General features: G+C 38.7%; 1 protein-coding gene and 2 long non-coding RNA genes across 4 annotated transcripts; 2 read left to right on the top strand and 1 right to left on the bottom strand.

The window, feature by feature from the left end:
* Positions 1-12,402: 12,402 nt before the first annotated feature.
* Positions 12,403-13,284, bottom strand: LOC148867854 (uncharacterized). Its single transcript, XR_016109455.1, has 2 exons — positions 13,112-13,284; positions 12,403-12,820 (listed from the first exon to the last, which is right to left on the bottom strand). It is a non-coding gene; the product is annotated as an uncharacterized LOC148867854 (long non-coding RNA).
* Positions 13,285-20,729: 7,445 nt separating this feature from the next.
* Positions 20,730-45,806, top strand: LOC148867853 (S-adenosyl-L-methionine-dependent methyltransferases superfamily protein). Of its 2 annotated transcripts, XM_088977437.1 has the most exons (10): positions 20,812-21,011; positions 21,087-21,186; positions 41,536-41,649; positions 42,194-42,262; positions 42,402-42,421; positions 42,495-42,547; positions 42,648-42,678; positions 42,810-42,888; positions 45,188-45,324; positions 45,536-45,806. In XM_088977437.1, exons 3-10 carry the CDS (start codon positions 41,550-41,552, stop codon positions 45,563-45,565), a joined length of 519 nt encoding a protein of 172 aa, XP_088833563.1. In that variant the 5' UTR covers positions 20,812-21,011; positions 21,087-21,186; positions 41,536-41,549; the 3' UTR covers positions 45,566-45,806. The 2 variants fall into 2 exon arrangements, with proteins under 2 accessions (XP_088833562.1, XP_088833563.1); XM_088977436.1 differs by lacking the exon at positions 21,087-21,186 and having other exon boundaries at positions 20,730-21,011.
* A 1,599-nt stretch (positions 45,807-47,405) lies between these two features.
* Positions 47,406-49,175, top strand: LOC148867852 (uncharacterized). Its single transcript, XR_016109776.1, has 3 exons — positions 47,406-47,713; positions 47,794-48,293; positions 48,374-49,175. It is a non-coding gene; the product is annotated as an uncharacterized LOC148867852 (long non-coding RNA).
* Positions 49,176-54,923: the final 5,748 nt, after the last annotated feature.

The raw sequence follows: 54,923 nt of genomic DNA, 5'->3' as shown, positions 1-54,923 counted from the left end.
GTGTGTCCCCGCTTCTGCTCTAGAGACAGTCGAGGGGGCCGGCTAGCTTGCCAAAATTTTTCACCACCGGTGGCATATCGATGAGGGGGATTCCATCAGCGAGGAGGGGGTTGGCAAGGCCCTGGTGAGAGGGGCAATCTTACCAAGGGATTGCTTTGAAATGATGCAAAGTGACCCCCAGACCATCTGCGACGAGGGCCTTTATCATTTGGTCGAGGTAAGCTTTCAGTCTTCATCTTTTCTTTTGTACTTCTCTTTTTTCTTTCTTTGTTATGGTTCTTACCGGCGGTGCTTGATGCAGGTATGTAGCCACTTTATCGACCTAGGAGACTGGATGGGCCTCACCCTGGAGCGCCTAGACTGAATGGAAAAGATGAACGAAAAGCTCCAGGTGGCAGTTGCCACAGCCGAGAGTAAGCAAGACAGGTTCAGGGCTGCCCACAAGGACAAGTAGAAACTTCAAAAGACTTTGGAGGACGACCTCAAGACTGCAAAGGCCCGCCTCGACCAGGTATCGGAGGCGTTGAAGAAGTCCGAGGAGGACCATGCTAACCTTGACAGCATTGTTGTGGAGGCTTAATGACGAACAATGCAGGCCGAGAAGTGGGCAACTAAAGCCAAGAAGCAGGTGGCCAAGGCGGTGGAGGCCTTCAAACATTCGTTCGATTACTAGAAGGCCCTAGCGAAGTATGCGTCTTCATCATACCTAGATGGCATTGAGGACACGAAGAAGGTCGTCCTACAAGTGATGCCCGACTTCGATGTCGAGGGCTTGAAGGTGACTCCAGACTCCCTTGAAGGGTCTATCGTGGTCGTTGATGTTGTCGAGTACCCTGCCCTCCCCCTAGCTGGCGGTGAAGCTTAGTGAGGTTCTTCTTGTTTTTTGTTGCTTTTTGCTTTTCGTTAGTCTGCTTTTCTTTTTTGATGTAAATGTGCTTAGCCTCCGAGGTTGTGAATTTTTGTAAATGCTTACACTGAATGAATGAAAAAATACAAGCATTTTTTGTATGATGTGTTCTCTCATTCTCTCTCTTTTATTTTTCTTCTCTTTTTACTGAGGGGTCCCTTCCCCTCCCAACGAAAAGAAAACAAGCTACAAAAAGTAGCTTGTACTAGCCCGTTACATGCTCGCCTTAGATAGTTAGGAGGCAGAGGCTAAGTTAGAGTCGTGCGACTGAAGTGTGGCTCACCTAACCTAATTCCTTTCAAGTGTTTACTTAGGCAAGGCCGAAGAGGCATGTCGAGTCATGGGGGAGGGGCCGAGGCAAAGGCGTGTCTTGCCAGGCTTCCTTCCTCCCAAGTGGTTGCTTAGGCAAGGCCGAGGTAGCCTGTCGAAGTGTGGAGGAGGGGCTGAGGCAGAGATGTAGCTCGCCTGACTCCCTTCCTCCCACGTGGTTACTTCGGTGAAGCCAAGGTGACGCTCTAAGGAGGTTGGGGTCTCGGGCCGAGGTGCACCGCCAAGTTAGTCGGGTTGCCGCCTTGACTCAATCGCGCTAAGTGTATAAGACCAAGAGGCCATGTGAGGCGTGCGATGCCTCAGACGTCTTGGTGTATTTTTGTTTGGCAAGATGTTAAGTTAAGATGTTCTCCACTGACAATGTGCCCTAGCGACGGTATGACACGAGTGCATGGTCCTTGGGAGAGGCAATGTGCCTCGGCCAGTCGCAAAGCTGAGGTATCCTGGGGACTTGGTGAGAACACTCACTAAGCGTCGAGCCGAAGGGGAACTTTGCATTATTCCTTCATCATTTGCCCATCAAAATGTACAATTACTGGTAGTACATCCGGAGGTTTTCCGAGTTCCACGCCCGAGGGACGGGTCTTCTACTTAGGTGTTCGAGACGAAAAGTGTCGGGCTGACTACTTGCTTGATTTTGTAGGGGCTTTCCCAGTTGGGACCAAGTTTACCCACACCTAGCTCGGGGACCATGACTTTCTTGAGGACGAGGTCTCCCTCATTGTAGTGACTTTCTTCTATAGAGGGCCGATGTAGCTTCTCCACACAGACAGTGTGGCCGAGGGCGATATCTGAGGTGCTTGCCAACCTAGAAAGTGCGTCGGCTCTTGTGTTCTCAGCTTGCAGGACTTGTTGCAGGGAGAAGCGTTAAAAGCGGAAGGCTAGTTCTTGAACTTTGGCGAGGTACTTGGACATGCTTTGCTCTTTGGCCTCGTACTCACCATTGACTTGGTTCACCACCAGCTGTGAGTAGCTGAAGGCTTCAACATGTAGAGAGTCGAGGTCCCTAGCAAGCTGCAAACCAGCGAGGAGGGCCTTGTACTTGGCTTCGTTGTTGGATGTCGGGAAGTCAAACCTTAGTGCATACTCTATGACTGCATTATCTGGGATGAGGAGGACGAGGTCCGCTCTACTTCCTTTGGCGTGGGATGAACCATTAACAAAGAGTTTCCATTTGGGGTGAGCCTCCTCGGCCAGGCGGTCCCTTTCAGCATATTCGGGGGCTCGGTGGGGGCCCTAGCTGAAGGTGCATTCTGCTACAAAGTTTGTTAGGGTTGTGCTTTGATAGCAGGCCTCAGTTGGTACTGTATGTCAAATTCAGAGAGCTCGATGTTCCAATTGGTTAAGCGCCCCAAGGTCTTGGGTTTGGTGAGGATAGCCCTAAGAGGCTGGTTCATCAGGACCGCTATAGTATGAGCTTGAAAATACTGCCTGAGCTTTCTAGCCAAGACCACGATGGCAAAGGCTAGTTTCTTTACCTCGGGATACCTGGTTTTGGCGTAGTAGAGGACCTTGCTGATGTAGTGTATCGGCTTCTGTGTTCGATCTTCTTTGTCAAAACTGAGCTGATTGCCTCATCTTTGGCCGATATGTATAGATATAGGGTTTCTTCTGGAGCTGGCTGAGCGAGGAGGGGAGGTGGGGAGAGGGAGACCTTTAACTCGTTAAAGGCGTGCTGGCATTTCTCCGTCCACTGAAAATCCTTCAACTTTTTGATGGCGCAGAAGAAGGGAAGGCAGCGGTCGACCAACTTCGAATGAAGAGGTTGAGAGCAGCTATTCAGTCAGTGAGTCTTTGAGTTTCCTTCACCGACCAAGGGGGTGCCATGTCCAGTATGGCCTGTACCTTGTCCGAGTTAGCCTCAATACCTCTTTATGTGATGACGAAGCCCAAAAATTTGCTTGAGGTGACACCAAAAACACACTTGTTGGGGTTGAGTTTCATGTTGAACTTGCGCAAGGTGTCAAAGGTTTCGACCGTGTCCGAGGTGTGCGCTTCAGGTTTCAACGTCTTCATCACCATATCATCCACATAGGGTTCGACGTTCTCCCCATCTGACTTTTAAACACCTTGTTGATGAGGTGTTGGTAGGTGGCTCCTGCATTCTTGAGGCAGAAGGGCATCACTTTGTAGCAGTAAGTGTCATGCTCGGTGATGAACAAGGTCTTCTCCTCATCCTCTGGGTGCATCTTTATTTGGTTATATCTGAAAAAAGCATCCATAAAACTAAGTAGTTTATACCCTATATTGGTGTCAATGAGGTGGTCTATCATTGGCAAAGGAAAAATGTCCTCAGGGCGGGCTCGGTTAAGGTTTATAAAATCAATATAGATATGCCATTTCCCATCATCTTTTTTTACTAAAATCACATTCAACAATCAATGGGGTAGTATACCTCTTGGATGAAGCCGACATTGAGTAGCTTTCCAAATTCCTCTCTTATGGCCTTCCAACACTCTGGTGCAAAGTGTCTCTTCTTTTGTCGAACTGGCCTAGAGCTCGGGTCCACGCTCAGCCTGTGAGTGATGACCGAAGGGTCAATTCCAGGCATGTCAGTGGTGGACCAAGCAAAGACATCGGCATTAGTTTTGAGGAAACTTACCAGTTCAGATAGGCTCTCTAGGGAAGGTTGGACCCAACATGGACTATCTTCTCGGGCTTGACCTCGTCTAGGGGAACCAATATGAGGTCCTCGGCTGGTTGGCCTCAACTCGTTGGTTCCTCCCTGAGGTCAATGCCCTCTAGTGGCAATGCTTCCTTGTTCTTGCCCTTTAGTGTTGCCACAAAGCACTAGCGGGTCGCTTGATGGTCCCCACGAACGACTCTGGTGCCGTGCTCGGTTGGGAACTTGAGAGCAAGGTGGTTCGAGGTGATGGCTGCCCTGAGCGCGTGAAGGGTTGGCCTCCCCATGATTGCATTGTAGGGCGAGCTGATCTTCACGACCAAGAACTCGTTCATCCTCGTCACCTGCCAAGGCTCAGTCCCTACCATTACAGGTAGGGTAATTTTTCCCTCCGGTCTGACCACGTTACTGGAGAGAGGCGACCAGTGGGACGTCAGCTGGATGGAGGTGCTTAGGCGCTATCTTCATCTTCTCAAAAGCTTCGTAAAAGAGGATGTTAGCCGAGGAGCCATTATCGATGAGAATCCTCTTAACTACGAAGTTCACGATGACGACCGAGATCACTAGAGCGTCATCATGGGGGACTGTGACCCCCTTTAAGTCCTCATCCATAAAGGAGAGGGTCCCCTGCTGTTTCGTCTTCTTGGGGTTTGGCCCTTGGATGGCTTGGGCCGTGTATCAACGGTCAATCTACGGTAGAAGGTTCCGTCGGAACAATTATTTATTTCAAGGTACCTCGTCTCTTTTTTTTTTTAAGAGGAAGTGTGGGGAGAAATGACAAGAAGATATTGGAACATAAATTTGGAAGAGATGATGGAAGCAGGAGTGCATTTTGGTCATGGTACTAGGAAATATGTTTAGCTACCTGGTGTAGGCTTTGCATGTTGAGGCTGAGGATTCACCCGAATCCGTGCCCCCGGCGATGACGTCGATGACTCCAACTATCTGCTAGTGTTGCTACTACTGTCGAGAGGATGAGGCACTGGGCTCGCCACTAACGAACTACTAATGTCTCTTCGTTGGATGAGGGACTTTATCTCGTTTTTCAAGTCATAGCAGTCCTCGGTGTCTTGCCTAGTGCCATGGTGGTACTTGTAGTACTTCTTGGGATTTTCCCTTTTGGGGTTCCTCATCATTTTCTCGGGCCACTTCATGAACTTCTCCTCCCTGATCTATATCAGTTAATGTGTCCAAGTGGAATTGAGTGGTGTGTATTGGTTGTAAGCCAGGGCCAAGGCCGGTGGCTTCTTGTTGTCCTTGCCGCTGCCATTGTTGTGGTGGTGATCTCCGCCCTTCCTCTTCTTCTCAGGGGGCCCTGTTGTGGCACTCGGCTTCCCTTTCTTGGTGGTCCCCAGCCGAAGCCTCTTCGGCCGCAATGTACTTTTAGGCTTTCTTGAGGAACACTAACTTCATTTTCAGCAAGGTCTTGGCAACCGAGCACTTTAGGGCTGAACCAGGGTGGAGCCCATTGATGGCAGTATGCATAGAGACCATGGGGTCAAGGTCATGGACCTCGAGCTCTTCCTTTTTAAAGCAGTCGATATAGGACCGCAGACTCTCTCCTTGCTTCTGCTTGATAGACATTAGTGAGACTACACTTTTTTGGCATCATCTATTGCTGATGAAATGAGCGAGGAATAGGTTGGCAAACTGCTCCCACGAGCTGATTAACCGAGGCGGGAGGCTGGAGAACCACCAATGGGTGGCCCCCTTGAAAGTGGCCTATAAAGTCCAGCATGTCAAGGCATTGGAATACCCATAGAGTATCATGAGCGCTCTGAAGCTTTCTAGGTGGTTGTCAGGGTTTGAGTTCCCATCGTACATCTCCAACGTGGGAGCTTTAAAGTGCTGGAGGAGAGGATCGGAGATGATATCTAGGGTGAAGGCATCCATTCACCCCATTGGATTGCTTTGATCGACTAAGGCGTCAACTCGGCTCTCTCGGACCTGGCGGAGCTCGTCTTTGATGGCCCCAAGCTCGGATCACAATTCCGCATTTTGAGGGTCGGTTGGGGCTTGGCACCCATCTTTGTCTTCATTGGCATGGTGAGGGTCGGCACGAACTCCAGAATGCTCCGAGGTAGGACAAAGCACCTCTTGTCTGGCATGGTGGTCATTCAAGACGTCATGGAGGTCCAAGACTGACAAAGGAGAGGCGCGGCATCGGCCCTTGGCCCTTCAGTGGGCGTTGTGATGGTCAAGGTGCCCGCCATCGTCCCGGGGGTTCTCCCTCCTGTGGCGGTGGTGCTGTTCAAAAGGCTGGCGACTGTCTTCGAATCGCGCTAGCTCTTCCTCTATTCAACTGGGAGGCCTCACATTTCTCTGTGTTGGGCTAGCGGGTCGGCTGTTGTCGTACTCGGTGAGCTCGGCCCATTGGGGGTTGGCCAAGCCAAGTGTTGGGGGCTCGACGTGCTCATGTCAGCCCTAGTGATCTGACGACCTGGCAGGGCAGTCGCCTTGAGAGGGACCTCCTACCTCGAGGAAAGCTTGTTCCAAACGCTGCGTGAGGTATTCCAGATGATTGAGGACTACCTAAAACTGTTCATTTGTGACTAGGTTTTGGGGGTTCCTGGCTCTTCGTACCATGATGTCTAAAGCTTAGGAGATCTTAAGTTCATAATGTATTAGGGGATCGTCTTAGCAACACTTCCTACATATGACACCAATTGTTGATGTTGGGTTTGGCGTAAGGCAACAAAGTAAGTTCGCTCTGAAGCTTCGGAGGAAGGCCGAAGGCTTTGAGGGTTCGAAGGAGCTAAGCCATGGCCGAGGGCTAGAGGCCAAGGTGGATTGCTCCTTTGGATGCTGTAGAAGTCAAGGGCTCCTTTGGATACGAGATACGGCTCCCGCGGTAGTGAATCTACAAGGGAGAAGGTGCCAGAGGCCTCGGGTGATAACTTGAGGTGAGGACTCCGACGGTCAAGTTAGTATGTGCACAAGGTTAGCAATGAGTTTGGAACCAGGGGTCTAGACGAGGTCTCAAATAGTGCTAAGTCCTTAGATGAGAGAGCACTAGAGATCATAAAGGTTTTTGAATCCCTTACCTTGTGGGGGTGCCTTATATTTATAGTTGGAGCTGCCAGGGGGTAATTGGGCTCGGATGGTCCAAATGTGAGTCGTACGTGGGTCTGGCTAGATGTTCTGTCAGAGCCACACGGCGTCCTACGATTGGGTCCGCTTGGTTCACATCGGGTAACCCTGAGCGTCCTCATGGCAAGCCTATGTTGGCACCCTCTAGTTGACACACGTCAGCCCCGTACAGGCCATCCAAATGCGCCTACATCAGTTTTGATCTTGTATCTTTCTCTCATGTTCATAGATCAACAAACTCTATAGCCCATGAAATGGCATCTTAAGCTCAGTCCTGCTATACTTGCATCTCTGAGGACGGGCCTTCCATGTACCCTAATTAAAGTTGGCAAGTGAAATAAAGTTCCCATATATCTACCAAAAAATAGGTTATGTACCTTTGGCTATTCACATGGGTGTGAGAGCAGGGGTGTCAATCGACTGGTTTTGGTTTGGATCCAATCCGATCTAAACCTTACCAAATCAGATTTGGACGGTCCATTATAATTATTGGATTGGGCCAATCCAAAATAAATATGTCTCATATTCTTATTGGTTTGAATTAAACCTAAACCAAATTTCCAATAATCTGATCATGAGGCCAAACCCTTGTCCAAATTGAAATCAATCAAAACTGAAAACAACATAAAATCACTTTTATGAAAGTATTTTTACGAAAACATTTTTATAAAAACACTTTTATAAAAGTACTTTTATGAAAGTATTTTTATCAAAGCACTTTTATGAAAATACTTTTACAAAAGTACTTTTATGAAAATACTTTTATAGAAGTTTTATAAAAGGACTTTTACAAAATCACTTTAATAAAAGCACTTTTACGAAAGCAGTTTTACAAATGTACTTTTGTGAAAGTGCTTTCATAAAAGTACTTTTACAGGAAAACACTTTTACAAAAAAAATAAAAAAACTTTAACGGAAGAACTTTTATGAAGTCACTTTTATATAAGTACTTTTATAAAAGCACTTTTATGAATGCAATTTTATGGAATCATTTTTAGAAAACCACTTTTATGAAAGAATATTTACGAAAGCACTTTTACATAAGTACTTTTATGAAAGTACTTTTATAAAATCATTTAGCACTTCTACAAAAGTACTTTTATAAGTCTATGGAAGTACCTTTCGAAAAGTGCTTTTACAAAAGTTCTTTTACAAACTTGTTTTTATAAAAATACTTTTACAAAAGCACTTTTCTGATGTACTTTCAATAAAGTGCTTTTACAAAAGCACTTTTATGAAAATATTTTTATCAAAGTACTTTTACAAAAGTGTTTTTACAATGCTAAAAGTGCTTTTATATAATTTTTGATATTTCATTTGGTTTGGATTGGATCTAATCCAATCCATTTACATTTTAATGAATTGGATTGGATTTGGAATGAATTGGGTCCAGTCCATTTATAAATGGACTCACATTGGACTGGATCGGGTTGGGCCAAATCCATCCAATTGACACCTCTATGTGAGAGGTGATAGAAAGAAAGGAAAAGAGTGTTAGAGGAATACAAGCAGAAAGGTAGGAAAGATGTGATTAAGCTTGTTTTGTTATCAAATTTGTCATAAAATATTTTGGTATCCCAAAAAACAACATTTCAAATATTTATCCACAGCTGGTAATTGGGTGGTTGAATTGCTGGAGTTCTGAAACAACTCTTATGACATTTTCATTCTTCTACTGTCAAGAGATAATGGTGTTGCCTAATTTTTTTTTTAAAAACTTAGAGATACTTTTAAGGGATTACTGAAACTAAGGCCCTATTTGTTTTCATGAAATCACTTACCCGAGTAAGTGCATTTACCCATGTTCTTTTATTTCCCATGTAAATAAGGCAATGACCATTTTGGCCATAAAAATCCACTATTAAAAAGGACATTTTTGTCTCATTCAAGTGTTGGCAACTTTCCCACCAGGTGGAAAACTTATTTACCCACCTAGGAGATAGGTCTAGGAAAATAAACTTTCCCTGGTCCTAGAGCTATAAAACGGGTAGTGCCTCCCTCCCCTGAGATATTTTGGGGGTTCAGCTCGGCATGGCCCATGGCTCAAGCCCACATGGGCCCGTGCCATGCCATGAGATGGGCTGGTTTGTCGGCCAATCCTTAGGCCAGGCCGGGCCGGGCCGTGGACCGGGCCAAAGCTATTTATTTAAAAAATTGAAAAAAAAATCTTAATTATATGATTTTTGATGTATACAATTATTTATATGTATAATAATTAAATAAAATAGTATAACAAAATTGAAAATAATTGTTTATTTTGTTAATATATTATATACTATATATTATTATATAATTATATAGGTCGTGTCATGCTGGCCCAACCCACGGACCTGAATCCCCAAGCCTGGCATGGCCGGTGGCCCATATAATCGTGCCGTGTCATGGCACAGCCCGTGACCATTGAATCATGCCAGGCCGCGGGCAGCACGACCGATTTACACCTCTATCTAGTCTCCACATAAATCGGAAAAAAGAACATGGATTTCTTGATCAATGGATATTACTTTCCCCTTCTCATAATCCCATTAACCAACTTTCCACTTCTCATAATAAAAAAAAAAAAAGAACGCCCTCTAAAGGATATTACTTGATCTGTTTTACAAAACCTAAGAGTTTTAAGTATTTTATCCTAATAAATGTGCTACAAAGTTGAAATCACTTTACATATTTGATGATAAGAGAATGAACTATGACTAGACAACTCCCTTGTATCAGTATGCGTTCCACTTTAAGGGCTGAAGGCTGGAAGGAGTACAAATACAAATATGTACACTATAAATGCATACAAAATGCAAGGTTTTGCACTCTACCTATTTGTATTTGCATTCCCTCCAAACTGAGCCGAAGTTTCTCATTTGTCCTCTGAAAAACTGTTAATTTCAATGGTTACTAGGGCTCTAAATAAATGTTTGGAGTGTTGGATGGTCCATTCATTCTTAATTGCCCACGAAATTTACTTCATCCCTTGTATCCAAAGGCATCTAGAGATATTTTGCAGCTGTTTCAACTCCAATGAAGATTACAACTGGTTGGATGGCACAAGCAGATGAAAATTTTCTTCTTTTTTCTATTTTCTTTTTGGGTGGTGATTCTGGAGATGGTTAATCAAGAAAACTCAAACACCTGCATAATATTCAAGTTCATTCATTACTACGGTAAATGGTTGGTAGAGAATGGTAGACATAAATAAAGAATTAGCTCGATGCAACGACTGTTCAATGGACTTTGAAACCAATGATAATAACTCTCACCAACAGTCATAAATACATGGAACCCATAAACCATTCAATCTCACTTAGCATTTTATGACTGATGTGGGTGCTACCATGGGTTTCACAGCCTGCTCCACAGCCATTGTGTCCAGTTAATCCAAATTATAAATAAAGGGGTCGGAGCCAAAGCATGGAGGTGGAGGACACGAGACCCATTATCCTTATAATACAGGTGTTCCCTTACCTGATGAAATATTTATTTGTTCCATAATATAGATATTATAGCAAGCTATATACATATATACTTCATGTGTGTGTAATATTTTATAGGATTCAGTTATAATGTTAGAAAAACATATAACCAATCAACGGGTGTCTTTAAAATGATAATCCAATTAGGTGGTATTCATATATTTAGCAAAAAAAAAAAGTGCTATTCATAGCTTTTAATTATTTTTAGGTTTCAATTGTTTTGCTTTTATTTTCTATTCAAGAGATAATCTTCGATATGATTTTTTTTTTCTTGCTGCGGGTTACAAATACAAATAGGAAACATTTGATTTTTTGAAAACAAAAATTTATATTTTTTTAAACAAAAAATCATGTTCTTGGTTACATGTGTATTTGTTTCTTAAATTTCTAAATACAAATAAGAAACACTTGTTTATTTTTTAAACAAAAAATCATGTTCTTGGTTGCATGTGTATTTGTTTCTTAAATTTCTAATTATGATGGTCCATGTATTTGCACACTAAATTTTGTTTTTTCTTAATTTAAAACCATTATTTTGATGATTACTCATCAAAGATGTTGGGAAATGGGGTCACTGAAATTTGGAGGAGAAACTCTGAGGCGAGTTTGAAGACACTGTCTTTAGAACATTATTTTCCCTCATTCAATTTCATTGAATTTGTTATTGAGTTACAAGCAAATTCGTTCCCAAAATACAACAGAGCCTTGGGCAATAATCTGCAATCAGCAAAGTTGAAGAGTCTCTGAATAAACATTTTGTGAGATTGTAGCAAACTGAATTGTGTGTGAGAGAGACAGTGTGTGATTTTCGAAAATGTTGTGTGTAAAAGCTTGATTCACGCTCCCTAAATAGTTTCTGAAGAGTTATGTAGAAAATGAAGGTACTGTATCAGTTTAAAAAGTAGTTGATCGAATCGTGGTTGTTGATCACATCAACGGTCAGATTGCACCAAAAAGCCAAACCCGCCCTTCGCAAGCCACATAAGTGCAAGCAAAATGCACCTTTAAAACATCTCATTGCACCACACACATGCATGTGCATTGCACAGTACCAAGCCTCCATACTCTCTTCTATTTCTAAGGAGTGTAAATCGGTTTCTATTAAAAAAACTCAAAACAAAACCCGTAATTTTTCAATGTGAGACAACTTCAAAACTGGTTTTAGTAAGAGAATATCTATTTTTCAAAACAAGTGTGCAAGTGTAATTTCTCATGTAATTGACCAATCAAACCCATCGGGTTTAATCTCTAATGAGATTAAAATCCAACAAAAGATTCGTTAAAGAATTTATTTATTCTTTCTTTTAATTCTACAATTAGCTAGTCAATTACCAAATGGGTGTTTGGTGTTTCTAGGCTCACCATGACACATGCACATTTCTATTCGGGTATTTGTCTATTTTTTTTTTTACATTACTTTTAAAGTTGAATAAAATAACTTAAGTATTCAATCGTTATTATGACTTTTCCAAATATATTTCCTCATTAATTCATCGTCAACTTTCTCTCATTTTGTCTCATTAATTTCTCAATATTTTCATCTCATTAACTCACTCTAATGCATGTGGGATTCAGTCCCTAGCTACAACCAGCAGGAGGCCTTACCAAACCAACCTGTTGGCACTTTACAAATCTATATCAATTTCAATTACTCTAGTGAATTGCCTAAAGTTTTTTAGCTCTATACATATACTTGAAAAAAAGTCCCTATATATTCTAAAAATTGTGATCAGCCTCCCTATTAAAATGTCTTTATTTATAGGATAAATTTCTTAAACTACCCTTTATTGTTAAAATAATTGATTATGTATACCCTCACTGTTTGAAAATTGACTAACACTGCGCCTACTGTTTTTGGCAATTGACTAATCTTTTTTTGTCAGTAACATATGTCAACCGAAATAGTTCTTTTCTTCCGATAATGAAAGAATGGTCCTCGTGATTTATTAGAACTCGAGGAAATGCAGCATAAATTCATGGAAAATAAAAGAAAAAAAATAGTAGGACTACTGCATTCATTTTAAAAGTGCCAATTCAAAATTCAAAGTTCCCTCGAGAGTTCAATTGTACCTCTCAGTGAGACACCTTTGTCTGGAGAGCAGAAAACGTGATTAATATGAGGTTTTTTGTTAAACAACTTCATTGTCTGGAGAATCACTAACCTTAAGGACACCTTTCCCGAGGTAGTCTGACCCTCCATCTCTTAACTCTAAATCAAAGAATTACAACAGATAAATAAATAAATATATATATATATAAGAGGAAGCTCTACACCTTCGCCTTCTAATATATACAACAACAATGGTTCTGAGAGACTGCAATTAGGGAAAAACGCATTTTATCCATCGAAACACCGCTCAGAACAGCAGCCCTAGCTTAGGTTCCATCAGAAAGTGTAACGTCCGCCTGAAAATTTCTCTACCTTTAGAAACCATGTCTAGAGAGGCAAATGAGGAGGAAATGTCTACCACTAACACGAAATGCATTGTCGAGAACTAGATATCAACCAACAAGATAATAAACAACTAACAGAAATCGAAAACCCTTAAAAATGTGCATTTACTGTCATCAGAATCAGAACCTAGAAACAATACGAATAGATTATTAAACAAGACTTAAAAATAAAAAAGGAAACAACCCATGCTGATGTTCGAGCCATCGAGTGGGTTTAACGCGTTGAAGTGTTAATGAACTTACTTCGATCGTAGGGTTTCCACGACAATCGAAGATCTGCCTAGATTCTTGGGTTTTCGCCGGAACTAAGGATGCTGGAACTAAGATCTCAGCCTTAGTATACATCTTAGTTCCTGGGTTTTCATCGGAACCGAGAATGTTGGAATTAAGATCTCTTCAATGGAACTGAGATTGACGTCTCTGCTCTTGGGTTTTTGTTTGAAACATATAAAGAAATAATGAAGAAAAGGTTTTAGGGATGGTATTTTAGGAACATAAGTCAAAGGGTATTTTTAGGAATGAATGTGGAAAGGGTATTTTAGGAATCTTTAATAAATATATCAGTCATGTGATGTTATATGTAATGGAAAGTTTAAGAATGTTAACCGCAAGGGTAGAGTTAGTCAATTGTCAAAAACAGTAGGAATAGTGTTAGTCAATTTTCAAACAGTAAATGTACACTTAGTCAATAACTAAACCATAAGAGTAGTTTAAGAAATTTACCCTTATTTATATTGCTTTGTCTTGAAAGCCTAAAATTACGAAATTGGGACAACCTTTTTTTTCTTCACGCCAAATGGCATGAGAACTAACTTGAGATGTTCAATGTACAAGCATTGTTGTGTTTGGTTTGAAGGAAAAGGTAGGGAAAGGAAGGGAAAGATAAGGAAATTTTTACAAACCTTGTATAAGTTTCCCTACCTTTTCCTTCAAACCAAACATAACCTGAGAAAATTTGTCACAATAAAGTCTGGAATATCGAACCAGGTAAATGTTGATGAAAGAGATAGTGCTTTTCTGGCCAGAAAGTGCGCCACAACGTTCCTGGATCTTTTAATGAACTGCACTGAACAATGGGGTATTTGGTTTAACATAACCCTGCAATCAATAAGGGTGCCAATGGATCGGTTTTGGATTGGACCCCGCCCAGTCCAAAATCAATTTTGACCGACCAAAAAGACATAATGGATTGGACCACTCCAGTCCAAAATATTTATTAGATTAGACTAGACCTGGTCCATCCGTAATAAATTTATACTGGATTTAGTTAGATTAAAACCAATATAAATTAAAATGCATTTGAATAGATTGGATGATTCGAACATTGAATTGGACCGGTCCAAAATAGTCCAAATTATTCATTGGATTAGATTGGACCTGATCCATTTGTAATGGACTCACATTAAACTGGACCGGATTGGACCAAATCCAGTCCAATCAACAACCCTAGCAATCAGCAAAGTAATGCTTTATACGCCAAGGAGCATCAGACCTCCAATAGGGACTTTATGACAATGAGTGCACACCCCCTCAAATATAGCATGGTCTAATTGGAGATCCGAGGCTAGTTTCAGGCTTTCTTTTAAAGCTAGCACCTCAATCTCCATTGGAGAGCAAATCGCAAAATGGGACAACCTCTTGCATTTTGCTAAAAAAGCTACGTTACATTTGGGTTCAAGACAAAATGACGTAGATATGCTGATCAAGAAAGACAAAACTATATGGATAGAACATGGACGGTTTGAATCGGCATAGCAACTTAGTAAAATTATTAATAAACATTAAAAATGGAATTATTAGTTTTGAATTAGTTTTTTCTTCATTTAAAATCAACTTAAGCTCCATTTAGAAATAATAAAAATTAATAAAACATAATGTAACATTACTAATAAAATATTATCTAACAATAATAAGAATAAATTAAAATTGATTTTATTGGAAGAAAGCTCTTATAATTTCCATTTAAAATAATAAAATAATTCCCATACAATTTAAGGATAGCTAATAGAAAATTTTTCTAACAAAATTGATAAAGAACTAATAAAAGTGAACTATGTTTATAACAAAATTCATAGAAAAATAAAAATTAAAAGTAACAAAAACTATTTGATAAAATTACCATAGATTAGTAACTACTTATTAATTAAAACAATAATATTAATAATATTATAATTGACTTTCTTGAGAAACAATTGATTTTTATTAATTTAAGTCCACTTGAATTTATTTAAAATAACATAAATTAATAACATCTTAATAGAAATTGATAAAAATTTGAAATTTAAGAATTGTTTTTTTAATGCAATACAAAATTAAATTCCATCTAAAATAATAATAAACACAAAGACTAGTGAAAAAAATAATAAAAAAGATTACATTTTAAGAAGAAAAGATAATAAAAAATTATCCAAAACTAAATCCCATTTAAACATAATAAAAACTAATACAAATTTATTAACTTAAAATCTTTTAAGTTCTATTTAAAATAATATAAATTAACACAAATTTATCTAACAATACATAACATAAAAATAATGATTGGATTGGTTTGAAACAACTCAGCCTAGCCCAATTGAGAATTTTATATGATCCTTTTGATTCAATCTCCCTTCACAAACAACATTTCAGATGATTAATATAAAATTATTTATTTATGTTTATATATTAATTATATAGTGCAATTAATATATATATATATATATATCAAAACTAAGCAACCAATAATTTTTCTCCTTTTTTTGAAATTTTTATTTTTTTATTCCATGTCATTTTTGAAACAACCAATGAGATGCACTTTCCAATCACCTAAATAATTTCTTCTCCTAAAATTTCTCCCAAACTACCTCCCCAACTTTCTCCAAAATTATCTCTAATTCCTATTTATCTTCTAAATTATCTCTAATTCCTATTTATCTCTAATTTAGTAGAGAGTTTCTCTCATAAATTATCTATAATTCCTATTTATCATTTCCCCTACTTTTTATCTATATCTATCTAAAGAAAGTTTAGGTTAAAAAATTTAAGAACTATTTAAATATTCTAACAAAATTATATAATAACTTTAAAACATCTATTAAAAATACAAAAAAAATAATTTTATATATTTACAAAATTATGTACTAACAATTTAAATTATGTTTATTTGGATTATCAACTTAAATGTTTTTCAAAATTTTAATAATATGTAATAGCTTTAAATAAATAAAATTCAAAGAACAAAAAAAAATAGATATTTTATAGATTATTTAAATATTTAAATAACTAAATATTTATCATAAATATATTTTAAATAGTTAAAACACGAAATTAACTAATAAATAATTTTATATTTTTTATAAAATATATCACGAAATTATGTACTAACAATTTAAATTATGTTTTTCTAGATAATTGATTTAAATGCTTTTCAAACATTTAATAATATGTAATAGCTTTAAATAAATAAACTTAAAATAACACAAAATTTTAAATATTTATCATAACTATATTTTAAATCATTAAAATAACAAAATTATGTAATAAGTTTGAAGATTTCTTTAAAGCAGAAAAATAGTTATAACATAATATTGAAATTAATAATAATTTAATATATTACAAAATTAATAATGAAATTATGTAATAATTGTATAAATTATGATTTTATGGATAATTAAATTCCATATATAACTAATATTTTACATATTATTTAAGTATTAAAATAATTGGGTATTTTAAATAAAAAGGTATTTAACGTAACTAGATTTTAAATAGTTAAAATAAAGTAAATATGTAATAAATTAAAAAAATTCTATAAAGTATAAAAATAATTATAACATAATATTGAAATTGATAATAATTTAACATTTTTACATAATATTGTAAATAACTAATTTCACTTTTATCAAGTAATAATTCGAAAAAATAAATTTCAAGAAAATTAATATTTATTAATAATAATTTTAATCTCTTAACTTGTATTTATTATATAATTATATATACTAAAATTAACATTTATTGTATTTTAGTAATTATTTATTGTTTTGTGATAAATGTATTTTCAATGATTATGTATAAATTTATTTTGTTTTGTTATTTAATAGCAAACATTCAATAATTATTGGAGATTAAATTTAATTAAATTATTGTACTTATTGTATCTTTGTTGTGACTTATTGATTAATATTTATAAGAGATTAAACTATTATTTGAGATTATACTATTTATTGACTAAGTTAATATATTTTTAGTACCTATTGTATTTTTTCTTTATCAATATATTTTTAATAATTGTGTGCTTTTGCTATAAATTTTCAATAATTATTGGAGATTAAACTATTGTTATTTATCAGAGATGAAACTCTTAATTTAGCTGCAATTATGAGTGTTTATGAGTTGGTTCGGTTCGGTCGTAAGCTATTTGGCCAACCAAATTGGCCTGGTCAGGTTGGGGAATTGGTTAGCTGAAATCGATGAATATTTTTGTGAAAACCAACCCACTCATGTTATATCTATTTGGGTCAATTTTTTTGTTCAGTCAGTCGGTTCAAAGATTTAAACTTAAAAATTAAATCAAACTTTAAAAATCATAGTGCAATTATTAAAAAAATAAATTTAAAAATTATATTTATGATATAAAATGTTTTAGACTAAGAAATATGAGAAATTTCCCACTTTTCCATATAAAAGTTTATATTTAAAATATAAAATGTTAATATATATCCATGGTTAGGTTGTTTAACTTTAGTTGGTTTACAAATGTTCAAAATGAAATTGATCCAACTTGGTTGAATTGGAAAATTTTTGAACCATAGCCAACCTAAAATACTAGAAAATCAACCAACTTGGGTCAAGTTTATCAGGTTGGCCAGTTTCATCAATTTGATGAATTAACCTAATTGAAATTAATTATTGTTATTTTTGTATTATAAAAAAATATTAAAAATAGTATATAAAATATGAATAATTATTAAATTTTATTTAAAAAGTTAAAAATATAAAACAATTGTGTATTCTCATGTGATTCTATTAGGGTCATTTACTAGAACACATCTTATAGTTTTACATATTTACTTAAACATACCTTATGGTTTTTATTTTATTAAAACATCCAATATATTTAACAACTTATTTACTTAATCAACATTTCATTGAGGAGTGTTTATTTTGCCATTAGACCCATGATTTTTTATTCCAAAAATACCCTTAACATGTTTTTTTTGTACAGAAAATAAAATTAACCAAATATAGCCAATAAACCGTCCGTTTCTTATAAAGGGCAAAAATTTTATTTTTATATTCTTTTGATTAAAATTATTTAAATGAACATTAGGGTCAATACTATCATTTTTCATTGTCCTCTAATGGAAGATTAATTAAATTCATCGCAAATTATAAAATGGTGTTTTAGTAAATTTTTAAATATAGGATAGATTTTACTAAATCCATTCAATTATAAAGGGTATTTTAGTAAATGACCATTTATATTATTTAGCTTCCTCTTAATAAATCCTGCGCATCGCACGGTCCCCACTAGTATATTATTATAAAGTGGATATCTGTCTTAATTTTAGTGCAATGACCTCACATCCTATCATGTCTCACTCAGCAGTTCATCTTCTCTATTTTTTGTGTTGTTAACTCGACCATTAGAGTTGTTCACACTCACAGTATCTCTTGGGGCCTCTCGTGCAAGTGCTTACATAGTTACATTAATTGAGGTACGAACCCAATATAACACAAACTAGGTGGCACTTCATTAGCCGAGGTGACACTCTTACATGATGACATGGTGTTTGGCATCATAAGTGGGCTCGATTCATGAGTGTTTCTTTCACTTTTTTTTTTTTTTTTTTTTGAAAAAATACAAAAAAAGGAAATTTTGAGACGCATGTTGATGTGGCAGATCCGATACTATTTTGTCGGGTTCAGATCCCCTTCCCTTGGATCTTCAAATCGGATCATATCACCCCTATCCAATCCAATATATATATATATATATATTTATTTATTTATTTATTTATATTACATTTTTGTAAATTTGTCATATTAATTTTTTTTATAAAAAACATGTATATATATATGATGAAAATAGTTAAAACGATATTTGTATTTTTTGTTGTTCTTTTTAATTATTATATTTTAATTTTCTTTTGATAATTTATTAAATTTTTAATAAATTTAAATCGAATTGGATCAAATCGAATATCTGACTTCTTCACCGAATTTGAATTCAAATCCATACTTACAAGATTTGATTGGATCTCCGGATCAACTCTTAACCATGTCAAATCAGATTTGGATGTACTCTAATTTGAATCCAACTCGGTCCATTTGCATCCCTATATTTGACATTTCAAGAAATCAATCATTTCTGAATCTCGAAACTAATCATTGCAAAAAAGTTTTTTTTTTAAATACTACAAAATGAGATTTTCTTATCGATTCCATTTATTTGCTAATGTGACATGAATGATACAACAGCAAAAATAGAATGCTTATAAAACGCTTTAGTGCCAAATACCCACTTAGAAGATGTCTCTAAGTGGGTATAATGTCAAGTTTATCTTTACCCTAAAATGAAGGAAATCTTTTTAGTGCAAAATACCCACTAATCATCGAAATTCAGGTGAATATATGATGCAGTTTGCAGCTTCAAAAGAGTAATTCTAGATGTCGTTGGTAGAAAGGTGAAATCATTAATAACCATAAATAAAAGGGAAAATTCATGATGAGTATCCTGTGCTTCGGATCTAATGCCAATTTGGTCTCCTAAATTTAAAATGTGACAATTCAATATTCAAAATTTTAAAATGTGTTAATCTATTATCTATCGTTAACTAGCTGTTAAATGACATTTGAAAAAGGCACAAATGCCTTTCAAATGTCATTTAATTTTCTTTATCAACCATCCAAACGTTAACAGAAAAATAACACTCATAATTCCTTGTCTCTTATTCAATAAAGTTGGGATCTAAAATGCCCACTAAGACGAAAGAAGTAGGGATTTTGGATTGTTAATTTTTTGTCAACGTTTGAATGGTTGATAAAAAAATAAATAAATGACACTTAAAGGGCATTTATGTATTTTTAAACACCACTTAACAGTTGGTCAATTGTTGGTTAACGGTAGATATTGGATTGACATGTTTTGAAAGTTCGTATACCGAATTGTTTCATTTTAATTTTTAAAGTCCAGGGGCCAAAGTGGTATTAGGCCCAAAGCACAGGTACTAATTGAAAATTTTTCCTAAGGCTCAGTTTGAAAGGAGTACAAATACAAATATGTATGGTCCAAATACATACAAAATACAAGGTTTTGCACTCTACATATTATTTGTACTCTTTTTAAGCTGAGCAAAAATGACAAAAACTACCCTGCCAAACCCAATACTCTCCCTCAAGAGTAGGGGTAATCATTTCAGCTTAGCCCGAAATTCTAGGATTGGGTCTAGGTTTTGTGCCAGACCCACATCAGGACCACAAATTTTAGGGCCGGGCTTGGGCTTAATACTTTAAGGGTGGCCTGCATATATTTAAACTTACACATTTTATGTATAATGTATACATGTTATTTTATATTATATTATATATTTTATATATAAATATTATAACATGACATGTATAATTTTATTATATGTAATATTTTATATTATATAATATATAAAATAAAAGTTTATATACATGTTATATTATTTAATATAAAATATTATAGAGATATAATGTTTTATATATAAAAGATATTGGTCCAGAATCAGGCCTGGCCCGGCCAGGGCCCGTGTAAATTTGGAGTAGGGCTGATGTTATAGGCCCGAAACCCTGGGCCCCCGGCCCCAAGCTATAGCGCTTATCATAAATAAAAAGCCCGGCCCGACCGACCCGATCCATGGTCACCCCTACTCGAGAGCTCACCTTATTCAGTCGTCCACAGCTTTATGATGATGCAAAGAAACAAATAATACTCACCTGGCAACAAATCAGGGAGGGAAAGAAATGACGCTGGGGACGACGACTCAGGGGTATGGTGAACCATCGTACTGGGATGACAGATATACTCAAGACACTGGCCCCTTTGATTGGTACCAGAAGTACCCAGCCTTAGCTCCGCTGCTTAACTTCTACGTTCCTCGAGATCATCGAACCCTCGTCGTCGGATGCGGTAACTCAGGTGTGTGTGTCAATTCCCATATCCTTCTCTGTTAGGGTTTTATTTCTGTATCTTTGTTTTAGATTTTAGTTGCAGGATTCCGGAATAGAGGCTGTGCAATGTCAGGTTGTTCGGGTTGATCTTCCTTGAGAGGGAAAAACAATTATTTATTCAAGAAGATAATTGATCAAAGAACGTAAGGATTATCCACATTTGAGTCAATGACCTTAGAGTTGCATAGCTATTCATGAGTTTGCAACGATTTGATAATGCACGGCTTATTACTATTTCACCTAGTTTGAGATTATCTTATAAGATCTCGATCTAATAGATCTCATTGATTGACTCCCAGGTGTGTTCTTCTTTACGGTTCCTGGCACTAAGCTTAGTTGCCGGGTCTGCAGTTGGATTTGAACCGTTATGATAGAACTTTAAAATAAGTTCAATACACATCTACTATTTTTGGCAACCATTATGTATAGTGTACAAGTTCCCAGTTTTATAGCCAGTATTTTCATTATGACGAACACAGTTCTGTAGTTTAAGTCCGAAGTCTGAACCATGTCCTTCTGTTACAGATAAAACCTATTACGATACAATTTGTCCTTATATGGTACTGACAAATATCAACAAGTTTTTCATTTGTATCAGAACTCAGATAATAATTTTATATAAGACCAACTGGACAATGTTGATGTCATTGTCCAAGAAGATTGTCATGTATGTTACTTCAGACTGTTGACACCCCTAGTTACTACAAATACTGTTAGATGTTTGAGAGCTCCATTTACCACTGGTCTCACAAGGAGATTTTTGTATATATTTATTGACCATATTAATAGGTGTTCCAGTTACGCCAATCCATTAATGCAAGCTTCGGCTAATAAGTTGGGGAGGTATGTTGTCATAACAAGACAGTGGGCTTCATGTCAAAGGTGATTAGATCAGAAGCAGCAGAATTATCAAATCATCTTTAACAATACTCTCTTGCATATTGCTGATAACCACCTATATTCCAGGACTCAGTTTATGATTTCTGTCACCTTACTTTTAGACTTTTAATTCACTCTGGCATTGACTAAACCTCCTTGTTAACTTATTTATAATTGTCATATTGTACATCAGTTTGCCCTCCATACTAGTGACCACCTATGGATCATTGTTTTCTTAAATTACTATCATACAAGTAAGTCTATGAACCCCATATGTCTTAGAAACCAAGTTCATTGTCAGTACCTAAAAAATACGCATAAATCAATTATAAAGCAATATGGCTATGCATGATTTTGCCCAAAACTTTCTTTGCTCAAAGTGGATTTTCCTGATCTATGGGCGTGTACTGCTTGTGCTTTCTTCCTTAAGCCAGCCTTAAGTTAGGTTGGAAATTCTAATGATTCTTATTCCTAATATTGTGAAGTTCATATTTTATTGTCTTTCTGATAGAGCAAGCTTCTGAACTTTATAGAATTGAATAAAGCAGTGAGGCTTCTACCTGACCATGTCATGGGTATAGCTGTTGCTGTTACCATACTGTCTGAAATGTGTGAGGTAGGTGATGAAAACATGTAATATACAAAGAAAAAAAAACCCTGATGTTAAACAATGCTTATGTTGCAACTTGCAAATTAGCCCCCAACTAGGAGCTTGATTTGGACGCAATTATTTATGCACACATATTATTTTTTTTAGACTTTTTTGGATGGAAAGAAGAGATAGTGGGTACCACTTTCCCAATTACAATATGTGTGACAAGGGCACTTCATCTTTTTTGGGGAGGAAAAGATTTTGCAAGGAGGGCTTTAGAACAGTTTGAAAAGCCAGGAGGGAAGACAAGGTTAAGAGAGTGAGGAAAGGCAGTTTCTTCACGGGAAACAATTCAACATGTACCCGAAGGATGAGCTTCCAAGGATGGTGTAGTGAGGAGTGGTTGGAACCAGAGGTTTTTCAGGAGGTGTTGTTTTAAATCCTTTGAGGTGCTAGTGGCTTTGGTTGGGCATTGCATCTCTGATTGGATTCTAGCGTCCTCAGAGTTGAAATAGAGTCGATGTCCAGTTTTGGGGGAGCTTTGGTGGATTGTGTTCGTTCTGCAGATTTGTATTCAGTATTCTGCTTGTTCGTATTGGTGTTTTGTTGTTTTGTAGTGCTGAGGTGCCTTCTTGTCACCTCCTACTCTGTAACCTTTTTTCTTTTAATAAAATTTATTTTATTTACTCTTCAAAAAAAAAAAAAGAAGAAGAGAGAGAGAGAGTCTGTCACTCAACTTGCAACCTAAATTTGTAGGGTTATGTTAATACATTCCCGATTGACTTGATTTTGGTGTTGTTAAATGGGTGACCTCTAAGCTTCTGTGGTTGGGAAAATTTTTGGGGTGTCAATGGAAGGCCTGGAAGAGGAGACAATAAAAAATCTGGTGGGCATCAAGCACAGAATCCTCCTAGAGAGAGGAAAGCTAGCAGCAAGAAAGGGGGGTATCTTCAAAAAAAAGTCAAGAAATGATAAGACTAACATGGGGACTAAACAATAAGGTTGGGAGTAGTGAGGGGTTTAGGGTCGGGAAGGAGAAGAAAGTTGGTGTGTGATGTCCTAAAGAGGTCTAATTCCCAAATCATTTTACTACAAGAAACCAAGTTGGAAATAATAGAGGCTGCTACAATCCGAAGTATCTAGGGGGAGGGCAAGTTAGATGGTTTTCTAAACCGGTAGTCGACAATGTAGGGGTTTGGTGATTGTGTGGGACCAGGCATGGTGTAAAGTTATTTCACACAGGATCGATTTATTCTCAATTTCTATGATTCTAGAGTTGGCTGGTGGGGAGGTGTGTCAAATTACAAATGTGTATAGTCCAATTGATGTTAGCATGATAAGTGCTTTCCGGGAGGAGTTAGCAGGGCAGGGGTTAGAGGTTTATTTGATTGTCCCTGGACTCTAGGAGGAGACTTTAATGTGACGATAATATCTATAGACAAAAAGACAAGAGGGCGGAGGACTAGGGCGATGTGCATGTTTGTTGAATTTGTTAATATTTTTGATATTGTGGACCTTCCTTTAGTGGCTGCTTAATTTACTTGGACAAAAAATCAGGAATCCCCTATGCTGGTAACACTAGACAGATTCCTAGTATCTTCTAATTGGGATGAGTTTTTCCTTGCTTTTAGACAACTGGCCCTACCTAGATCTGTTTCTGGTCATAATCCCATTCAGTTGATTTGTGGAATGCAAAGCTTCTTTCAAGTTTGAGAATGCATGGTTTGAAGTGGATGGCTTCACCCCTATGTTGAATTCGGTCTGGATTGATCTTGAAGTGGTTGGTTCCAGTTCACACATCTTTGCAAAAAGAATTGGGGAAAATCAAAGAAAAGGTTAAAATCAGGAAACTAGAGAATGGTTTGTCTACAAAACTTGAGCAAAAAAGTTTGAATACTAATTTTATCACCCTTATCCTGAAAGTTGAGGGGGACCTGTGAACTTAAAAGACTTTAGGCCTATGAGTCTTCTTAACAGTTTTTACAAAATCTTGGTGAAAGTGCTAGATGAAAGAATGAAAGGGATTTTGAATAGTGTGATTTCTGAAAACTAGTGTGCTTTTATTCCAGGTAGGCAAATGTTGACAGTGTTCTTATTGCAAACGAGCTCATTGACTCTAGAAGGAGGGAAGGTAAACCTAGTCTAATTTGCAAGTTGGACATTAAAAAAGTTTACAACCATGTCAACTGGAGATGTCTTGATTTTGTGCTTTAGAAAACGAAATTTGGACAAAAATGGAGGAACTGGGTTAAGGTTTTTGAGAGCTCTAGAGGTATCAGACAGGGGAATCTCCTCTCCTGATGAGGCAAGAAAAAAAAAAGGAAAAAAAGAAGAAAAAAAGAAAGAAAACTTATTGCTGTATACTTGAGGTACTGCATGTAACTTGTCTTTCTGTCCACATCATCTCCCCCTTGCTTTTCATTTGTCTCATGGAAGTGTTTTCTCAATTTAGCAAGTCGGCCGCTTCTGAAGGGTTGTGGGAAGGGTTTGAGATTTCTTCGGGAGAGGGAAAGTGCATCTTCTTTAGTTTGCTGATGATACTTTGTGTTTTATTGATGCCTCTCCTGACCAGTTGGAGGTAGTGCTCTGTATTCTGTTTTGGTTTGAAGTGGTTTTGGGTCTCAAAGCGAATATGGGCAAAAGCTTAAGCATCCCTGTGGGTCAAGTTGATAATTTGGTGGAGTTGGGTGGGGTGTTGGCCTGTCAGGTGAACTATCTCCTAGTGAAATATCTGGGGCTTCCCCTTGGGGCAAAATGTACTTCCTCATCTATTTGGGACCCAATAATCGAATGGATGGAAAAGAAACTATCTTCCTGGATAGCGAAACATCATTCTTCTGGGGGTAGAGTGACTCTTTCCAACCTCCTTATTCTCTCTCTCTTTCATGTCCCTTCTAAAGTAGCTAAGAAGTTAGAGAGCTGGCAGAGAAATTTCTCTTGGACAGGCTGGGAAGAAGAAAGAAAAGGATCAAGTTTGCTTACTTGTGGAGGAAGGTGGTCTGGGAATAAGGAAAATTAAGGTGTTCAATACTGCTCTTCTGAGCAAATGGATCTGGAGATTTGGGTCTGAAAGAAACTCTTGGTGAAGGAATCTTTTTTTTTTTTTTGATAAATGGTGAAGGAATCTAATTGCCTCTAAATATGGTGTGGATTGGGGTAACTGGATCGATCTCCTTGGACCCTCTACCCAATTGGGGTTGCTCTATCTAGAAGGGGATTATGAAGTCCCTCCCTGTTTTCTCCAAAGGTTTGGATTTCAAGGTGGGCAGAGGTGATAGGCTGAGATTTTGGAAGGACCCATGGTGTTTGGATAGCTCCTTAGTTGAGGTTTTCCCCTTTCTCTTTCAGTGTGCTGTCAACCAAGATGCCTCGGTAGTTGAATCTTATGATATTGCTGAGAACTTTTTGTCCTGGAGCCCTCAATTTAGATGAAATCTTTTCGATTGGGAAATGGATGAGGTGCTTGATCTGCTGTAACTCTTATAGGGGCAAGCTATTTCTACCAATTGTGAGGATGAATGGAGATGGAAGTGAAGTGGAGATGGTTGTTATTCAGTTAAATCATTGGCAACTAGGCTTATCTAGTCAGACACTATTGGTTTCCCTAGCAAACAGGTCTGGAACCCAATCAGCCCTTCTAAATCAAACTTTTTGGTCTGAGTTTTGGTGTTGAATGGATGCCTCTCTAAAGTCAATCTGGATAGGCGAGGCGTGCAGCTCCCATATCTGAATTGTGGTCTGCGTGGGCTCCTTCCTGAGTCTGTTGATCACTTAAGCATTCATTGTTGTGTCTCTGCTAAGGTTTGGGAGCATTTCCTCAAAGCTGCTGGTGTTTGCTGGGTCATGCCAAGCTATGTCATAGATTTGATGTGTTGCTGGAAGTTGCCTGGCTTGAAGAAGAACGGGAAGCTGATTTGGGAGACTATTCTTGCGGCTGTTCAAGTGTCAATCTGGTCTGAAAGAAATAATTGAGTCTTCTGTAGCAAATTTAAAAATACATATGAGCTAGTTCAGTTTGCTGTGAGTATTGATCTCTTGAGTGTCTGTAAACAGAATTTAAGCAGCAGAATGTTTTCCAGCTGCTTAATTCTCAGTCTGTGTGGAATTTGTAAGTTGGTGTTTTTCCTGGCTAGTCCTTTTCTTGCCAGGAAATTGTTGTACTCAATTCTCTTTCTTCATCAATAAAATCTTTACCTTACCTTTAAAAAAAAAGGGTTATTAAATTACCTATCCAACACGATTAATATTCTACAATTTAAACATCAAATGAATGTGGTAGCTGATTTATGGAGAATTCTAGGAATTGGGATTTATTTAAGCAGGTATTGTTTTCTAACAAAAGATTCTCCAACTCACAAGAAAATTGTTGAAAGCTTATTTTCCTAAGTATAGTACCGCAGGGGTACTATTGTACTTTTACCCCTTTTATTTTTTAGTTGCTGTCGCCCTAGTATATATAACAAAATAGCTGGCACCGCCAGCATGCTTTTGACTCTCAATCTTTTCTCCTCTCTTCTGCTCTCTCTCTTCTCTCTTCTCTTCTCTTCCATCACTGCACTGATAACATGGTATCAGAGTGGGACTGTTAGATCCGAAAGAAGAGATCGAGCACAGCTTCCCTGTCTTCTCCATTCGCCAGATCCAGATCCAGATCGGACTGAAGTACCATCTCTCCCTTCTCCTTTTTTATTTTTTCTGGTCGTGTGCCAGAACAGTACCTGTAATAGGTTCAGACTGTTAATGTGAGGCGAGCAGTCCCTTTTCTTTCCTTTTTTGTGGGGTCGGCTGATCCCTGTAAAACTGTAGGTCGTGAGGGCCTTTTGTGGGCTGTAACAGCAACTTTTATGGTGAACTGGAGGTCATAAAGTGATCTGTACTTGCTGTAACAGATTTTGTGTGCTGCAACAGCAACTTCTATGGTGAACCGGAGGTCAGAAAGTGACCTGTACTTGCTGTAATTGCCTTCCTGTTGATACGTAGGTCAAAGGATGACCTGTTAGTGCTGCACCTGTGTTTTATAGAAAAGAGGTGTGTTTTTGAAGAAAAAAAGGGGTTCTCCTTGGTACCCTGTGTTAGTTTTTTTTTTTTTCCTTTTTTTTTTGAGGCTGTGTACCCCTCTAAGAGTGTTTTGTTGAGTCTGAAATCATGAGTGGATGAGTGGTGAAGATTCTGCTACATCTAGTGTTTCCTCAATGCCATATGGAATGAGTGGGGGTGCGGACCTATCATTTCCCGTGGCTGTTATTCCTCTCGATGGTTTAAATTATTTGGAATGGTCAAGAGGATAGTTATACATTACTGCAAGGGGGAAGATAGGTTATATAAATTGGAGAATCAAAGAACCCAATTCTGGGAGTGTTGAATATGACAGGTGGAACCAAGAGAACAACATGGTTATGTCCTGGCTTTTAGTGTCTATGCAACCTCAAATAAGAAGGAACTTTATGTGGGCTGAAACGGCAAATGGAATCTGGGAACAGGCAAAATCAACATATTCTGAGCTGCATCACTATGCAAAGATTTATCAATTGCAAGCAGAATCGTCCACTTGTAAACATGGGAAGAGGTCTTTCTGTGTACTATTCCGATTTGACCTCTGTTTGGAAGGAGCTAGATCATTATTAGAGCGTGGACAGGAAGTGTGATGAAGATGCAAAATTATACAAGAAACTTGTATCTCAATAGAGAGTGTTTGCTTTTCTACATGGCTTGAATCCGGCATATGAATCCATCAGAGTTCAGATCCTAGGAAGCAAGGATCTTCCCTCCGTCCAAGAAGTTTATGCTCTTGTACAATCATAAGAAAGTAGAAGGAACTTGATGAACAGTTCTGGAGGGGATGCAGTTGGGTTGGCAGCAAAAGGAAGTGTGATTATAGGTGGTGGGAGCACTTTTAAGAGAGGGGACTCTCAAAAAAGGGCGGATGACAAAGACAAACTATGGTGTACTCATTGCCAGAAACCCTGACACACCCGAGATACATGCTGGGATTTCCATGGGAAGCCAAAATGGGCTCAAGATTTGAATAAGAAGCAAGGTTCAGATCTGAATAAAAAGTTAGGACAACAAAGTACAAGAAAGAACACTATGGCAAACATGGCCTCTCAGGAGACTCAACCCCCCATTACTACTGTGACACCGACTCACGTCTCTGGATTTGACCCAAGGGAGGATATTATTAATTCCTTCCATGACTATTTAGAGCTCTATGTAGAGCAATTCGTCAGATGGATGCTCCTCCCTCAACGTCATTTGCGTCTATCGGAAGCGTGTTGTTAAGCACTTCGGAACACCAGTTTAATATTTATAAAATTTTTCTGATTCTCAAACAATTACAAATGCAGTAAAAAGGTGAGAACGAGTTGTATCCATAGTGAAGCAAGTGAAAAATTAATATATACTTAGATCCGGACAAGAGAATGCAATCGGGAATGACAGAAAATACGAAAATAAAATCTATTATTGCTGAAATTAAAAGTTTCGAATTTAAACAAGACAATAAATAAAAATTAGAATATAATATAAAGTATGAGAATCAACAAAGGAAATAAAAGAAATAAATAAAAATAAAAAAATGATCCAAAATCCGGATCTGGTGGCGGTAGCTGTAGATCGGCCAAGCAGCTTGTAGAAACACCTCTTGACAAGAACCGAGTGTCCGTCCTTTCTACAACCCTCGAACCTCTTGAGACACCTTAGCCTTGAACTGAATGAATTCAGATATGCAAAACAGAGAAACAAACAAGAATTAAATCTAAAAGATTGCAAAAATAAAAATAACATAAAAGAAAATAAAGAAAAGAAAAGAATGGTTGATCAGATCCAGTGGCGGTAGTTGTAGATTGGTTGAACAGCTTACAGGAACCCCTCCTAGCAAGAACTGGGCGTCCTCCCCTTCTACAACCCTTGAACTCCTCAAAAAATCTTAGCCTTGTTAATTGGGTGAATTGACCAATCCTTTCTCCAGGGCCCCTGGGGTCTTTTTTATAGAGAAGGGTGGATATAATTGGGAATAGAGAGAAAGAGGGGGGCGGCAGCTGGGTTTTAGCAAAGTTTGGGGCACCCTAGGGTTTCTAATGGAGGGTTAGGATGGTTTTGGGCTGATCCTAAGGCTGAAAAGAAAAGAAGAGGGCGCCCAATATTATGTATGGTTGAGATTTGGGTGCCCAGAAGTGAATGGGTGAGATGGAGGCTCCTAAGGTTGAAAGGTGGAGATTAGAAGAGGTGGGACACGCCCTAGAGTGGATGGCTGAGATAGAAGATGGAATGGAGGGCTGAGATCTAGTGGTTAGGGGCTGAATGGTGAGGATTAGCAGTTAAGTGGTGCCCTAGGGTTTAAAAACTACAAAAAGAATGCCCTAGAATGAGTGTTTGAGATTAAAAGAGGTGGAGGGCGGAGATTAAACACCTAGGGGCGGCTAGGGTTTGCTAAGAGTGAAAAGTATGGGTTAAAAGGCGCCCTAGGGTTTGCTAAGACTGTGGGGAGCATGCTAATACTGTAGGAGGGGCGCCAAAATGGGTTTAGTAGTTAGGAGGCGCCCTCCTACTTTCAGTTTTTCACAAAAACACCCCTCTCTTAGTTGGACTTCACACTAGCTTCCCAAAATCTGCATTTTAGCCATGAAAACTTCCCAGTTTTCCCCAGAATTTGCACAAAGACCCTTAGAGGCGAAAACATTGCATTTAACTTGGAAAAGGGCACATCTTGACTATTCTAAAGCCGAAAATACTCCTAAATTGATGCCCTTAAGGCATCAAAATGCAGAGTTATCACACCCTCTAACTTAACCATTGCTAGTCCCTTAGCAATGCAGCCTTAAAATTACACTGAGCATAGAGATCCGTCCCATCTCAAGATCACCCTTGATAGAATTAGTTAAGCATCCTGATTCAAGAATTCTCAAACTCTGTATAGATCGGTATTGGGCTTTAGGGGTAAATCTGTCTTACTTTGAATATTACAGAAACTTGGCTTAAAAATCTTATATACTCTTCCATTTGCAGACTGTTTTGATAAGCTGAGTTTGATTTTAAAATCATACATGTATTCTTATCATTTTTCGATAGTAGATTTCTACCCCTGAACTTGATTTGTGCACTTTTTTCTATTGTTACCTTCTACCGTTTGACGCGAATCTCGACACTTGACTTAGGTGAAGGGACCCGGTTATTAAGTGTTAGGTGATTGTCTTTGGCATTCCCTTTCCCGTTTGACGCGAATCTCGACACTTGACTTAGGTGAAGAGATTCGATTACTAAGTCTAGGGTGTCCATTGACTTTTTATTCTTTTATTTTTTTTTTATCTTTTTTTACAACATTATTCAGGGCAGTCCAATGTTTCTAACAATTTGAAGATTTTTTGTCTAATTTCTCCATCTTTCTCTTCTTATCTTGGCAGGGGCAAACTTGGGAGTATTTTCCAATTTCTAAACGATTTTGATAATATTCAAATAAGACCAATTTTTGACTCCTATCATTTGCTACCAATTTCTACAAAATTCAATATTCTTTTATCAGTTTCTTTAACTTTTTCTGTTTGGGAGTCTCTTTTAATGGAAAAATTTAAAAAAAATTTCAGTGAAATTTTGATTATACATTTCTAAAGGCTTAGCTTTTCATTATTTTTTTTTCAAAATTTCTCTCTCTTTCCTTACCCCCCAACTTAAATTCCATTGTCCCTAATGGCATGACTAGAATGATGCAAAACGGATTTGGGCCAAAGGGAACAATGAATAGGGTTTTCCTGAGGGGTTCAAGGTCTGCCACCTGGTCTCGAAAAAAGAAACAACAATTCTAACACTACAAACAAAAATCAACTGAAAACTACGTTGGGTTGCCTCCCAACCAACGCTAAGTTTAACTTCTTCAGCCGGACACATTCACACACTGTTCCCATCTATACTCCCCGGCTCACTTTCATCTTTTGACAGACAGGGTTTAGATTGGGCTAACCACGGGGTAGATAGGGCATCTAAAAGATCATCAACTATATCCACCTTGCACTCATCTTCCCCTAGGTTTGGATACTTAGAGGCACTAAAAATGTTTAACCGCACTTTCTGCTTCCCTAATGAAATGTCCATTTCTCCCGATTTACAGTTGATATTTGTATTGGCTGTTGCTAGAAATGAACATCTTAAGATTATAGGGATGTTGTTTAGTTCCTCGGCTAGGGTCATATCTGGGGTGATGAAATCCACTAGGAAGTGACAACCCTCTAGCTTGACAATGACGTCCTCAATAACACTTTGAGGGGTCTTGACTAACCAATCAACGAGTTGCAAAATTACCAGGGTAGGTTTTAACTTGCCGATCCTGAACATGTTATAAGTAATGGACGGAAACAGATTTGTACTGGCTGCTAGATCCAATAAGGCCCGATCGAAGGTGATTCCAGAGATGACAACTTATGAGAGGAGCACCAGGGTCTTTCATTTTTTGGGGAAGTTGGTTTAGGAGAGCTGCACTAACATCTACCGAGAGCATCATTTTTTGTGGGGCCGGTCGTGGCTCCATCATTTGAGTACACAACTCTTTTAAAAACTTGGCATAGGCTGAGATATGTTGGATTGGGTCAAGCAGAGGGAAGTTAATATTGGACTTTCATTCTCTCCTATTTGTGAGTCTCTTTCTTCTTTCGCACCGGCCAGACTGTGAGTGCAGTTGGAAAGGGAACTATGGGTTGGTTCATTACTGACTCTTCTTCTAAGGTTTCCTTTCCTATTTGTACCCCCCCCCCCCCAACTTAGGGTTTTCCTGCTCTTTTTCTTCTTTAATTGTCTTCTTCTCACACGAGCCCTCTAAAATCCTCCCACTCCTTAAGGTTGTAATAGCCTTGGTATTTTCAGGCTGAGGGTTTTTAGGAGGTGGTTGAATTTGTTGTGGAGGAAAACCCGGTGGCTGATTTCTAGGATTCACAACCGGTTGACTTAGTAGTTGCCCTACTCCTCTCCTCTTCTTGGCTTCGGTTAGCTGTCCTATTCGGCTCTCTAATCTATCGATGGATTGCTGCTGATTTTGGATTAATTGCTAAAGCTGCATGAATTGATCATCTATTGTATGGGTCTGAGGAGGTTGAGGGTAAGCCTAATACGATTGGATTGGTTGGTTCCTAGGGTACACCTGCTGGAATGAACTCTGTACTTGTGGCCTCTAAAATTGCTGGGCCATGGAGTTAGATGGATGATGATGCTGTTGGGACTGTATGTGGGTTTGACATGGTTGAGTCCCAGGGTAATCTTTGTACTCCTAGTGGGTTTGGGCTTTAGACCATTGAGAATGCCTATCTGGCAAGGGGTTTTCTTGGGCTTGGGCCCTATAAGTGAAATTTGGTTGGTTTTCCCACCCAGGGTTATATGGATTAAAGAATGGGTTAGCATTGGGTTGGAAAAATCTGTTGGCCACATGTACTTGGTTTGGACTGACTAGTTGACATGGGCCTGCCGCAGGGCACTAGCTAACATGATGGGCCGAGCTTGCACAGATGGAACATGACGGATAGGATGACAAGGTTGGGAATGGGCCACTTTGTTGATGATATGCGAGGACTTGGTCAATTCTATGGGCCATCCCATAATCTTGTCCAGTTGACGAGATTTGGGTGCCCAATATTATGTATGGCTGAGATTTGGGTGCCCAGAAGTGAATGGGTGAGATGGAGGCTCCTAAGGTTGAAAGATGGAGATTAGAAGAGGTGGGAGGCGCCCTAGAGTGGATGGCTGAGATGAAGATGGAATGGAGGGCTGAGATCTAGTGGTTAGGGGCCGAATGGTGAGGATTAGCAGTAAAGTGGCGCCCTAGGGTTTAAAAACTACAAAAAGAGTGCCCTAGAATGAGTGGTTGAGATTAAAAGAGGTGGAGGTCGGAGATTAAACACCTAGGGGCGGCTAGGGTTTGCTAAGATTGAAAAGAATGGGTTAAAAGGCGCCCTAGGGTTTGCTAAGACGTGGGGAGCATGCTAATACAGTAGGAGGGGCGCCAAACTAGGTTTAGTAGTTAGGAGGCGCCCTCCTATTTTTAGTTTTTCACAAAAACACCCCCTCTTTCAGTTGGACTTCACACCAGCTTCCCAAAATCTACATTTTAGCCATGAAAACTTCATAGTTTTCCCCAGAATTTGCACAGAGACCCTCAAAGGCCACAACATTGCATTTAACTGGGAAATGAGCACATCTTGACTATTCTAAGGCCGAAAATACTCCTGAATTGATGCCCTTAAAGCATCAAAGTGCAGAGTTATCAGTCTATATCAGGTAACTCTGCCACAACCTTCCATATTGCATCTCATACTCTTGACACCCCCTGAATCATTGATTTTGGAGCGTTTAAACACATGATTGGTACGCCCTCTTACTTTCAAACCTATCACCTCCTTTCTGGAAGAGACAAGGTGAGATTAGTTGATGGATCATATACTACCATAACTGGTCAATGAACCATTTCTCTTCCTTTTGGCCGTACATCTCTGATGTTTTACATGTTCCATAATTTCCCATTAATTTGTTTTCTATTAGTGGTATTACAAATTCCTTAAACTGTCCAGTTACCTTTTTCCCTTCTTACTGTGTGATCCAGGATTTGGCCTCGGGGAAGATGATTGATAGAGGATGTATGGTGGATGGACTTTACCTGCTGGAGAATAAGGCTGGTCTTCAAGTCATAGAGTCTATTTATGGCATTGTTGTCTTGGTCATTTATCTTTTGAGTCTTTAAAAGTGGTGTTTCCATAATTGTTTAAGTCAGTGTCAGTTTCAGGTTTTTCTTGTCTAACTTGTCAATTGAGTAAGTAATGTAGAACTCACTTTCCTTCAAAGAATAATAAATCTGAATTTCCTTTTCACATTGTTCATTATGATGTGTGGGTCTCGGTTACTTTACCATCTGAGAGTGGCTATAAGTATTTTATTACCATTATTGATGATTATTCTAGATATACATGGGTATATCCCATGCGGACAAGGGATGAAGTACCAAAAATTATCCAAGACTTTTAGTGGATGATCTTCACCCAATTTCAAATTGAAATCCAAAATTTTCAATCAGATAATGCCAAAGAGTATTTTCATAGTGATCTCACGGAATTTTTTGCTTCATGTGGTTCACTTCACTGTAGCTCTTGTGCCCGAACACCACAACAAAATGGTGTTGCCGAAAGAAAAAACCGACAGCTCTTTGAAGTGGCCCGGGTTTTACTAATCTATATGAATGTTCCAAAACGATTTTGGCTTGAGGCTGTCCTTTGTGCTACCTATCTCATCAACCGTATGCCCTTTAGTTGGTTAGAGTGCAAAGCCCTACATCAGCTTCTTTTTCCTAAGGTTCCCTTCTTTCCATTCCTCCTTGTGTGTTTGGTTGTTGTTTTGTCCAAAATTTGTCACCTACTCGTGGAAAATTAGACTCTCGTGCTATTCTTTGCATCTTTTTGGGGTATTCTTTCACTCAGAAGGGATACTGTTGTTTTGATCCTGTTTCTCAGAAGTTTTATGTTTCCATGGACGTATCTTTCTTTGAGAGTGATTCTTTTTTCCCTGTTTCTCCTTAGGGGGAGTGTAGGAATGAGGAGAAACTGGTTCAGCTCCCTCCTCTTCCCGATCCTCCTCATTTTCATGTCTTCTTTCGTCGTCACAAAGGCCAACCAAGTTCAAGAGCTGTGGAGAACCTAGAAGCTGTACCTCCAATGCCATCAAACTCTCCGAGGCAGATCATATTCACTCAGGTATTTTGGTTCCTATCGATGTCCCTGACCCTATTGCTATTGATACCTCTATTTCTAATGACCTTGACCTTCCTATTGCTCACAGGAAAGGTGTTAGATCTTGCACCACTAAACACCTCATTTCCCACTTTGTTTCCTATGAGAACATTTCACCATCTTTTCGGGCCTTTCTCACTTCCATTGATAGTGTTCCTATCCCTAAGTATGTGGCAGAAACTTTTTCAGTACCTAAATGGACAGATGCTATGAAGAAATTAATGCTTTACATAAAAATGGCACATGGGAACTAGTAGATCTTCCTCAGGGAAATGATCCAGTTGGATGTAAATGGGTGTTCACAGCTAAACATAGGGCTGATGGCACTGTGGAGAAGTATAAAACTCGCTTAGTGGCAAAGGGGTTTACACAAGTGTATGGAGTTGGTTATGCTGAGACTTTTGCACCCGTTGCCAAGATGAACTCCATTAGAGTTCTGTTCTCCCTTGCTGCTAATCTTGACTGGGATGTACATCAGCTTGATATCAAGAATGCATTCCTAAATGGTGACCTTGAAGAGGAAGTTTACATGGTACAACCCCCTGGTTTTCGGGCTCAAGGCAATGAACAGAAAGTGTGCAGGTTGAAGAAGTCTTTATACGAACTGAAACAACCACCGAGAGCCTGGTTCAACAGGTTCCATGCAGCAGTTCAGCAGGAAGGATACAAATACATTGTTTGTGAAAAGAGGGGAAGGGAAAATTGCTGCTCTGATAGTATGTTTTGATGATATAATTATCATTGGCGATTAGAAGGATGAAATCCAAAAGTTGAAGATTTTTCTTGCTACATGGTTTGAAGTAAATGATCTAAGTACTCTAAGATACTTTCTTGGAATTGAAGTTGCCCGCTCACAAAAGGGTATCTTCATTTCCCAAAGGAAGTATGTCCTAGATCTACTCCAGGATATAGGAAAATTGGGAGTAAAGCCAATTGATTCCCCTATTGATCCTAACCACAAATTAAGTGACTTCCAAGGCGAACCTATCAAGGATGTGAAACAATTTCAAAGACTTATTGGAAGATTGTTTTATCTTTCTATGACCCGCCCTGACATTGCTTATGTAGTTGGTGTTCTTAGCCAGTTCATGCATGCTCCCAAGAGCACTTTACCTTGAAGCAGCAGAAAGAGTTCTCAGATATCTTAAGAAGTTCCCAGGCGCTGGTTTGTTGTTTCAAAAGCACAAACATTTGAAAGTTGAAGTGTACACTAATGCAGATTGGGCAAGATCCCTAAATGACAGAAAGTCAACTAGTGGCTATTGTGCCTTAATAGGAGGAAACCTAGTTACCTGGAGAAGCAAAAAGCAGAATGTGGTAGCTAGATCCAGTGCTGAAGTTGAATATTGGGCAATGGCTCATGGAGTGGCTGAAATTATGTGGTTAAAGAATCTGTTGAGTGAGTTGGGTTTTCTAGTGAACAGACCTATGACCCTATTCTGTGATAACAAAGCAACCATAAACATTGCTACTAATCCAGTGCTGCATGATAGAACTAAACACATCGATGTCGACGAACACCTTATCAGAGAGAAAGTTGTCACAGGGGAAGTGTGTACTCCTTATGTTAGCTCTAAGGATCAACTTGCAAACATCTTTACAAAAGGGCTACACCATTCATGGCATCATGACTTATGTGACAAGTTGGGCATGATTGACATCTATGTCCCAACTTGAGGGGGAGTGTTGAAAGCTTGTATTTTCCCTAGGTATAGTATCGCATGGGTACTATTGTACTTTTACCCCTTTTATTTTTTAGTTGCTGTCGCTCGAGTATATATAACAAAATAGCTGGCGCCGCCAGCATGCTTTTGACTCTCAATCTTTTCTCCTCTCTTCTTCTCTCTCTCTTCTCTTTTCTCCTCTTCTCTTCCATCATTGCATTGATAACAAAAATTATACAAACATACATGCTCCAAAAGATCATTCCTCCAACAAAAGATGCAAATATGAACCTTATATAGACTTCTCTACTTAATTAAAAGATCCTAACCTCTGTCCAACTCATACCTATAGTTTTTATATTGAGATATTTTGATTAAGGAGATAAGTTTACAAAGCCTCATATGATAACTAAAATGACCGATCCACTAGACATGTCCATAATTAAATAAAGAACAAATAAATGAGCATAAAGGATCCCATTAACACCCCAATAACAGACATGACATGAATATATACAAACAATTCACTTTTTCCTACACTAAGGGCCTGTTCGTTTCCTCTTAACCATTATCTCTTAAGAGGAATCTTTTAACTTTAAGAGAAAAATGGTTGTTCGTTCCTCTTATCTCTTCTCTCTTAAGGTGCAATCATACAATTTTTGTTTTCTAATGATACCCCAAAATAGACAATCAAAAAATCTCATATATGGGGTTAAAATGGATATTTGATAATTTTCAGAATTCAAAATTCAGAACAACATTCTCTGTATTCAATGTTCAGAGGAAAGAAAAGTTCACCAATACCAATATACCTCTTAATGTAATTTTTGCACTTTCAGATGCCAGACTTCAGAGCAAATGAACAGGCCCTAAGCATACACATTTCTGCAACACTCATTTTTTGGGTGTGCTGTTTCTTAGCTTCTTGGTTAGCTATTTATCAAAAGAAAAAAGGTTCATGGTTTAGCTTCTTGAAGGATAAATAGTCTGATAAATAACCACTTACGGATAAATATTTTTCTACCTTTATTCATGACATCTCATTAACATGGATGCCCGAGTGAATGACTGTTATGATGTTCAGAAAAACACAGTTGTTTAGAAGTCTCACCTTAGAAGAGACCTCAATGATTGGGAGGTAAAGTCCATGGCGAAATTACTACAAAACTCATACGCTAACACCATGTATAGGCCAAGAAGGTAGAAGGGTTTGGAAGTGGGAATTTTCAGGCTCTTTCTTGAATCGTTTTTCAAGAAATTAAACTCTCCTGCAGCAAGAGAGGAAAAGCTTACTGGGCTATAGTAATTCATGCTGTCTTGTTGGGTGTTTAGGAAGAAAGAAACAGGTGAATCTTTGAGAACAAGAGCGCACACACACACACACACAAGGGGGGGGGGCTGAGATTGAGACATGCAATGAGGTCCAGACACCATACACCAACATGTGTGTTGATTGGTTTTGAAGGTAATGAATGTGTTGATTTAACAAAAATTTAAGTTCTTTCTTGCTTATTGGTTCAGGTTTTGAAGTTTTTGGAGGTCCAAGACACCATACACCAACATGTGTGTTGATTGGACCCTAACAAGCAAGAAAATAATAAAAAGAAACTAGTATATTAACCCACAAAAAAGAACATTTTAGTTTAATAATGTCTATTTTATTATTAGAATAAAGAATTTTTTTTTATCAGTATGCCAAAGAAAAAAGATGGTAAAAGTGGTATGTGCAAAACATGTAGGTGATCAAGCGAGGCAACCCTCTATGGGCACCTTGACAATCAAGCATTTCCTTGACAACTGTGTATTGTATTTCCTTTTTAGTGAGTTAATCTTGAAATTTGTGCATACAACTTTCTTGCGGCTTGAGAAGTGAGACTCCTCTCCTGGTGATGGCATTGCTTTTTCTTTTTGATAGATAATGGAAATAATAATATTATTGATTAAAGAACTAAGTATACATCATACAATTCCCCACTAAGAGGCACGAGGTGCAGCCTCCTAACTACATCATAAAGCTTACAATTGAGCCCAAAAGAACTGATTCCTATGTACTCCTTGTTTAGCTAGGTCTGCCAGCTCATTTGCTGATCTTCTTTCCCATTGAACTGTGACTGAAATATTTGAAGTTAGCCACTTAAATCTTCTCAAAGTCCCCCTGTACGACCAGGCTGCCGTCTCTGGTTCTTTTAGCCATCCAACAGTCAATTTGGAATCACCTTAAATCATTAAATGCTCCACTGCCAACTCTCTTGCATATTCTGCTCCTTGTAACACAGCTTGGAGTTCTGCATTTACTGAGTCTCCCCACCCTATAGGACCAGAAAATAGTGCTACAATCTGACCTTCTTCGTTTCTAAAGATTCCCCCTATTCCAGAAGGCCCCGTGTTGTCCAAACTACTGCCATCAAAATTTAGTTTAATGACGCCTGCATCAGGAGACTTCCAATCCACCACCGGCTCGCTTCTGACTGCAGAACTTATGGCATTGCTTTTTCTCTTCTTTTGGTTAGTGACACTCCAACCAGAGAAGTGAAACCTAGTAGTGAGGCTCTAAGAGACTAAGACTCTGTGTTGGTATATTTGGTAACTTAAGATCTTCTTACTAGTACTATTGACAATGTTTATGCCAAAATAGTGACTTTCTAAAAAAATGATGCTAAAATACAATGTGGAGTTGTATATTTAGTAACCCAAGATTTTCCACTAAAGAAAAAACAAGAGGAAATAGAAACCTTTTATTTTTATTTTTTCAGTAATAAAAAAAATTATTAAAAGAAAAAAAATATTATGAAGAAGGTGACCAGAAGTTACCTGAGAGAAGAAAAAAACAAAACCAATCCCAACTAACTCCAAACAAACTCTAGTCACCAATCTCTCCAACTAAAGAAAGATAGCAAAACATACATCCAAACCCAAACACCCAAATACCCAAACAGCCCAGCAAATATCAACTTCCATGCTACAAGCTCAAACAAACAAAATACCAACCCATCTGAAAAGCAAAGAATCCAAACCCCAACAGATGCCAAAAATCCTGCAACCTGAAAAAAACAGGCAATCAACTAAACATTCTAACAACTAATCACCATTGCTCATCTTCTCTAATAGCTTGAACATAAACCTCTACTCAAAAACTTTCTGTGATTTTTTCACCTTCTTGTTTGGCCCAATCCCAAATGAACCCCCTTTCAATCTTGCAAAACTTTTGAAACCAGAACATTTTGATTTTTTCTCTGACTTCTAAATCTTCTCACTGCAAGAGGAGTTTACCTAAAGTCCTTCAGTTCCTTGGAATTCTCATCAATCCTCTCTAACTCCAAAACCATATTCTTTAAAATCTGACCTGCAATCAACTCTTCACCCTCTTCATTGACAACCCCCACAAGTGCAGCTAACCTCTGTCCATCATGAATATCTTCTACCCTTGAATTATTTCCTTCAGAGCCTACACTAGTCTTCTTCAAAGGATTCCCATATTTTTTCTTCCAGTTCCTCCAGGCCCCGTTCGTTTTTTGGGAAGCCATTTACCCATGTTCTTTTATTTCCCAGATTAATAAGATAATTACTGTTTTATCCATAAAAAACCATTATTAAAAGGGGCAATTTTGTCCCATCCAATTGTTGTCAACTTCTCCCCAGGTGGGAAAGTTACTTACCCGCTTGGGAGATGGGTATTACTTACCCCGGTAAGTGATACCCAGGGGATATGAATTTTCCATGGACCCTACACAATTCTGAAGAAAGAACATGGGTTTCTCGGTCAATAGGAACCAAAATCTCATTGGCCTACTTCCCCCTCTCAAAATCTGAAAAATGAACAGGGCCTAATAGTTTTCCTTGCAAATTCTTCACCACCTAAAAAGAAAAGTCCCGGTGACCTACTCACCTCCACCTCAGTATTCACTACAGTCTCCAAGTCTATTGATCTCTCAACAGCATGAGTTTCATCTACCTGAATGTCTTCATTGCTTGAATGAGTCTCTTCAGCATCTTGTTTGTCTTCATCTACATTATTATCATTGTTTCTATTTTCCTGTACCAGTCTAGTCTGAAAATATATATATATATATATATATATATATATATTGCACATCTTTAAACCTCTCTACATCTCCTTTTTCCCTTTTTTTTTTTGTGTAAAAGAGGATATAGAATTCATTCTTCTCTAAGTATTTTCCTTGCAAAACAGCTCCAGAAAAGGGCACACTTTTCTTATTGATCTATTCTATTTGTTTTCTTTTCTTTTTGGTAATACTCATTTTGAAGTATATTCAAAGCTCTTGCAAATTCTGATGCCTGAGCAGTAAATTACCTTGGACTTTGTGCATGTGCAAATCCTCACCTTCGGTTCTGTGCTGGCACAGAAATCTTCTAAGTAGATTAAACATGATAACATGGTAGACATTCTAATATCATTAAACTTATCTTTCTTTTCAGTTATCACCTTTATTTATTTTTAGTACTTGCAATCATTCTACATTACTTGCACTTGTGAAAATACATATTAATAACTTGTCAACAGCCTTTCAGTTTGGTTCTTGAGTTGATGTATTAACAATTAAATAATTTCATGCATGCTGTTATTTATATTGCATTTGTTAACAGCATTTAGCGAAGGCATGGTTAATGATGGTTACGAGGATGTTATCAACATCGATATATCATCTGTGGTGATTGAAGCTATGCAAAAGAAGTACCAGAATCATCCAAAACTCAAATGTATCCCTTTTATTATTATGGTTTTGGAGGTCATAATATATATCTGTTCCTCACTTATCAGCAATGTAGCCTAGCAAATTGAGGGAGATGTGGAGATACCGAGCCACAATGTAATGTTTCTAGAAATGAACTTTAATTATGCAACAAAAAATGAAGTTGTAACCTTTTGATAGATGTACCATAATGAAGAGCTTATGACAAAGATGGCCTAAACCATCTTAACAACTAAATTCTGATCATTTAGTAAGGTAGCCACGTTCTGATAGATGTACTGTAATGAAGGTAGCAACTAAATTCTAGAAATGAACATTAACAATGCTACTGAAAATGAAGTTGTAACCTTATGATAGATGTACTGTAATGAAGAGCTTGTGACAAAGATGACCTAAACTATCTTAATAATTAGATTCTGATCATTACTAGTTAGTAAGGTAGCCACGTTCTGATCCTACTAATAAATCAGGTAAATTGTGGTTGATAGAAAGTTATTTACCATGATGAGGCTTCGTCTATTAGCAATCTTTTTTCCTGAATATGTAAGCAGATATGAGAATGGATGTCCGGGACATGAGTGCCTTTGAATCGGGTTCATTTGATGCTGTTATTGATAAAGGTACTGCTTCTAAGTGTTCAATTTGATTTGATTTCTTGCTTTCTTTTTTTCATAAATTTGAAGGAATTATGCTAACAGGACTTAGAGGGTTGTTAAATTAGATGCTGAATGTCTTCTCTTATGGACCTTGTGTTTGCAGGAACTCTAGACTCTCTCATGGTGAGTGCCATATACTTTAAATACCTCTATCTTTGCAGAGAGATGATTACTCATAGGCAGTTTTTGTCCATAGTGCGGACATAACTCCCAACAAAATGCAACTAAGATGCTTGAGGAGGTCGGAAGGTACATAAAAATTATTAAACACCTTGAAAAATTATTTCTTAATTTATTTTTCACCTTTGATCCGGTCATCATATATTGAAGCAGTTAGTGACACTATCAGGGTCCTCAAGAATAAGGGAGTCTATATTCTGGTAACATGACATTATTCTTTAATCCTTTAAATGCTACATTTTCCTGTTCTTTGGAATTACCTAGAAGTTCTCGGGCTTTCCATAAGAAACATATGTTTGCAGGTATGCCTCTAACTGGTCTAACAATGCAGATTACATATGGTGCTCCAGCTTATCGATTATCTTTGTTGAGAGATCTGCACTTGTGGACAATAAAACTTCATGTAATAGGTTGGAAAATACCCTTCCTAGCATAACTGCCATTATTTTCTTGAATGAAGAAAGTGGCATAAGTTTCTGTATACACATTCTCAGTCTTATCCACTCTTTACCAGATTGTCTGAACAAAATGTTTATATTCTTTTTTTAATTTTATCATTATCAGCAAAAAAAAAAAGATCTCTTAGCTGTAAAAACCCTTGCAATAAGAAATGTTAATAACAGGGTACAAAAGAGAAACGTTACAATGTCATTACAAGGTCAATACAAAAGAACAAATAGCTGACATTTCTCAGGTACAGAAGTGGGCTTTGCTCTACTATACCACTCCTGGACCTAATTAAGGACATGTACGAGGCTGCAAAAATCAATTCTAGAACACCTTATAGTTACAATGGATCTTCACCAAGGTTCAACACTTTTTTTTTTTTTTCATATATGAATCAACTAAACATATTCAAGAGGACCCATGGTGCTTAATGGTTGTGGATGATATTAAATGCAAAATTAGGTTTATAGACAACTACATCAGAAACCAGAGGTTTTAAAATATGTAGGACCAAAAAGAATATATGGAATGTAAATTTAGTAATAATAGGAATGCAAACTAAGGTACACTTAGGATTGAAGACCAAGAGATAACTCAATGTGACCTCTTCTGGTACTTTGGTTCAATAGTTCATAACAAAAGAGAATTGAGGAAGATGTTGCCCATAGAATTAGAGCAGGATAGGCAAAAATGGAAGGGGTGTATCTAGAGTGTATTGTGATAGGTGAATCTTACTTCAGCTAAAAGGAAAATTCTATAAAACAATTGTAAGCCAACTATGTTATATGGAGCAGAGTGTTGGTGGTTAAGAAACATTGTATCCAAAAAAAATGAGTGGTAGAAATGTGAATGTTTAGATGGATGAGTGGTAAAGCTAGAAAAGACAGGGTTAGAAATGAAGTCATATGAAGGAACCTAGGAGTAACACTAATAGGTGATAAAATGAGAGAAAATACATTGAGATGGTTGGGTCGGATGCACAAAAGACCATTTACAATACTTGTTAGAAAAAATGATTTGTTACAAGTTGAAGAGGCTAGAACAGCTAGAGCAGAGTGCAAAGGACTTGGGTGGAAGTAATAATAAATGATTTTAGTGTCCATAATTGAACAGTGGATATGGCACTGAACAGAACAGAATGGTGAAATAGGGGGTGTATTCAGGAATGAGGAGGGGCATATTATTGCCATGTTCTCTGGGCCAATCGGAGAGGGTGACTCTCTTAGGGCTGAAATTCTAGCAGTTCTTGAAGGAATCCAAAGAGCAAGAGAATTAAGCATCAGATGCTTAGTTATTGAGGGGGATGAGGAGGTGGTGATTAGGTGGCTGAAAGGAGACAACAGTAGCTTGTGGAGCTACAGAAATGAGAAGAAAAAATTTAATTGGCTGAGTAAGGACTTAGAGGTGAAATACAGCTGGGTGAAGAGAAGTGCTAACTCAATGGCTGATGGGTTAGCTAAGCAAGGAATGGCTTACCTCCCCTGTCCTGTAATTAAATTTCGCAAGTATTATTCATTAATAAAGCTTTCTGTTATTGATCAAAGAAAGAAAAAAAAAAGAACAGAATGGCGAAATAGGATACATGTAGCCAACCCTATATAGTTGGGATGGTGATGAAAATGAAATAGTTTTAAGCTATAAAATACTTAATATAACAAGTTTTGAAAACAAGATTTAATACTACTTTAAATTCATGACTAGAAAAAATAATGAAGTTCTCGCAATAAGTTGACAGATGCTTGTATGTAGGCAATTAAATTATAGAAGAGTTCATAAATTTGGGAAAGCTTATGAGTGAATGGTTTACTTGTTTTACCAGTTTCATTGTGGAGCAAAAGTGTCATTAAGTTTAAAAGTTTAAAACGGGTTTGGCTTATTGGTGGAAATGTTAAATACAAACTCCAATTTGTTAGGTATAAAAGGTAAAAGGTTAAAGTACAGAAGGAGAATTTGTTACTATAGCCAAAGTTAAGGAGAGACAACAGAATTTGCCCTAACAAGTATTGTAGTTTGAGCTGGTAAAAAGAAATTATGGTTTCAATTTACATTCTGCTTTAGGCCCACATGAGGTTTGCGGATAAGTGATTGTCTGGTTCTGATAAGTTAGGAGCAAGGAATCTCCATCTTTATGTAAACATCTAGGTTTTTGTCTCATAAGGAACAAGGAATGCTGTTAAAGATAATTGTAGTTTATCATTTGAACTTGTATTCCCTTATTTTTTTAATGAAAAGGAAATGATTCAGTTGAGTTTGTTCATGCAGAAAAGCTTGTGGCAGAGAGAAGCTTAGAACATAAAAAATGGGAGTTAACAGAGCCTGTACCATTGGATGAGGGTGGTTCAGTCGAGGCAGTTCTTGGAAAGAATCCTGAGGTCCATTATATTTATGTTTGTACCAAGGTCTGTTATTCTGATTTACTGTAAATTCTGTGATTTATTTTGGGCCCTGCTCTTAACCTTGGCAATTCGTTTTTTCCAACCTGACTTGGGCTCTGTAAATTTCTTCACCAAAATGACCAGCCTTGAAACAATGACTCTATCTATGGGCTAAGCAGGGATACTTGAACCATGAATCTAAGGCCTATTAGGTCTGTGTCTTGTGTATTTACAGGATAAGCCCACAAATGGGATTGGAGCATGATGGCGAATGTTGATAGAAGAAAGTGAAGAATGCCTTTGTGAGTTTGTGTTCAGATTTTTATCCTCCATACTTGGTATTCCAACAGTGTGCTGTTTGTTATTTTTTTATAGATAGTGTTGTTGGAACTTGAAACATTTGATACCAATATATTATTATTATTAATTGATCATTACCTTACCGTACTCTTGAATTTGTATTTTAACAGCGGACATATTTTATTCTAGTCGAATTTTGTAAGAAATTTCAATAGTGGTCGCAGTTGAGCTGAATCAACTGAACCTGGCAGAGGTGTCACTGGAATATTCTGAGTTTATAATTGTTCTTTGGTACAATGTTCGTTAAAAATATACGGTCTACGAGATTTGACTAGGAATGCTTTATATTGCTAGCAGTCATCAAGGATCAAGATATACGTCAGTGCAAAAAGAATCTCAGAAGGAAGGTAACGTGCAAGAAAACTGCGTGAGATTATCGATGAATATGATATACACAAGGCACCAAGTTGATGGATTATGGATATACGCATTTGTTGGTTTATTCCTGCCTTGCAGGCCAGATGGTATCTATTTCACCTTCTAAGCATGTGATCAGAACGCAATTATCGATGAAGTTAAAGGGGATCTGAAATAAGATAATTGGGAGGCCCTGGCCCCTTCTAGCTGAATTGTGTGTTTTTTTTTAAATTTTTTATTTACTCCCTTTGTTCAAATTTCAGGAAAACTAAACCGAGTGGTTATAAGATACCACAGTTGCCACTTCAATTGGCCTTCCATTTAGTCCGTTTGGTCTATTCCCATAGACCATAGTGTGTTTGATAGACAGGAATGGAAATGAGAATTAGAATTAGTAGGAATGGGATTTCATTCCAAAGGGAAGGGCAGGGAATGGTTACTCCCTCAAATAAGGGAATGCCATTCTAGCAGGAATGGGTATGGGATTTCAATTTTCCCAATCAAATGGAATTCTGATTCCAGACCCCTATTCCGCAAACCAAATGGGGCCTTAGTCCCTGTTCGTTTTCTGATATCTCACTTACCCCCCAAGTAAATGCTTACCTGCATTCTTTTTTTACATGAAATTACTTGGGTATGTTTATTTTATAGGAATATTTTTTGAAGGGAAAATTTACAATTAGGAGTCTTCACAGGGGAAAGTTCATTTATATACAAGTATTATATGGTTATGTCCATGGAAATGAGCTTACCCATGAGATCCACCATTATCAACAAATAAATGGGGATTGATGCTCAATGCCTCAATGGGAATAACTTTCCTTTTTATAAGGTTCCCCTATTCCTTGTCCAAACAAAAATTAATTTAGACGAATTGGACATGATAATAAGACATGTTGAATTGGACCAATCCAAACTTAATGGTCCAAAGTATTTATTGGATTTGATTAGACCTGGTCCATCCATAATGAATTTATATTGGATTGAGCTAATATCTGGTCTATTGATAGAAGATAAGAATATAGGTGTCGATGGACCAAGTTTGGGTTAGAATTAATCTAAATTAAGACAAATTTGAACAGATTCGATGGTCCAGACATTGAATTGGACCAGTTCAAAATAGTCTCAAATATTCATTGGATTGGACCTAGTCCATTTGTAATGGACACACATTGGATTGGATTAGATTGGACCAAATCCAGTCCAATTGACACCCCTAACTAATAATTTGTTCATTTGACATACTACTTGGTTGTTCATTTGCTCTTGGCTTCTTAGAGGCTATTGCTACATTTGGTTGAACCTTCTTCCCTTTGCCCTCTATTGATGTATGATGAAATACAATAACAAATGAATATTGCAATGCATTAATGCCTTTCATATCATAGGTACTGATGGGGGGTGACCTAACCTAGCCCATTTGAGCATGGGCAGGTCTACTACTTGTCTCCTCACCCAGGCTTCAAGCTACTATACAAGTTCTCGAGAAAGGTCTCGGCTTGGAAGCGGGGCTACTTTGTGGTCCGGGCCAGCACAGGGTGGCCCTTCCTCACTAGTTGGAGGGTGGCTACCCAGGCTACCAGCATCGCCCTCAACCAACAGACGTGGGAGGCCTTCCATTCGTGGGCTCAGGCTAAGCTCGATCATCGAGAATACATCACCGAAGTGAAACTCGTTCAGGCCGGTTTGAGCCCGGGTAGGTTTGTTTCTATCTTTTGGCACTTTGCTTTTATCTGCTTGTTGTCTTTGGATTTACTAATGCCAACTTTGTTGTAGGCCCCATGGACGAAGAAGAGAGATTCACGGCTACCAGTCTCCTCAACCAAATGAAGAGGAGGAGGAAGCAGATTGCCAAGAAGACTACCAAAAAGACTCGTGTGGGGTCACCGAGGGCTCCCTCCCCTGAACTCGATCATTCCCGGGCTCTTGCCCCTGAGACCGAGCTCAACAATGCCTCTCTGGTAATAGATCTGGAGGGTGATTTTCCTCCCCAAAAACCTGAGGCTACGGGGGGGCTGGAGAACAAGCCAGCTCGGGCTGCCACTGAGGCTCCGAGATCTGTTGGGGCGGCTGCTGAGGCTACGGAAGAGTCGGCTCAACATGCTGCAGATGCGGCGGCGTCCAACTCAGGGACTGGAGAGGAGGAGGAGTCCATCTTGGACCCCGAGGTAGGCCTCGACCGAAGTAAAAGGGGAGTCATTAGTGCAGAGGTCGTGAGTTGGGCCGAACTTTCCCCAGGTCAGCTCGAGGGTCGCGTTGCAATCCACATCATGGTGGTAGGTTCATATTTTGTGAATCAACATTCTATTTCCCCTCTTTCTTCCTTTTTTTTTGCTGATCAGTCTCCTTTTGCCAGGCGAACATTGCCATTCACGCCTTGACTCTACAATCTAACACCTAAGGCGCGCTTTGGCTGCCGAGGAGTCATCCCGCGTGGCTCATGCCGAGCTGAAGGCAGCGCAGGACAAGGTCCAATCAGTTGGAGAGTGCTGCCACCGTCTAGAGAAGCCTAAATGACACCTTGGCACTAGAGAGGGAGGAGCTGGCCTGTGAATGAGACAGACTGAAGGCCGAGGTGAATGGGCTCCGAGTTGGTCAGGAAGCCCTAAAGCTCGAGGTGGAAAGCCTCAAAATGGCCCAAAAGGCTTCACAGCTCGAGATGCAGGCCCTCAAGGAAACCAAGGAGGCCCTAGAGTGCGAGGCGGAGTCTCTCAAGGCTGATATCGAGAAGAAGACGGAGATCTTTCACGACGCTCTGGAACAGACCAAGGTTTAGTCCGTCATCGACTACGTCAAGTCCTCGAGGTTCAACAATGTAATGTCAAAGGCCTACTGTAGGGGGTTCAAGCTTGGCCAATGGTGGATAAGGCATGCCTACCCCAATCTAGGTATAAGTGCCTTCACTTCTTTCAACATCACGGATGACATGGCACACCAGGCCGTGGATGACCCAGACTCTGAAGATGATGGTGGCAATGGGGAGGCTGACGCCACCGATCTGACTGATTCTTCTGAGAAGACCCCTGAAGAAACCCCGAGTAAGGCTGATGTACCTCCCAAGTAGTTAGGCGCTCCTTGTATTCTGGGCCTACGAGCTTGATCCCCTTCTCTTTTGTATAAAACATGTTTAAGTAATGTAATGAAGGAATATTTTTTGCCAAGTGTTTGTGCAATTTATTTTTGCCGGAATGGTTGTCTCACTCCAAGCTGTTATCCTATCAAGTTAAATTCTCGAAGTGGGTGTTCTTCAACTGCCATCACCCCGAACTGCCTCTTAATGTTCAATAGGGGTGATGTGAGAGGGCACGCCGAGGTGAGTGATGTAGTAGGGCACATGCCCGACCCATCCTAATCTGGGTTAGGTGGACATCGGTTGTCCCTGTCGTGTTCAACTTGACGCACATCAGGGCGGGCTACCTGTCAAGAGGTTCGTGCCTGAACTGCCTGTGCCTTAGTCATTGCAAGTACCTAGCTTATGCCGATGAGGCAACTAGGTCTCATATGCTGCCGAGGTCTTTTCATTAGCTCGGTGTTTTAGCCTTTAGGCTGGGGGAGTGGCTTGTGACCCACTCTTGGAGTCCGCCCATGCCATAGAGGCGACTGGGTCCTGTTGTGCCAAGGTCATGTTAGCTCGGTATTCTGGCCCTTAGGCTTTGGGAGTGGCTCATGGCCTACTCAGTTCTTATAAATAGTATTATGCTCCCCTTGTATAGAGCCAATTGTAGAGCGCCCACGCGTCCCTCTAGAGCTCTCTAACTGCCCTCGTACGACTCCCATCTCAAGCGTTCATCTCCACCTACCTCCAGGCAGCTCAAGTATAAATAGGCGTGCCCCCCCTCCAGGTAAGGGGATTGAATACAATCTATATCTAGACTTGGAACTGACCTCAAAAGCTATGTTCTAATTCCCTTCTTCGTAGCCCATACTAACTTGACCGTCGGAGACTCTGCCCCGGGTTTTCACCTGGGGCCTCTAGCGTATTCTGTCTTGCAGTACCTCGACCACTTGCCTTCTGCTTCTACAGTATTTGCAACCCTCGAAACCGGAGACCGAATTGGAGAAAATGTTGGTAGATGCAGATCTCCCCCTCCTTAGGAGTCCACAGCCATTCGCCTACTTCGGGCACCCACATACCATGGGACGAGGGAATGAAGTACTGCCTTGCCAGAGATTTGTCCTAATCCCCATCTAGAGAGTTCTCGAAACCCAGGCGGAGTACATCAGTCTTAGCTACTACCTGGGCAGCCCTCATCCCGGGAACATGGTCTAGGGTTCCCTCCTCCTTGGCTGGGTAGGACCCTTCGGCCTCTCTTGGTGTCACAGAAGCGGCACTCTCACAGGGAGGGTCCTCACCTCGACGACTGCCTTCAGCACCCTCAGGGGCTACCCTCCCCCGAAGCACCTCAACCTCCTGTCGAAGGGGGAAAAGAGTAGAAGGACTCAAAGGGGAAAGGGGAGAAGAGGTACAGGAAGAGCTCCCTTCCGACTCATTCAGAAGATCATAGCATTCAGGACCAGAATCTGAGAATGACATTGTTTAAAGTTACCTAAGAAATGTGGAGGAAGAAAGAGTGAGAGAGAAGTGTTGAAGGTTGGAGAGTCTGGATGTTGAGTTCACTCGAAGGCAATGGCGCTTAGAGGCAAACGACAAGAATATTGCCACTAGGGGCCCTATTTAAAGGGGAACGTACGGCCCAGATTTCTTGAGATCCAATGACTGAGAAGCCACCACCTCCATGGCGCACTGCATGACGCTCACCCTCAGAAGGTGAAACGATGCGCTAGCGATGGCACAGATCGTCCCTGATCCAACAGACGCAAAACGCCTCAGCACCTGCGATCCAGTTGCACCGCACCCCTTAACCTTCGTCCTTGGAAGGCGAAAATGCTCCAGATGAACCAACGTGTCCGCCCATTGTCAAACATTGGCTTATGCGACCCGGCCGCGCGAATGCGTGCACTGGTCCGACTAGAAAGTTGTCCCGTGCACGGATCCTTGGGCCTCACAGGCCCTTCGACTTAAACAGCCTTCGGCTTTAGAGGTCCTCGACCCAAATGGCGGCACTAGAGCATCCGCACTGAGTGCGCCTCGCGAATTAACTTGGGTTACGGGTGTGATTCTGGCTGTATTGACCGCATCTTTTGGTGTAACTGGTTATTCCTTACCTTGGGACCAAATTGGTTATTGGGCAGTAAAAATCGTGACAGGTGTACTTGAAGCCATTCCTGTAATAGGATCACCCTTGGTTGAGTTATTACGCGGCAGATCACTTGTCCAAAGCAACAGTAATGTAGGCCACTTACAGCCTCGGCCCAACTTACGAAGACGAACCAGGTAGAGATGCAAAAGAGGACGCCACTACATGGTACACCTCGGATACCAGGCCCGTTGGCGCTCACCATTACTACTCCCATTAGCCGAAGCCGAATTTTTCTCCTTGGCCTTGGAAGTTGGGGGCAAGTGATGAGGGGTGACCTAACCTAGCCCATTTGAGGTTGGGAGGCCCAGCCCATGAGCGCTAGACCTGGGAACGAGATCCGCTACAGCAAAGGTTACTCTGCTCCCCTCGTACTGAGCCAATCATGGAGCGCCCACGCGTCCCCGCAGAGTTCTCTGACTATCCTTGTACGGCTCCCATCTCAAGCGTTCATCTCCACCTACCTCTAAGCAACTCAAGTATAAATAGGGGTGCCCCCCCTCCAGGTAAGGGGGATCGAATACAATTTGTATTTGGACTTGGAACTGATATCAAAAGTTATATTCTAATTCCCTTCTTCGTACCCCGTACTAACTTGATTGTCAGAGACTCTGCCTTGGGTTCTCACTCGGGGCCTCTGATGTATTCAGTCTTGCAGTACCTCAGCCACCTGCCTTCGGCTTCTACAATATTCAGAACCCTCGAATCCTTCGATTAGCCTTCGGAGTCTAAGAGCAAAATTACTTTGTTGTCCTCGACCATCCCTCATCAACAGGTACGATTTTTGAACCCATCAAAATGCCATTTAAAGAGACTTAAGAGGGGTATTAAGTTTAATGATTAGAACTCCTATCTTACCTCTCCCTAAAATGTCATTTTGAAATATTGTTGCTTAAAAACATGTGAAAAGCCAATAATGGAAACTTAAAGTCCAGTGTAAAAGATTTTGAAGGCCTTTCATTTTACCATTATAAATGATTTTCAATATTTTTCCTCATGTGCCAAGGGCTATAGACATTTATATATTTTGTCAATGATTTTCGCTCATTAACCACAAAAAGCTTCCAAAATGGTTGGTTCCATAATCTTGTCATTGTATTAATACAACAGATGCATCATTTATCATATAAGGAGAAAAAGGCCTATTTGACATCTTATACTGCTTGTTAAGCAAAATGACCTTTTACATTCATTGGATTATGGGGTTAGTTTTCTATGTGACCCAGAGTTTCTTCTATTTCTTTTCATTCACATACACAATTTTAACGATTTAAAGAAAGAAAAAGAAAAATCGGGTATTTGGTTTATAATTATAGAAACAAAGTGAGCAAGGTTTAGCTGCTCAATGGGCTGTGGAACCAATGAATTTATTAAATATATGGGGCCCACATCTTTTACAGTGGGGCCTATGAATTTATTACTCACATGGAGCTTGATAATTGGTTCGATTCCACAGCCTAGTGAACAGTTAAAGCATTCGGCTAATCTGAATTCAAACAAAGTAGTCATTAGAGGCAATTTTGGCCACCACTATCTCCTCCAATGTTACTCGTTCCTTATATCTACCCAACCCTCTTCTATATTTTTTTAGGTGATTTTTTATCCCACATTAGATATATATGAATAAAAATATGTACTGTGCAAATTCAAATTTAGAACAATCATGAAGATTGACTATGTTGTATGGAGATGGAGTTAAGTGTTTAACAATTAAGAAATAAAATGTCCAAAAAGTGAGTGTGACAAAAATTGAATACTTGGATCAGTGATAGAGTTAAAAAAGATTGAATTAGAAATCAAGTAATACGAAGAAGCCTGTGGATAGCTTCAACGGGTGGCAACACGAGAGAAAGTAGATTGAGATGGTCTGGCCATGTGCATAGAGACCATTACAACACCTAATAGGAAATTTGATTTAATACATGTTGAGGGGGCTAGAAGGGATAGAGGCAGACTTAAAAGGGGATTGGATGGAAGTAATAAGAAATGATTAAAGTGCGTGACTTAATGATGGATATGGCTCTAAACAGAACAAAATGGTGAAATGGAATTAGTGTAACTTACCTCATATAGTTAGGACAAGGCTTAGATGATTATGGCTATGTGGGTGATGATGATGATGATATTTTGGTCCATCATCAAAGTGATTTTTTTAGGGAGAATGACTGATACCCCCAGTGTTAGAATTTGTAGGTTTAAAGTACATTTGGGGTAGGTGCCAGTTCGGAATTGATACAAATTCAAGGGCGGGTATGGTGCATAGGGTGTGGTTTTTTGTCGTTTTGAATGTTTATAGCTGTGCTGTGGGAATCAGATTTTTGCATTGGGTGTATCTGTACTTCTCCATTTTTTTATTGGGGTAAACTGTTGAAACCTCTTTTGAAGTTTCTAATTGTTGCTGAAACCTCCCCTAAAGTTTGGTAATTGCAATCACCTCCCCTGAGCTTTATGACATAGTTGCAAATAGATCCATTTTGGTAGAATCTTCTAAAAAGAGGCACAAAAATGTCCAGAATGTGCAGCAGTTGCTTTTAACAAAAAAAAAAAAGTTTATTTTTTCAAATTTTCTCTTCATATGAATCACTACCTCAAACCCTTTTAATCTCTTTTTCTGAAATTGATTTATTTTTCAAAATGTCCCTTCATATCAATCATTCAGAGGTAAAATTGCAACTTTAAATTCTTTGTTTTTGTTATTCCTAGCTTTGTATTTTTTTCATAGAAATCAGCCCCAATGGTAACTATATGGGTATTTTGGGCATTTCTATGCCTTTTCTAGAATATTCTATCAAATGAGGTCTAATTGCAACTGTATCAGAAAATTCATGGGAAGTAATTGAAATTACTAAACTTAAGGGGGATATTACAGCAACCGTCACATTTGCATTGTCCGATTTGTTGTTGATAATCCTTCATCAAGAAATTGATCTTGATTTTAAAAAGAGTGTTTATTGTTTAGTCTTTTACTAGAAAAAAGTATTTTACTAACTAATGGGTGCAAGGAAGGTTCAAAATATCAATATCAATATTCTCATATGAAATTTTAGTGTATCTAAAATTTGCATTAGTCAATACTCTTATTTAGTTTTTTTTTTTTTTTTTTTCTTTTTGGGGTGGGGGTTGATATTTCAATGACAGAGATATCACACCAATTGGGCGTATCATTGACCCTAAAAAACTAATATGATACACCCCGTATTACATATATCATAATGATACTTTGAACAACCGCAATAAGCGATGCTCTAAAGATTAATATATACACGTCCTCTAAGCTTTAAAGCAGATTTTTTCTTCAAAATTTCACAATCAAAAAGAGGGGGTTTCCTTCGCACAATGATACAATTGTGTCTAGATTTTCTACCCACCTGGTGCTGCTCGTAGATTAAATATGTGTTTGGTTCCATTTATATTTATTGAATAAACATTTGTACTTTATTTGCTGGTAAAAACGAGAAATGCAATAGTTACAACTGTTTATGACAACTAGGCACCACTAAGCTCCACATCAACGTAATAGTGAAAAAACGTCTGGCTGTTTGTAGATGTTTTAAAAGATAACTTCCACAAACGGCTGGCATGCACAAAAATCAAAGTTGACCTTTTCATTTTCAATGCATGCAAAAGAACAAAAGAGAGAAAATGTTGAAATGGTACCTATGTGGCACCGTCAATCAACATTTACTGAATAAATGTAAATGGAACCAA

This window comes from Nelumbo lutea, chromosome 3, assembly GCF_056320005.1.
Source record: "Nelumbo lutea isolate HS-2025 chromosome 3, American lotus-T2T, whole genome shotgun sequence".
Lineage (NCBI taxonomy): Eukaryota > Viridiplantae > Streptophyta > Magnoliopsida > Proteales > Nelumbonaceae > Nelumbo > Nelumbo lutea.
This window is presented reverse-complemented; position numbering and strand designations above follow the sequence as displayed.

Bases quoted from the DNA above. Each gene is read 5' to 3' on its own strand.
- LOC148867853 (XM_088977436.1), top strand. From the start codon at position 20,837: ATGACGCTGGGGACGACGACTCAGGGGTATGGTGAACCATCGTACTGG. The intron at 42,263-42,401 runs GTACTGCTTCTA...TTGTGTTTGCAG, and splicing joins TGATGCTGTTATTGATAAAG to GAACTCTAGACTCTCTCATG. The intron at 42,422-42,494 runs GTGAGTGCCATA...TTTTGTCCATAG, and splicing joins GAACTCTAGACTCTCTCATG to TGCGGACATAACTCCCAACA.